We start from the raw sequence: 72089 nt of genomic DNA, 5'->3' as shown, positions 1-72089 counted from the left end.
GTAAAGGTAGTTGGTCAATTCCTTACTAAGGATGCTAAGATGTGGTGGAGATGGAAGTTGGATTAGATTTCCCATAGTGATGTTGATGACATCTCTACTTGGGATGATATGAAGAAATATTTGTAGACTAACTTTAGTCTACAAGATGAGACTTGTGATGCAAGGACAAAGATTAAGTATATTAAGAAAACAAAGAGTTTACAGACATATCAACGGGACTTTTTGAGTACGATTTTAGAATTACCTAATATGGCAGAGAAAGACAAGGTTTTCAACTTCATTATAGGATTGAGACTTTGGGCATGCAATGAGGTGAAGAGGCAAAAGATCAAAAGTCTAGAAGAGGAATTTGTTGCGGTTGATAGGTTGATAGAACATTATGATGAAGGGACTGAAGAGAAGAAAAAGAAGTTCGATAAACCAAAGGAGGAGCATTCGAGGTCAAGTGGCAAGCCAAAAACAAAGCAGCCTATGAAATGTTGGTTGTGCGAAGAGGAACACACGGTGAAGAATTATCCCTCTAGACCGACGGTGGCAGCAACAGCACAAACCGATGCGAAGAAGAAAAAGGAGGAACCAACGATTGAGATGATGCATATTTTGGGAGTTGCAACATCGACGGAGGTTGTCCCAAGGCACGTTCCTGAGAAGAACAAATTGGAGTATGTTAATATGAAGGTTGGGAAATTCACTTTACTCATTATTGTGGATAGTGGTGCGACTCATAACTTCATTAGAGAGGAAGCTACGAGGAAAGTTGGGTTGAAGTTCTCACCAACCCAAGCTCATCTTAAAGTAGTGAACTCTCCACTAGATAAAGTCATTGACATTGCAGAGGATGTGGATGTGAACATTTGTGAGTGGTCTGGGAAGATCGACTTCATGATTGTGTCGATGGATGACTATGAAGCAGTATTGGTATGGAATTTTTGAAGCAATATGAGGTTATGGTGGTGCCACATATGAAGAAGTTGTACATTTACGATGGATGGGAAGATGAACCTTGGGGGTACCTACCGTGGAAGGTATGTCAGCTGGGTGTAAATTGACAACGATGAATGTGGAGGACATCAAGTAGGATGAAGAACTTTATGAGAGGTTTTCCACTATAGATACAAAACTTATGGAGCAGACACAGGTTATTAGAGCATTGTCTCATAGTATCCTGGATTTGATAAGCATGCTAGAGGCAATGGAAGGAAACAAAGATGTTGGACCAAAGACTTAGGAGGAGAGCAGGGAAGAATACATGCAAAGGCTAGAGGAGGAAGATCTAGATAGATGGATTGAGTTTTTAGAGAAGGAGGATGGAGATCCATCGACTTTCCCATCCCCTCCCTCTTTCTAGATTGGCATGGGGATGAGGCTCATTGTCTTCTGCTCATGGCACTGAGTCCTCTCTATGACTTTATGAGCAAGCACTTGGGGCGAGATGGACATGATTAACAATAGGATGTGAAGATAGTCATAATGATGTGAAGAGCATGCGTTCTTGTGGAGGTGATGTTACAGTTGGATTAGCCAACCAACTAATCACCATCACAAGGGGATCCAACACCTGATTTTCTTACAAAGTTTGATGAGATTTGAGCATGGAGCACATCACGGGTGGAGATATTTGAGTGACCAAATGTATGGATATGTCTTAGCGATGGAGGTTGCTGAGATGGTGTTGTCGAGGATGACAACATTTTCATAGTGGCGGAAGATTTCAGGGCGCCGAGTTGGCGAGTGCTTAAGAGAGTCGAAAAACTGACGATCACAGTTAAAGATGTACAAGGTGCGCCCAAGATGTGCGATAGGTGCCCGTGTTCGGTTAAAGGCGACTAAGAGGTGGATGTTCGGTTATGTGCGACGACGGGCATGCCGTGTTGGGTAGGTGCCCACCCCTTACGTTGGGCGAGTCGTGTGACAAATGTACGATGGGTGAGCACGCTGGACGACCCGATTAGGGCGTCTGGCGGGCGTGCGCTCGGGCGAGGCAACACGATTGACACGACATGAGTGCACCCACACCAAATGCGGTTGGCCCATGGGCAAGGTGCGTCGAGCGATCGAGTTGGAGAACATATGAAGAACCAACGTGTGGAGCTAAATGAGCGGGTGACACGACTGACCCAAGGGAGCAGCGACACATACAATGAGGCCGACACGATATATCGTGGTTTGATTGACACAATATATTATGGGCAGGCCAATGTGTAGAAGCATGGGCGGGCTGACCTAAAAAGTGACCAAGTCGACCATGGCGGATAAATGAAGGGACACGACTATTGGAAAGTTGGGTCCACGACACATCATATAAATGGAGGCAGCATGGAGCACTTGGGATCATCAAGTCATTCGAAAAGCATAAGATAGAGAGAAAAACAAAAGCGAAAGGGCCGAAGAAGGAGACCGAGCAATAGGTGGATTTACAGGACGCGAGGGCTAGAGTTAGTCATGGCACAATTTGGGGTTTCTGGTTGGGCGGAATGGTGAACTCATTGTTGGGCGGGCCGCACTGCATAACGCAGATCGGGCAGGGCGCTATAGCGGGTAACTAGGCAGAGGTGTCGACAGACTAGCGCATAGTGTTGGCGCGGGTGAATTTCGACCTAAGGCCGCTATGGCAGACCTGTGGGTGGACAATGCCCACGCTTTTGTGCGATAGCGCTCGAATGAACGCCGAGAGGTGACAGCCGGGTCGAACGCTGATTGCGGTGAATGATGGTTCGGGTAAGGCGGTTCCGGTGGATGGTGAAGTTAGAGCATGGGTGGAGCGCTTAAGTGACGAGTGCGTGCAAAGTTGCGACAAGGTCCGAGAGTGTGGGCAAGGGCCGCGAGTTAGTGAACGGGTAGGCATGACGTGCGAACACTTCAGTAGACCGAGTGAGGCGTGCACGAAAAGCACGATTGGGTGATTTTGCAGACACAGTTTATAAAAGGAGTGTGCACACCGAGGCATTACCGACAGCACATGTGTAAATTATTTTTGTGCAATTGAATTACATACATTAATATATTGATATTGGTTAGACTCGATTACATGGGAGTTTCCCCTCCCACATATGGTTATGTCTTGATGTTTTCCACTATGCATACATATTATTTATATGATTAATTGAAGAAGTTTATTTCCACTGCATTGATAATACTTGAAGATAAAATTAGTTTAGTGTTTAGTTAGACGTAGTCTATATACTTGAGTATTGGTGAAAAAAAAAGGTATAAAAGTACCGCACCCACTATACGTGATTGAAAAATTACCACAAGGATAAGATCGTTATACCCACCCTTCTAGGGGAGGCCAAACAAAATTTCTTTGGTTCATATACCACCCCCACCATTCCATGGGGACAAAACAAAATTTCTTAGAAGAATGTTTATTGACAATTAACGTGGGAAATTGCAAATTCCTACGGTTGGAGTTCATTCATATAACTTGTGTCACAATTCCATGTAAGACGGAGGTCAACGTTCCCATTTTGTGATCCACTTGTGCATTTTCCATTCTCGAATGGATGTGCACGCTCGTCACCACGGTATATTAAATTGATCGAAAAGTTGACTTGCAAACCAATAGCCATTGCCTCTCTTCAAAAATTAATAGATGTCAAGCAACTTGTGTGTCGTTTAGTGATTACGCTAGATGCAAGTTTCGTACGATTTTGATTAATCTAGATGCAAATTTCGTACGATCTTGACCAAGTATTCTGCCTTCCATCTACCGTTTCATATGCAATGAAAATATTGACATAGGAGATTTCCGTATTTAGGAAGACGATATTCGAGTTCTATCATTAACGGATTCGTTTTAAAATACTGAAATCTCTGAGAAGTGTGGGAGAAGAATATGGCAGTAGATGGTGGTAGTAATGAGCGTTCTCTGGAGCAAACTCCTACTTGGGCAGTAGTAGTTGTTTGTTCTGCCTTTGTGCTCATCTCCCTAATTATTGAACACGCTATTCATCGTGTTGGAACGGTAAATTTTTTCCACCAAACTCTTCAATTCATTATCCTACCTCGATTTTGGATTTGGTATTCTGGCAGGACTTCAAGTGTTGAATTGAAATTCTGTTCTGCAATAACAAAGTTTTCTGTGACTATAATTTCAGTGGCTACACAGAAGACACAAGAATGCCCTATATGAAGCACTTGAAAAGCTGAAAGCAGGTAGGCTTGTTGTGGGTTATCTGGATATTGAGGGTAGATTGGTCAAGTCTAAGCTTCATGGAATACGTTGGCTTCATAAAATAAGTCTCAGATTAATCTGTATTGATTGTACTGAGGCTATTACAATGTGGAATTTAATGTAAACAAAAAGATGTAGCAAGTTTACCTTTTACCATTTTCCCAATTTGTTCATGAGATTTCATCTCGGCACATTGGCTGACATTATGCATCTGAAATTTACATTTTTGTACGACAGAGCTGATGCTTATGGGCGTCATCTCGCTTCTACTGACAGCTGGACAGAGTTCCATTTCTAAGATTTGTGTACCAGAAGAAATAGCCTATACGATGCTTCCCTGTGAGAAGAATGTCTCGGGTACTAGTGATAGCGATAATTGTTCCAAACAGGTAAACACTGCAATTAGGGATCGTGTTGTCCATTTGATATGAATTCCAGATATTTATGTTACATTGATAATTTTTCCTTGCCCTCTTGATTCAAGGGTAAGTATCCTCTGGTCTCCCTAACCGGTATGACCCAGCTCCACATCTTCATCTTTACATTGGCGGTTCTCCATGTGTTATTTAGTATCCTAACAATCGCCCTAGCAAGAGCAAAAGTAAGTGCAACGGGAGATATAATGATTTTCTCCATTGTGATTCAGTTTGAATTATGGCTTGGGTATCTTCATGTACTCGAATCATGTTTTGCTGAAACATTCAAGTCGTTCTCGTCCCCAGATGAGGCGTTGGAAAGCATGGGAGAGGGAGATAGAAACATTGGATTATCAGTTTTCACATGGTAAGTTGTTTCCAATCTTCCATATTAGCTGGGTTTCCCTATCAGTATGTGATGTTGAAAAGTGATTACTCAAACTGGGTTGAGTAATTTACAAATCTTAACGGGGATAATGATTTAGAGTTGAATAATTGGGGATTGGGAAACATTTTGAACAGTGTTAAGAAAATTGTTTCTAATTGCAACCAGCTACCCGTTCGCTTTTTGGTGCAAGCAGATCCTGCAAGGTTCAGATTTGCCCATGAAACTCCATTTGTAAGACGTCATATGAATTTCTGGAGCAGAACACCAATTCTTAAATGGATGGTAAGCGATTCAATAGATGACCAGATCATACAGGAATATAACTTAGTTTCCCTTTTGGATGCAATCTGATGGATATTTATTTCCGATGTAGTATTTGACTTTTCTTAGATTTGCAGATTTGCTTCTTTAGACAATTCTTTCGGTCAATTAGGAAAGTTGATTACCAGACCTTGCGCCACGGCTTCATTATTGTATGTCTGGAGAACTTCAAATTATCTTTTTGTAACTCATCTTGGTTATGTGAGCACCAATTTCATTCGTGTGATTAAGGGTTGCAAATTTTCTTTGTTGGAACTGTACACAGGCTCATTTATCAGACAAGGACAAATTTGACTTTCATAAATATATCAAGAGGTCAATGGCTGATGACTTCAAGACGGTTATTGGAATCAGGTTGGTCTGCAGAAAATCTCTGGTCTTCCCCACGATAATGTGGTTTTTTCTCTCTTGTTTTTCGTTCCCTACAAAACATGGCTTTTTTACCTAATACACTTAGTTTATTGCATTATCTGCAGCGCTCCTATGTGGGTTTTTGTTATGATCTTTTTGCTTATCAATGTACATAGTAAGTCTTCACAACTTGATCTCTTCCAAAAGTTTGATTTTGTTCCTGCCCCTAACGTTTCTGGTTTGATGGAATGTGTTATGTGTGAGCAGAGTGGCATGCATACTTATGGCTCTCTTTTGTTCCCTTGATTGTAAGTGTGTGAAAATCTTAAACTAATCTGAACTATCTTGGAAAGTTGTCTGGTTGACTTCTTGAAATTTACAGCGTTTACATGCTTCATTCTGCAGATAGTTTTGATCGTTGGAATGAAGCTGCAACTTATTATATCAGATATGGCTTCAGAAATTGAAGGAAGTCAAGTTGTAGTCAAAGGAACTCCAATAGTGCAACCAACGAATAAGTTATTTTGGTTCGATCGCCCTCAACTTGTCCTTTCCTTGATCCATTTCACTTTGTTTCAGGTATCAAGCGGTTTTGCATTGTTAAATTGTATTTCTCGAATCTGGTAGAATGAGCATTCATTATATTAACGATGGCTTGATGGTTATTGCAGAACGCTTTTCAGCTTGCTTTCTTATTGTGGATATGGGTAAGCATTATGCTAGCAAATAATAAAATTAGTGTGTAGAATCATTAGGTTTACAATGGTATCAATCAGCACACTTTATGCTTGCAGTGGCAGTTTGGCTTTGGATCTTGTTTCCACGAGAGGTTTTATGGCATCATAATCAGAATCGTCATTGGGTAAGTCGGTAGACTATTACTTAAGAGCACATGATCCAATCCTGTTTTCATGTTTATCCCTTTCATGTTGTTGATTTGGCATAGTGCTATGACTATTACGTAAGGACAATATTGATGTCAGTCATATTTTGAATTGAGCAATGATTACGTGGGTTAGTTGTGTTTTATGTTCAGGGTTATTGTGCAGTTGATATGTAGTTATATCACCCTGCCACTTTATGCACTTGTGACACAGGCAAGTTTTTCCATCCTAAATTTAAAATAAAGTCAAATTTAGATGTTTCAGAATACAAATTAAACCTGAAACATGCTCAAAGCTATACAAAATGGCGGTAGATATAACTCAAATATATTCTACTGCCGTAATACTTTCTTTCAATTTCCAAAAAATATATCAAAGTAATCCATATCGCTTTTTATGCTAAACAGTACTTATTTGTTTGGATTATTCAGTAAGATTTTGCAATAGGCAACAATTATGATCACTCTGTTGTCACCCTAGCTTCTTTGGGGAGACAATAGATACCTTGAAACGTGGTTACTCTTGGTATAATTTTTCTACTTTATATACACCGAAATTTATATTAAGCTCTTGCTTAGTTTTTTTGGTGAAATTAATGATACTATTATTAAACCGAAAGTACAGAAAATTGTTCTGTCAAAACTGATTGGATGTACTATGCAGATGGGGTCTCATATGAAGAAGGCCAAATCTCAACAACAGATAGTGAATGCCTTGAAGAGATGGCAACAGAAAGCCAAGAAAAACAAGAAAATACGGAGAAATTCATATTCTGGATTTCAAAGGGGGTCAACAACGGCAAGCCATGGATCTTCTCCATTGTATTTGCTTCAAAGAGATGATAATGCTGAAGACATTGAAACTCCGGAAATCTCAGCAGGATGTTACTACTCAAAATATGAAGCATCACATGTAGAAATGGATGCCCTGGATAATTTACAATCTACAAAAAAAAATCCCATTTCAAATCCTGTAGCAACATCAAATCTGGAAATTGTTGCATGTTCTCAATAACCTGGGTAGCGCAGCGAAACTGTTTTGATCACTGACACGCCCGGAACAAAGTAACTACAAAAAAAAATCCCCACATCAAAAAGTTGCTGACGCAAGTAGTAGAAAATTTTCATTTCTCAGATTTTAAATGTTTGTTCCACCATCTGTGATTTACGGGTGGCTAGGGTGAACTATAGAGATTGGTCCTCGAAGGCATGTAAACTGTTCTATTTCTTACTCCTAGAGAAGAAACTGTCTTAATAATGGATCAAACAATTTGTTTGTCAAAGCAAGTTACTTTGACTGCAGGAGTATGTAAATTAGCAATTATGTGCATGTCAAAATACTTTCAATTGAAATTATTAGAAAAATTCAACACACTTTTGATAGAGTTATAAGAATGAGTTGTTAAAAGAGATTAGAACGCCAACACATAAATTTTAAAAAGGTTGAGTTGCAGTAATACTTGGCTAAAAATATAACCCTAGTCGTAAAACAAGAATGACATAGAAGGTTTTGTTAAGAAGATAAATAAGCAATTGTTTTAAAGGGTCGATAAGAATATTTTAATGTTCTTGATTATGTTTAGTTAAAATTCAGTGAAATATGAAATAGTGTGAAGCTATAATTGTGATGGAATTGTCTGTGTTCTGTGCAATGCAATGATGCAGTTTTATATGTTCTGTGCAATGCAATGATGCACACTAAAGAGTTTTATATGTTTTGTGCAATGCAATGATGCACATTAAAGAGTTTTATATATTATAACTTGATTGCAAGATGTAAAAGGAACTTAAATAAGATTTTGATTTTTATAGTCTATAACACTAATTTCAACCAATTAAGTGTTGTAACAATCTTTTATATGGAAAAGATAACCTAAGCTATTTTCAAGTGCACTTAGTTTGGAGACAAACACAAAACCATTTTACATCACGTCAAAATGCATGGTTGTTTTTGTCATTGAAACCATTCTCTCATGGTTTTTCTACGTGCCTCCTTATCATAGACATGTTGAAAATGTGAGTTGAATGTCTTGATCCTAGATAGAAATCGCAAGGGCTCGTCAAACATAAATGTAACATGGTTGTTGCATCACTTAACATTTGATATTTTTATGTGCAATAAATGCTTCTAGAAGGTGCTCGTCCATGTTTTTAAATGTGTTGGGTCAATGAAGCTCATTTTGTTAATAAAAATGTGCTAGATATGCTTTAGGTCTTCTTGCTGCCTAGAAAGTGATTAAAATGTGTTGGGGCAATGAAGCTCATTTTGTTAATAAAAATGTGCTAGATATGCTTTAGGTCTTCTTGCTGTCTAGAAAGTGATTTTGGTTGTCTAATTATTATTTTTCAATTTTTGAACCAGCATCATACAATCAACATCTTGCAACATCTAGAAGAGGCGTCGATTGCAAATAGGGATGGATGTAGAAGCTATGCATGTACGAATTTTGATGTTGGAAATAATTTGTTGTTATCTAGTGAGATATGCTAATAAACTTTTATATTGATATTCAAAGAGAATAAGGAGTGATTATTAATTGTGATGGGTAGAATAAGGAGTGATTATTAATTGTGATGGGTAGTTTTTGCAACATGATGCATGTTTCTTGGACTCTTATGTCACAATGTACAAGTTTTTCTACAAAGAATTTTCAAATTATAATAATGGAAGGATTGAGTGAAAGAGGAGAGGAAACTTTTACGAAGCATATGTTTGAAGCTTTCAAACTTTATTTTTTTTGCTTTGGATGCATACGTGGAAATCTAGTTTTGAACAACATGGAAGGAGAGGATTGGTTGGCAGTGAACAGTGTCACGTCAAATTGAAAAGATAAAAGGGTTGTCACTATTTATCAGGGTGTCATTCCAATCAAAAGTATAGACTTTATTGCTACACTTATTAATAATTATTATAAATACTTATAATATTTAAAGAGTAAATTAATGTTATTTATATTTCCTTTAAAAGTAAAGAAGCTTCCCTTGAAACAACTAAATCATAAAGGATGAGAGAAAGCAAACAACTATATCATGAAGGATGAGAGAAAGCAATACAAACCATAAACATAATATGAGAGCAACTGATTAACTAAGATAAGAAATACTTATAATATTTAAAGAGTAAATTAATGTTATTTATATTTCCTTTAAAAGTAAAGAAGCTTCCCTTGAAACAACTAAATCATAAAGAATGAGAGAAAGCAAACAACTATATCATGAAGGATGAGAGAAAGCAATACAAACCATAAACATAATATGAGAGCAACTGATTAACTAAGATAAGAACTAAATTAAAAGTTGTTATCCTCCACCCCTACATATGTATAAATTAAAGTTAAGTTTGTAATGTATTTAAGAAAATGGTAAAGTACCAAGTGATTATGAATTAAATAGTGAAATTTATACCCTAATTTAAGGACGACTTTGTTACATTAATCAAAGAAGTGGGTAGTTGATAGTCCAACTGCGGTTCTAGTCTTATTAATTACGTATTTATATTTGTACTTCTAAATGAATGTGATTATATGTAGTTTCAATTGGAACAAGGGTAACGTTTTGGTAATTTTAGTAAAATAGGTATTCTTATTCAAAGAGTTTAAGTGGGATATGATTGAATGGAATGATGTTTGTGATTTATGTGTAATGTTAATTTTTAATAAGCTAAAGTCATAAAAAAATTTATATGTTTTTACTATTAAATTGATCAAAATATACACATCACATTTTATAAAAAAAATGGATATTATTACATTAGGTTAACAAGTTATTTAGATAACTTTAAAACAAGTAGGAGAACTTGAAAAACAAGTACATGATTTAATTTAACAATGTTGATAACCAACTACCCAACATAGCACATGTATAATTAAGTATAACTTAAGCATTAATATGAATTATCACATTGAATGATTAGGTATCTTAGGAATAATGCATATTGGTCAAGCGTAGTGTTGAAATGAGTAAAAAGACCAAATATTTTATTAACTTTTTCTTAAACTAATTTGGCCTTATTTAGCTATATTGTGTTTCTTTGATGATGGAAAAAGGGAAACATAGAGAGGCCAAATCTATTACCTCATATGCACATAATGGCTTTACACCATTGAGGCTTGAAATTGGATTGTGTTAGAACAAACATCACATTGAGAGGGGTAAACTAGTGTTGTGGTAATTTTATCATTTGGACACATTTTATCAATAAGTGCTTATATAACAATGTACTATAATTATTTGCAACATAAATAAATATATCAACAGGCATAGACTTGTTGGAGGCACTCACCTCCAAGATATTAAAACAACTACTTGTGGTAGGATACAACCTAATTGAGGCACCAACCTCGAAAATGTGCAAGTAGATACTCACTATCGGCTACAACTTGATTGAGACACCAACATTAAAGATATGCAAGCTTCAACTTGTTGTAGGCTCCAATCTGATTGAGGCACCAACCATAGCAAATTTTAGGGGTGAAATTTTGCCCATGGGAAAAATTAAGAGGTTTTTTTTTTTTTGGTTGGGTGAGTATTTTGTAAAGAGAGGTTTGACTATGGATCACCCAATATTTATTTAAATAAAATTAGTTTTAAAACCAATAGCCCATGGAAATTTGATAGGGGAGTTGAAAATTTTAATTTGCCTTGTAAAATTCGAAGCATACACCCCCATTCGCCTTATTTTTTTGGTAATGATAAATATCATGATATATTTCGCCCTAATTTCATGAGAATATAGATTATTTAGAGTTATTTCACATTATGGAAATCATTTTCATAATGTATTCTTTTTTCTCATGCCTAAGATTTATTTAAATGTAGTTATTTATGGTAAAATTTAGTTAAGACTTCACCATAATTTTACGAGAATATAAATTATTTAAAGTTAATTCACATTATATATTTAAATGTAGTTATTTATGGTAAAATTTAGCTAATATTTTATGAGGATATATATTATTTAGAGTTATTTCCCATTATAGAATTCAATTTCACTCTATTCTATTTTTTCATGGCCTAGATTTGTTTAAATGTAGTTATTTATGGTAAAATTTAGCTAAAATTTCACCCTAATTTTATAAGAATATAAATTATTTAGAGTTATTTTACATTATAGAATTTATTTTCAGTCTATTCTAATTTTTCATGCCCCAAATTTGTTTAAAAGTAATTTTTTATGGTAAAATTTAACCCATTTCATGGAATATAAGTTTTATAGGAGAGAAGTTTCATCCCTATTTTAAGGACCATGAAAAATAAGGTTGAGCCAAAAAATATATCATTTTTGCAATTATTTGTGAGTTATTAAACATCTAGTGAATGCATGACTAATTTGGTAAGCACCCACATCCATGTTGTTGTTCAAATAAAGGATGAATATGATTATTAAATTTTTATGTTATAATTTTTTTTATTTTGAGCTACATTGTTATGATTTTTTCTTATTCTAAACTCTATTTAAATAGTAGGCACTTCTTCTTCTTCTTCTTCTTTTGTCAAGAAGAGGATTGAGTTGAGTTTTGAGTTTTTCCCAATCTTTTGAGCTCTATATTGGTGAATGATTCATCTATTTTGACTAGTAACAATATATCAATACATGTGCTGACATAGATCAAGCCATATATTTTATATCTCTCTCTCCTTGGATACCAACCTAGGATGATCATGTGCTCTATTTTCTTTTTCCTATGAATTGTAGTTTAGGCATACCTTTTTGGTAGTTGTCACATTGACACATGCAATATTTTAAAATGGTTATGCGCTCATACATAATGTATAGTTTGATTTTGAACGATATATTTAATTTTAAAATTCAATTTTTGTTTATAATATTTATTAATAGATATTTTTCATATAGATTTATATTTTTAATATATAAAAAATATATCACATTTAATTTTAAAGCACTAAATATCAAGTTGTAGGAAAACAATTATTTATTCTTAAGAGTGTATGTTTCTTCTTCGAGCTAAGCCAAGCCAAACAGAGTGTCCTTGTGTTTATGAGAAATCTCAAAAAGTAAACATCATCATATCTATTATCTAAAGTATTATGAGCGTAAAATAAGAAAATAATATAACAGTAAATAATTTTTAACAAAATTGTGAAAATGATAAAAAGGTAAAGCTAAACAATTCCTAAACAACATTTAAAATTAAAAATCATTGATAACAACAACCCTTAGAAATGAAAAAACCACATAGATAATGTTCCAAATGACTCTCTCAATGCAGGGAGTTGTGAGAGCTCCATTGTATAATTAATCTTTCATACTATCAAATTTTATCTCATTCAGATTCACCATGGCCTCCTGCAATATGATATCTATAATGACATCCATTAACTATTAGTTATATAGCTAAAATACATTTTCCTTTATAATGTAAATATTATATTTATGTATACACAATTATATTTTTATTTAACTCCACCAAGAAAGTATTAGGTGTGCAAAAGTATTGGGCGTGCGTAACTGGTAAATAATTCAACATTTTCTGTGTCATTAGATTTGTGCACTAGATAACAAATCTTTATTTCAATACAAAAACTCTGAGCAACACTAAAATAACAAAAGATAATTTCTTATAAGGTAAACTAAAAATAGTGTTTTAAATTATACTATTTTCCATGTGTAATGTGTTTTGTTGGTATGTGCCATTAATATTGTATGTGTGGATATTTTCCTTTCTATCTAGATAGTAAGACAAACCACACTTTATGATCAATTTTCTCACCATGTGGAATAACTAGAGTAACCATCACATGCCATGAATTTTACTTATGCAACACCATATGTTCTTTTTTACCATTTGGTACAACAACTCTCTTAGGGAAGATGAAATTAATTTGTCATATGTTTTTTTTTTTACTGTCTCCTACAACAACTCTCTCAAGGACGATGAAATTAATTATGAAATTAATTTTCCATATGTTCTTTTTTTGCACTCTGGTACAATAACTCTCTCAAGGAAGACAAAATTAATTTTTTGTTTCTTTCTTTCTGTGATATGGTTTATTTTCTTTCTTTATTTCAATAAACCAAGTAAATTACAATCTAATACGATTTAAATTACAAATTTTGAAACATTTAAAGTTCTCTATTTTACAACCCTAAACATAAATTTCTTTTAATGATCACATTTTTAAATAAAATTAAATTTATTAATATAAATATAAAATTTATTAATATAAATATTATATGTATATCAAGTCAAATTTAAACAAAGATTAATTAAATTATGTAAAAAATAAATTAGATACATTAAAATAAATTAAATCAATCAATTTTTATTTATTTATTTATTAATAAAATAGTTTTTATATGTTAAAATGATATTTAAGCTCATATGGTTAGTTGGTCAATTCCCATTGCTAAAGCACCTCTCAATTCTCTTCGATGCCCTTGGGGTTAGGCTCTGCTAATAAGCCAACGAGAAGTGATCCCCTTCGGGTGGATCTGCCCTCACTTATCCCCTTCAGGTGGATTTTCTCATATATTTCTTTGAAAAAAATGTTAAAATTATATTTACATCAAAAACAAATAATGAAGTTACTAATGCTACCATATTTAATATTATACAAGGCTAGTGTACATTTGAGTCCCTATACTATATGAAATTTATGTCTAATTTACTAATATAATTGATATTAAGGAGTTTCCAGTTGTAAAGGTTATGTGATTTTAATATAATCCAACAATGAATAATATAATTGATATAGAATATTATGTATAATTTAATTGATATAGAACATCATCACTAAAAGTAAAATCCCTTGTTGGGGACCCATATTTAAGAGGGAATAGTATAAAACTTACCTCCAATATTTGAATCTTCCCATGATCAATCTTCTTGAACACGTATTTGAGTTATCACATGACATCTCTAAGATATATTTGACCTATATGGGGATATTTTTCACCAATGATATGGTTTACATGATAAGAATGGGTCTTGGGGAATGTACTATATTGAGGGGAGGAGAAAAGAGGGACTTATGCCCTAAATAAAGCTTATAGAGTTCGAGGAACATAAAGCAATCCACAAACAACCACATAGATACTCTTTATGGGATATTCAGATTTCAACTTAGATATGGGAGACATGGCATGTTATTCTACATAAAGAACCAAAAAAAATGTTGGCATGTATGGTTTTCTCATAATAGTGTGTGCACATTCTAAGAATGTGAATGCTTCAGTAGAATTTGTGCACATTTTTTTAATGCATGTATCTGTAGAATTATTTATAGAATAATATGGCTTTAGGGTAATGTAGAATTATATTAATTGACCAATTTAAATCGACATACTTTGAATTCAAATTGATAAAAACATTGTCTCTATGAATCTAGTGCAATAATCAACCATCGTATGTAATAACACTACAAAAACCCCATAGCAAATAGTGTGTCATCTCTCTAAGAAGTGAGGAAAAATTCCTATTAACCCTTAAAACCCTTTTATATCAGTTTCAAACTCTCTAATTTCTTGTCCCTCCTTTCAGGGGGAGAATAAAACTATTATATGTTATAAACTTATACCCGATACTGTATAAAACTATTATAATTTTAGCATTATAAATGGATTCATAGACCCCTTTAAAGGGGTTGTTGAATCCATCTACTTAAATATTAACATTGTAGACGGATTTAGAGACCCCCTTAAAGGGGTCTCTAAATTTTAATGTTGTATGTAGATTCGAAGACCCCTTTGTCCCTTTAAAGAGGTCTCTAAATCCATCTGTAGTGTTAAAATTTAGTGAAATGTAACACTTATGTATCAAAATTTCATTTTTTCATTTCCGGAGTGACACAATTAAAATTGACTAAGATAAATGACTAATTCATATAGTTGTTGTACTTGTTAGTTGGTCATATTTTTATTCTTGGACTATAGTAGTCATCTATGTTAATCATTTTTAATATTTTCACTGGTTATCTAGTCAAATATTTTACTCCTAGACTAAATAAGTCATTTAAGTTTGTCACTTTTAGTTTGGTCACTTATTATATAATCGTATATTTTATCCCTAAACTAAATTAGTCATTTAAGTTAGTCATACATTTGGGTCACTTAAAATTGCTCTAATTTAGTAGTAATTCACTTGAAATAATTGTGGTGACTAACGTTTTTAGTCGTGTAGTCACTAATCTGTCATTTTGTATTAGGGCTTCCACCATAGTGGACTAGTTTTTTTCTTAACGTTCTTCTAATGTTGGAATGATGTGGGGAATATTTTGATCCACGTCATTAATGGTGGAAGCTTCATGTACATTCTGAAGGTTTTGCATAGATCTTGGATTGTAGGGGAAATTTTGTAAGAGATGAGGTTATCTACAACCCCAACACTTTAGTGGCTCCCTATCTTTACCATTAGGTCCTTTACTGGGCTCTACTTGCTTTGATTCAACTTGAGACCGTGTTTGCAATTTTTGGGACTGTCCATTATTTCTGTTAAAATTTTGGCCTTGTCCTCCCTTACCATTTTTCTTTGCTTACCCATTCTTTGTTCCCTTATTATTTTGTAAGGTGTGTTCTTTTTTCTTGTTAGCCCAAGACTTTGAATTGTCATTCTTTTGTTTTTCTTGTTGGTAGAAAATCCTAACCTTATGGATTACCTCATCCATAGTTTTTGGATTGTTGTATTCTATTTTCTCTTTAAAAGATAATGGAAGACAACTTATGAAACACTGAACATTGGCCTTCTCTTCTTTAATGTAAGGTACATACTACAACAAATGAGTGAATTTGGTTATTAATTCATCCATGGTCATTTGACCCAATTTCAGATCATGGAATTCTTTGGCTCAATTGTCAAAATAGTGCTATGTTAAATATTTTTCTTTAAATAGTTGTTGAAATGATTCCCAACCAACCCCTTTCCCTTCCAGATCATGAACTGTCTGGACTTCTTCCCACCATAATTATGATTAGGGAAAATTTTAAGAACCACCCTAAATTTAAATGTATAATAAATGGGCTAATCCCCGTGATACATAGGAAAAATGGGAGGCGATTTTATCAATAATATAATATGTATATATAATTTTTTTGGCGAATCTTTCACCAGATTATATTATCTTGTACAGTGATGGAGAATCTTTCACTGAATTATAAAATCTTGTAAGATCTTGGCAAATCTTTTACTGAATAATAAAACATTGTGAAGTCTTGGCGAATGTTTTGTTAAAGTATGAAACCATATATGATAATAAGAAAACATATTCATTAAACTGTAATATACTAACATACATGTTTGGAAAAAGGAAACATAATTTTCTCTTCCTACAAACAATGTTCCAAGTTTCAACGGCCATGTTTGTCAAGGTTCTTACAATACACTCTTTCATATCCTTCTATTAGTTTTGATAATATTCCACAACAAAGTTCTTGTAGGTGTTGATATTGACAACGAGTTCTGTCAAGGTAGGAGAGATTAATCTTTTCTCTACAACTTTTGTCAGGCTACCACTTTTTTCAAGTTATCAAATTTCTTTCTTATTCCATAGACTCCAACTGCAAGATAAAAAAAAAAACACATCAAGTTTGTTTACCCCAACACGCCAACAAGTAGCAAGCCCCAACTATATTATATAAGAAAGTATTAGGTATCCCAAAGGCTTGAAGGGGATCTAATTGAAAGAAGTGACCATTGTGAGAATCCTTCCAAACAATATATGAATATATAAATGTAGATTTATTATTATTTTAATTGGAAATCTTCAATTAAATAATAAAAATTAATTACGTCTCTCCCAATCTAAATTGCTTATTAGCATAACTCACTACCCTCATAAGTCTCGCATTTTTTAACAGCGTTGTAACATGTAGATTAATTTCCTTTTTGGTGAACAATCTCCACCTTTTAGGAAAATATGGTGCAGTGGCTCCAACCCCTACAGATCATTAGGACAAACTAAGAATAACAGAAGATGAAAGGTTGTACAAACCAACTTATTTTTCAAACAACTAATCCAACATCAGTACCTAAACTTTTTCATGAAGATATCATATTGAGAATGTTTGAAAAATGGTGAGAAATCTTCTGCAAGGGTGATGCGCAAAAAGTGATAAGGTTTCATTGTTTTGAATTTTTTTGTTAAATCAGAAAAAGTTAAAAACCAATATTAATGGAGATATTGGTATTTTTTACTAAATTTTGTGAAGTGACTAAATGTAGCTTTAACCATTCACCTTAAAATGTTTTTACAATATACTTTCCTAAGTCTATTTAATATCTTCATTTTCATAAGAACCAACCTATATCCATCTTAACTCCACATCTACCACTCGTAAGGGGGTGAAATCTATTTATCCCTCTGAGCACTTGGTAGACCTAGAATTAACATGGATCTAAGATGATAGAATTTCCCCTTTAAATAATCTATGCTCACATGAATACCACATGGTATTACCATGGGTCAATACCATGGGTTATCATAAACCTCGAGCTTAAAAATTACTATTAGTAATTTATAAAAATTAATAAAATTAATAATTGATTTTTATTTTAACCAAGTTAAAATGTTTAACATACATTAAATTACAACATCCATTTTTACTCTTGATCCAGCAAGCCCCGAGAGGGATCAAATATTTTTTCACTCTATGCTAGTTTGCATATCAAGATATTTGATCCCTCTCGGGGCTTAGTAGATCCAGAGTAAAGATCGATCTATGCTTATTTAATTCCCCCATTTAAATAGGCTACAATCCACATGAATACCATGGGTCAATACCATGTGCCATTTTTATTTTTATTGATACTAATATTAGGGTTAGTAATGGTTTTTGTATGGTATTAATAATAATCTAGCCCATGGTATTTGGTCCATAGTATTTTGCCCATAGGTTTCACCTAAATATAATGCATTTTTGAGTGTTCGTAAATATAAGGTGACTTATGGAGTAAATAAAAAAAAAATAAATGTTTTATTTGTTTACCATACCTCTCATTTATTTATATTTTTATTAATTTACCATACCTATTTTTATTAATTTACCATACCTCTTTTACAAATATGGTATTTGGCCCATAGGATTCACTTAAATAAAACCTCTTTTTTGAGCCTTCACAAATAGAAAGAGGGTTATGGACTAAATATAAAAAGAGGTTTTATTTATTTACCATACGTCTAGTTTATTTATATTTATATTTATTTACCATACCTTTTGAGTAAGTATAAAAAGAGGTTTTATTTATTTACCATACCTCCACTTTATTTTTATTTTTATTTGTTTACACCCTTGTATGTATATAAGGTGACTTATGGAGTATATATATATATTTATTTATTTATTTAAAAAAAATATTTATTTATATTTTTATTAATTTACCATACCTCTTTTATAAATATGGTATTTGGCCCATAGGATTCACTTAAATAAAACCTATTCTTGAAAATTAGGGCGAATGAAAGGTTGTAACTCCTAATTTCAAGGGCTAAATTTACCTTTTTTACCCTCTCCCTTAAAATAAGGTGGGCTATTTGAGGCGATTTGTAAAAATGTACTATGATACAAAATATTCACCCACTAAAAATTTAAAACCCCTTAATTTCGCATAAGGGCGAAAATTTGCCCCTAAAATTTTCCATGATTATGATTTCCCTTGCAACTCGTAGGTGGGCAACTTAGCTTTTAGGTTTGGTGTATAGTCAAAAACTTGGAAATAATAAGTAATATTAACAACCTCCATTATGTCACTTCTTCTGAATCCCCATGATAAGTTGGGGGCCTAATTTTCTTAAATTCTCCATGCAATTCTACCTTCAGTTTATACTTAGATTTATTCCCAACTTTTGATGAACTTTGTTCTCCCTCTTCAGACAGTCTTCTTCTGCTACCCACTTATTTTTCCATGTTTTTTCTTCGAGCGGTATCTTCTCTATTTCCTCCTTCCCCCGCCCCTCTATTTTGTTGGAATTGAGCCGATTTGATAGATTTATTATCACCTATTATTGTTCTACATTAGCCTTCTGTAATATTTCTTGATCTGTTTGAAGATCAACTATTTCATTATGTAGTTCCCTCATCATATTTATCAATTACCTGGTGTGAATTTGGTCATGCTACCCCAGATGCACATATATTTCATCTTCTCTAACAGGATTTCCTTTTGGAAAATTTTCCATAACATATTCGTCTACCTTCAACAAAAGGTAAATTTTGTAACTTTCTCTCCTTCTTTATGTAACATAGAAATTATCTATTAGTCACAGTCAAAATCGTGGTTTGCCAAGGTCTCCAATTTTCAAAACCTTGCTCTAATACCACTTTTCATGTCTCCCAAAAATAACTACAGTAATTTTTTTTTTATATACTTGAAGTCAAGTTCAAGTATATGCATCAAACTATTACTCCAAAGCCAAACTATCAAGCACAAGCGCTAAGCCACATGGGAGGTGTAATAACAAATTACGTAATTATTACATAAGATGGAGAATGTACACATAATATCAATCTTTCTCTATGTTCATTTGTAACTATTTTTTTTTGTAAGGGTTATAATTCAGGCATCCTTCAAACGGTTGTGTTTGCGTTCTTGTAATAGAACTAGTACTTGTAAACCACATCTACCTTTTTGGATTTTGGTTTTGTCTATAACTAATAATATTCCTAAACTTAAAGTCTCACAAAACTCTATTTTGCTTTGTCTATGTTATTAACTAAAGTATGTATAAGAAATTTAGTTTACACCTTTATGTATTGAATAAGCTCTTGGTCCTTATAAGTTTGAACCCTTGAAGCTCTGACTATGTTATCATTCTATGTTCCTTTCTCAAGGGGTAATGTTTGTAATGGGTACGATTTTATCCTTTTTTAAATGTTGCAAACATCATGCTAGCGATTACATGTGGGACTTGTTTCTATTTTCCTTATGTTTACCCTGACGCTCATTGACTTGGTTTAAATATATTGCAACCATGGTAATGTCTGTATCACTACAAGGTTATGCAACTTGGGTTAAGGTTTGATATGCCACCTTCAATCAAATTCTCTAGAAAACTTCAGCGCACACTCATTTGGATTCTCGAGATGCCATTTAACATTATTCTATTTTGGTTTGATTGTGGCCATATATTTGTTGTTCCTTGGAAATATACGGTTGGATTCCACCAACTCGCTATTAGGGTAACCACCTCAGGGATTTCTGGTGAGATTATCTCATTGTGAATCATTTGCTCAAAGAAAGGAGCTTTGCCCTTGACTCCCGCTAGGGTTTCCCCTCCTCAACATTTCTAGGGTAAGGTTAATAGTTACACCACAACAATCTTGTTGAAGAATATGGTTTGCATCTGCCACTGGATATGGCAAGGTAAGCCTCTGTCATTATTTAACATTTCCCCTTATTCAAATTTATTTTTACCCTTAACTCTCTTAACAAATTTTTGGTTGTTTTGCAGGGCTTTACCATTGGTGCATCCAATAAGAAAGGTATTTCCCTCTACAGTGTAAAATGTAGCGCTTCCATGGCGAGGGCATATTTGATCAACAAGGTTATAAGTATCGCTAACATCTCTCCTACTGTACATTATTATTATGTTGGTAAAGGAGTTTTATTTTATACAAAGAATTAACTATTGTTTTAACTTTTCTACGAGTGTGAATGTGTGATCCTACAATAGAAGTGATTTCCTCATGTCACTCATAGGTACATTTATAAATTCGTTTTTTTATGGTCAATTTTTCAAAAGACCTATAAAAAAATTATAAATCCCTTTGCCAGCAATATCATTTCTTAGGGTTTCATTTTCTTCCTATTGATTGACCATCACAGAGTTATTCTATTACTTTCATAGCCCACAAGATTGCAGGAGCGTTTTCACCCATAAGACCAGGCTTCAGTTCCCTTAGCTTATCGATGGATCCATCTAGGTTCTTGGGTTATATTTTAACATATGCATTATTTTCTTTGTTCAGGTTCAAATGGATATTTAAGCGAAGATAGCTTTGTTTTTTTTTTTTTGTGTAAGTGAGAAGATTATATTATATAACAAGTATAATACAAAAAGCTGCCGAAGCAGTGCGAGCAGGGATGTACAATATTCCTGGGCGAATCGCCTGCTCAGAGGAAGTGATACATATGGACCAAAAGAAAGCCCACCACGCAGGGTGGCGAGGAGCAGAGCAAAACATTACTATAACACTGGTACTACCGAAACTAGACAAGAGAAGTAACAACAAGCCAACAGACAAACACTAAGGCCGAGATAGCATAGTGAGAAAAGCAGGGATAGCAAAAACCGAGACAGTAAGAGAGCCACCAGCATGTCCTTAGATGTATTTTCCCATCAGGCCGATGGTATCCAATCCTATGTCCTGGACGTGGCGATCAACCTTCGCCTGCATTTCTTCCAGGGAAGCAGGCTGGTTCGCAGCAGAAGTGGCTGGCTGAGCAGTAGGAGCTGTGTTGATGACGTCTTTTAGTAGCCGGATGAGCAGCATTAGCATTCGGTTGAGGGTTTTGACAGCCTCATTCACAGAAGTAATCTTGCTGTCCAGGGCACTGTTGTAGTCTATAATCTTAGCCATTTGTTCTTCAGTGAGATTTACCTCTGTAACGATATGTTGCCTTTCCTTGTCAATGGAGTCCAGAGCCTTTGCAATCAGGGTTTCAGTGCGCCAGCTCTCTGCCTGGGTTCTCACGAATTGAGTAGCCCTCTTCGAGGGTGTGCCGGGGTCAGTCAACCAGTCGACCTCTGCAGCAATCTCCATATCCGTTCTGCCGCCCTCCTCATGCTTAGCCTGAGCTTCTAATTCTGCCATCTTGCGTTTTAATTTGGTAGCAGTCCTAGTCTCGTAACCACCTCTGGCTTCCTGAAGGTCACGGTTTGCTGCCTCGCAGCGACTGCCTCCCGCTTCCATAGCCAACCTCTCGTAACTTGCCCGAATTAAGCCAAACTTGTAAACAGAACCACTCTCAACACACACTCGAAGATCAATGAGGGGAACAGGGCAGTAGCCCAAGCCTTTATAATGAAAACCTTGATGCTTCCTCATGGGAATGGAGTAAGTGCCTTTGAAGGTGGATGTACTTTGCTGTTGAGTGTGCTGGAGAATCGCACAAGCGAGGCTGTCGCTGGTCGAATCGGAGCACATGATGTTACTTCCAGGCTGATGAGCCAGGCGCCAGGTGTGTGGTGAATTTCTTCTGATGGGGTGGTGGTGCGTGAAGATTGATAAGCCCCGTATGCTGGCATGCTCGGTTCTGTTCCTTCGAGCCTTGTTCCACCTCCTTCCATTCAGAATTGCCATTAATGGCAATGAAATCTTGCTATACGGACCCTCACCATACGTACTGATAGGATGGTATCTGATGTAATGGATCCCGTCTCTTGATTCGTGATGATCGCCATCTTCGAGAGTAGCTGCCGCCAGGAGCTCCACCTTTTCATATGTCCAATCAACCTATAGAGAGACTTGGGCTGATAATCCCTGCCGATTTCCTTGCGATTCCGAGACCGGGGCCAAGTGCCTTCCCCGATTAAGGTTGGGTAGCCTGGATTAAATCCTTCGCTGCCAGCTGTTCGCATGCTTCCTTTATGATTGGGTCGTCAATCTCCCGCCAGCACCTGTCCATGGCAATGTTTGGGTTGTCTGCTCCATAGTTTGCCAAATGGTCAGCTAGACCATTCGCCTTTCTCCTGATTGTCTGGAAGGTTAAACCTTTCATCTCCGTAATGAGCTCTGCTATGTTTTCCGTAGCTTTGGCGAGCCTCCAATGCTTGGTGGCTTTGCTGATGGGCGTTCCTGTCTGTAGGCGTTTAGCCGCCATGATAGCCAGAAGAGAATCCCCTTCGACTATTAAATTTCCCCTCCTGAGACTCCTTAGGATTTTTAAGCCCTGCTCAAGCGCAGCGAACTCAGCCTCATTATTAGTGGTTTCACCTAAAGCTCTGCTGAAGATATGAATGATTTCCCCTGCTTGATTGCGGATAGCTCCCCCAATGCCTGCTATACCTGGGTTTCCCCGAGAGGCTCCATCAAAGTTCATTTTCAGGCTGCCCTCAGGAGGGCGTTGCCAGTTTGAAATAAGTGATGAAGGTTGGGGAGAATTTCCCCCTGTTGATTGATTGCTAGCTGCTTCCAATTGAAACGCCTTTAAGATTCGTATATCCTGATTAGTTGGTTTTTCATCGGCTTCTACCTTACATTTAGCCTGTATGAGCTGTTTAATATTTGTTGAAATAGACTCCTTTGCTGATTCTAGGCTTCTAGTTTCTTCTTTGAAAATTCTACGGTTTCGTTCTTTCCAGATGGTCCAAACAATAAAGCCGGGGGCAGATTTCCAAATGCCTTCCACTCTGTTCACTCTTGAAAACTTGTTCCTCCAGTTGGAGATGGTTTCCTGAATTGAATCCCTGTTCCGGTCCGAAGCTCCAAGAATGTTTTCCAACCAGTTCCAGAGCTGGGAGGCCCAATCGCATGAGTTAAGAAGGTGGTTCATGGTTTCCTCCTCCTTAGTGCACATAGGGCATCTAGAGGGTCCCCTGAAACCTTTTTTCATAAGGTTTTCCCAGGTGAGAGTTCTCTTCTGCATCAGTAACCATAGAAAAGTTCTGATCTTCGGCCATAGCAGACTATCCCAAACCTTAGTAGCCCATGGTAGAATGTTCGGTTGTTCTTCCTCATCTATGATACTCCGAGCCTCTTTCAGAGAGAAGTTCCCGTTTCCTTTCGGACCCCATCTGAGCTTGTCATTCTCGGCTGCAACTCGAATTTTCCTTTTTGAAATTCGTTGATTCAAGTCTTGAATTGTTCCCTGAGTGAGTTCATTATTGTTTAGATTGAAAGCTGTCCACTGTCTCCAATCCTGGTTGTCATTGTTGGTAGACCAGTACTGACTTACTGTGAATTTGCCTGCATTTTGCTGACTTTGTTTCAGGGGAAGGAGATGAGGGGAATCCAATTTGGGAAGCTGCTGCCAGGCGTCTTCCCAGAAGAGAGCGTTATTGCCATTTCTTATCTCCCAGAAGCTGTGGTCCTGGACCATGCTTCTATTGGCCTGAGCGTGGTTCCAAATTGGTGAGCCGTTGCGGGTGATCTGCATCCTGATTATGTCTAGATTGTTGCTGTTTGGCATGTACTTCTCTTTCCAGTGAGTAGCCCAGGGAAGACTCGTTTCTGAGATCCATTTCCACCAAATTTTAGCTCCGCAGATGTTATTGACTGTAGAGGGATCAACTAAATTCAGACCCCCCTTGTTCTTTGGTCTGCATAGCTTCTCCCACGCAACAAGAGACCATTTTTTCTTCTCGCTGCTTCCACTCCACAGAAAGGAGCGCTGAATGGCTCGAATTTGGTTTACAACCCCTTTCGGTGCTGGAAGAATAGAGAGCATATAATGGGGAATAGCCTGCAAAACCACCTTTGTTAGAATAAGTCTTCCTGCAAAGTTCAAAGCTCGGTGAGTCCAGTGTTTACTTCTCCTTTCCATGCTGGCTAGAATCTTCTCCCAGTGTCCTTTCTGCCAAGGTTTCAAAGTTAGGGGGGCACCAAGGTATCTGGAGGGAAGAGATCCAATTTTAAACCCCAGGAGACGGGAAAGATGAGACTGGATGGAAGGGTGCGTGTTGAAGAAGAATAGAGTAGATTTGGAGAAGTTGATCTCCATACCTGAAGCATGGCTGAACAGATTGAGGATATTTCTGTAGGCTAAGGCTTCTTTGACAGTGGGGGCACCGTGTAGCATGGTGTCGTCCACGAACTGTTGATGGGTTGTGGCTTGACATGCTCTGATGGGTTGTAGACCTTTGATGTTGCCTTCTTCTTTATTCCTTGCTATTAGTCTGCCTAGTCCTTCCATGAGAATGACAAACAAAAAGGGTGAGAGGGGATCTCCTTGCCGTATGCCTCTGGTGGGTTGGAAGGGCGCTGAGGGAACCCCATTCACGAGGATGGAGTATCTAGGTGATTTGATGAGGGCTAGAATCCACTTAATCCACTGATTGCTGAATCCAAAAGCTACAAGCACAGCTTCCAAATAAGACCAGCTTACCTTGTCATAAGCTTTGGAGAGATCTAACTGCATGAGCATGCCTGCTTCTTTTTGAGAATGGAGAGAGTGAATCATCTCTTGCGCGAGCAGGATGTTATCCATGATTTGCCTGCCCTCCACATAGCCAGACTGTTCTGGTGATATGATGCCAGGTAGGATAGCTTTCAGTCTGTTTGCAATGACCTTTGAAATTATTTTATAGATAACATTACAAAGAGCAATAGGCCGGAATTTGTCCGGAGTGTTGGCTGCCTCCACTTTAGGAACAAGAGTGATGAAGGTGGAGTTTAAGGATTTAAGAATGGTTTTGGACCGTCTGGAATCTTCCACTATCTCCCATATATCTTGCTTGACGATGTTCCAGCATGCTTTGTAGAAATTGATGGTGAAACCGTCTGGACCCGGAGCTTTATCATTGGGCATGCTTCTAACAGCCTCCTCAACTTCTTCCATCGTGATTTTTCTTCTGAGGGACCAGTTCTGTTCTTCAGTGATCATTTTGGGTATTACTTCAGTGATCTTTGTGATGGCTTCCTCCCTGTTAATATCTGGCTCCTGCGCTATGAGGCTAAAGTGATTTGTGAGGGAGGCCGAGATTTCATTGTGATTTCTGATAATGTTCCCCTCATCGTCTTTTAACTCCAGTATTTTGTTGGCGCTTCTATAGTCCATTGCTGATCTGTGGAAGAACTTTGTGTTTTGCTCTCCTTCTTTCAGCCAAAGGATTCTAGATTTCTGTTTCCATAGTGTTTCTTCCTGCTTGCACCTGTTGTGCCATTGCTGTGTGAGCTCCTCTTCTAGTTTGCTTGTTTCCTCCTCTCTGCGTCCTTCCATACCTTCCTTTTGGATCTGTTCCAGTTTATCTTCGATGATTGCTTTCTCCTGGAAGATATTTCCGAAGACTTTTTTGTTCCACTCTTTCAGTTTTAGTTTGATGTTTTTTAGTTTCTGTTGCAGAATGAACATTTTGGAGCCTTCCTCCCCTATGGGCTCTGACCACCATTTCTCTACCATTTCTAGGAAGGTGGGGTGTTCTATCCAGAACTTTTCAAACCTGAAGGGTTTATTTTTGGGAGAATCCTGAATCTCAACTGCTAGAGAAACCGGCCAGTGGTCTGATCCTCCACTGGGGAGGATGTTTGATTCGACGGCTGTTCCTTCTAAGAGCAGACTTTCTGAAATTAAAAAGCGATCCAATCTGGAAGCTATGAGCCTATCTCCCCCCCGTCTATTGTTCCAGGTATACTTGCCACTTTTGGGAAATACATCCACCAGTTTAGCATTCTCTATGAAGCTTATAAAGGCCTCTCCATCCCTGTGTAGTCTTCTGAGGCCTCCTTTTTTCTCCAGGAGGGAGGTTATCATGTTGAAGTCTCCTCCCAAAATGAATTTTGCATTCTGATGTCTCTCTATGAGTTTGGTGAGCGAATCTAGAAAACAAAATTTATCCTCTATCTTTTGGGGACCATAGACGTTAATGCAAATAAAAGAGGATGAGTTACCTGTTGGCTGCATCTCCAATGCCAGGTAGTTCTTGCTGGCTTCAGCTGTTATGAGATGATACCTTCGTGTGTCCCAGAAGGTTGCTAAACCTCCCTCGCGCCCTTTACTTTCAATCTCCAAAACTTCGAAATTCCTGCTTAACTTCCCTCGTAGCTTGCCTATGAGTTCACTGTTACATTTGGTTTCTTGGAGAAACAACATATCCGGGTTATACTTTCCCATTTTCCGTTTTAGAACCCTCTGTTTGGCCTGACTGCTTATACCTCTAGCGTTCCAAGAGATGATCTTCATAGTTAACTATTTTGTTGGAAGGACGGGTACTCATTTAGCTGCCTTATCAGGCCAGCATTAATTAACATTTCGCCAAGTTCCTGTAGCTGTTCTATGCTTGTCTTTCGGCCTCGTCGGCGTTTGTGTCTTGAGCCTGATGTTCTTCCAAGCTGCGTTTGGTAATGGGGTGATCCTCCCTTGATTATTCCTAGTCTGCTCTTCTGTTTCTCCATGATAGCCTTCTGCCGCGCTATGAATAGGTCATTGACCTTCCTTATTTCTTCCTCTGGAACTGCTTCTATTCCTTTGGCTTTCCAGCTTTCCACAAGCGCGTTTAGGTCCATCCCATCCGTTGCGAGGGTGTCTTCCAACTCCAAGTCCTCGCTGCCTGCTTCACTAGTTAGCATATCTGTCTCCTCCTCCGTTTCGACTACTCTGTCTTGCATGAGGATCTCTCCTACTATTGTTGCATCTGTCCTTTCTTCTCCTGTGGGTTTTTCCGGGTTCTCTTGCCTCTCCTCCCTGTGGGGGGTGTTCTGCTTTTCCTCCGAGTCCGTCTCTGGATCTAGGATCTCAAAGGGATTGCTGAAATAGTTTCTATCTGTTTTCCCTTTTACATTCCTCCTTCTGTTGGCTCTCTGCCTGTTCTTGGGTTTGGTGAAGTTGTTCTTGTCTTTGGTAGTCTGTGTTTTCTCCTCTTCTGCCTCCTTTCTGTTCAAAGGGCAGTCCCTTACCAGATGTCCATGCTCGTGGCATTTCCTACATCTAAAGGGTATTTGCTCATAATCTAGCGCCTGAAAGTATTCTTCGTCCCTGTATTCAAGCCAAACTCCCTCGTGTAGCGCTCCTGATACATCCAGTTCAACACATATTCTCGCGTAGGTTGTGTATCTTTTCTGCATGGTTGCTTCTGATGCTTTGACAAAGGTCCCGAGCTTGTCCCCAATTTGTTTCAGGGCATTAAGACCCCAATAATCTATGGGGAGGGAGAAGAGTCTGATCCAGACAGGCACCTGGGTGAAAGTTTCCTTCTCCGGGACGAAGTTTGGCTTCCAATGTCTCATGTAGAGCCCTGCTGCTGCCAAAAAGTAAGGGCCACCCTCAAACACTCTGTCCTTATCTTCTAGACTGGTAAAAACTACTGTGAAAAAACCTTTAGCTCCTAAATGGAGCTGCACGTCCCCTTTTGGTTTCCACTGCTGTCTTATCCATTGGCAGAGGGTTCTCTCGGACGGCCAAATGCCCATAAATTTGCAGATGATGGCATGCTCAGCCATGTGATCCCTATATTCTTGGATTTCAGGGTCGTTGATGGTGATCCGCAGACTGTCTTCTTTTTTTGGCTTGCAAGCGTTGTTGGTCATATGGGTTCTTTTGGGGTCTGCGCTTGTTTCCCCCTCCTTCTCCGGATGGACTATTCCCTTTCCTTTCCCTTCTTTGTCTTTTGTGGGCTTCTCCTTTTCATTTTCTGATGGCTGCGATTTGTCATCATTTTTGTCCTGTCTGTCCACAGTGTTCCCCTTCACGATATTCCTAGCACTTGTAGCTTTGTCTGTCTTGTTAGACTGAATCGGCCTTTTTTCTCTGTCGTTCCTGCCGCTGAGCAGCTTGCTGTTCAGACCCGCGATTCTCACTCCCGCTTTTACCTGCTGCGGTTGTGTTTGCGTTACCACTTGCTTAAACGAAGGGGTCCCACTGGACCCCTCAGCACCCATCCTACCCGACCGCAATGCTCCCTGCGGGACAGAGCCTCCAGAGAAGATCTGTGGGTAACCAGCGCTGCAGCTGCTAAAGAGTGTCCAAACCCTAGCTAGGTCAAACCGCCATTAACGAACCAGTTTTTCGCCTCACCTCTAGGGATACAACCGCATCGAAAAAGATCCGCGAAGATAGCTTTGTTACCAAGCAATATGTTTTTCATTTTTTTTTTTTAATTTGAATATTTTGGTAGCAAACTTTCCTCTAGGGTTTTTTACCAGTCCTGTTATAAATTTCCTTAAATAAATTTATAGCCTCCCTGGCCACGATTTCTGTTGTTAGTTGTTTTATTGGAACCATGAAAAACCCTCTAGGGTTTCCTCTTTATTTTTGTTTCAATTCCATTTTCATTTAGAAAAGACACTGTGGGCCTTTCGGTCAGGACTTGTAATTGGTAATTCTTGTGAAAACAACAAAAATGTTTGATTGTTATATTAAATATTGACTATGAGTTCTTTCTTGTTATCTTTTAGAGTATGGGACTATTCTATGGACTGTAACTTGAGTTGGTTCTGCAATATTATAAGTTGGTTTATATTTTCTCTTACAAGGAAAAAATATTTTGTACAATCTTTCCTTCTCCTATAGTAAGAAGTGTTATATTTTATTCTGTCTTGCTATGCTAATAATATCGAGAAGGAATTTTTCTACTTGCATGCAATTTCTATCCAAAAAAACATTTTGCTAGTTACACATTCTCTTTTGGTTATTTGTAGTTATAAAATGATAAATTATTTCCTTTTAGTCAGTAGCTAGAGATTTTCTTTTCTTTGTACCCTTATACCAGGGACTATGCCAAGCATTTGGACCTGTGGTCTGATAGCGAGGTGCAAACCCTTTCCTTTCTAACCAATTATGTATTGCGCAGATAATTTTCACTGAGCATTTTTTTTAAAAGAAGAAAAGCTAAAGAAGATAGGGTAACAAGTCACCCATGAGCATTTACAATTATACAAGGTCTGTAACAGCAACCTTTATTTTAACCACAATTTCCTTTTAAAACGTCTTATAAATTATCTATTACAACTTCTCTGGGCATTTTTCATTTGTGCCCTTGTTTCAATCTTTTACCTTTTTTTTCTGGTACTTGTCTAGTATCTGCAATTTCCTACACCAAATAGAATACAAGACATACAATGCATATATCTTCACAATTCATCAATCGATAATCATACACAGTAACTACAATATCTAGATAAAACATACAAAACAACTCATACTTCGCTTCCTTTCAGTTATAAGGTTTATAGACTTATCTTAAAGTTTCTGTTAAATTTCAAAGACCTTCTCGGGCCTCCCGACCTTATGTTAGATGCTTATCTAACTACCCCCGAGCAGGTATTCCTTTTCAATCAAATAACAGCACTTCCATAGATGAAGGAAGTTTATATTTCCACCCCCGAGCAATACTTTGCTCAACCAAGGATTTTCATCAATCCCTATCTCCAACTGGTGTATTGGTGATCACTGTATTCTCTCCCACGATAACCCGAGTCAAGAGTCAAAATAATGACATTTATCTCCATCCAATTTAATCTTCTAGACTTTTTGAGCTAATTCTTACTTAACCAGTCAATGGAATTTCTCTCCAGCCATCTCTTTTGTGCCCTCCTTTCTCCCTTTCTTCTTTATTTTTTCCAAATTCCCCAAAAAACCCTCGGGAAAATGAGGAACTACCCCTTTTCTCTTCTTTGGGACATAACTAACTCTTTGTAACTTTTTCTTGACTAAAAAGGGAATTCTTAACTCTGTGAGTGGCCTTTTTCACATTTTCCAAAATAAATTATTTTATCTTTGTTGACATAAAATATTTATACAAATTTTACTTGTATAATAATTTTTGTATACAGTAAATAAACATATTCATTCAAATATTCTAAATTAGTCAATCAAAATATGTATGTATCTCCTACCAGTTAATTTTTCTAGGTCTATTTAAAATTCCAGTCTTAAATCATAAATTTTCTTGAGTCTTTCCCCAAATACATTACATTTGTCCTCGTTAGCCCAAGTTTCCCCCTTATGCGACCTTTTGTGGCTTTTGGGATGAAACCCTATGGGCTTACTCCATCTTGGACCTCTTGTGAGTCGTCGATTTCCCCACTCAACCTTGGGCATAAACCACAACTATGCACTTGGTCACAGGGAATGGAGGAAGGGATCACTAACGACAAGGAGCTAGATCTTCACAGTGATGCGATGATCTTAGCCATGAATAGGATAAGGGAAACCATCCCATGCGCGCAAGTGAATATGCTTGGTCAAATCCATGGTGGTTTTACCTAAATATTGGGTCATACAAGCCTCTTAAGGCCCTTTGCGTAGGGTTAAACCATGGCTCGATCATGGCAGTTCTATGGGATCTTGGCCTGCACTAGAGTGTGACTCCTACCCTTAGGGTTTTATGGAGCATGCACAGGTGTTATCCCTCGAGGCCATACAATTTTCCATGTAGACTTGCAGAGGTATATAGCCTCCCAAATGATCAAATCAACATACCAAAACCTTTGCATGTGATTAGAATCATATAAAGGTATACAAACCCATGAGGAACAAATATCAATAATGCCCGTGGCTTGAAGGTAGTTTCATGCCCATCCAAGAAGTATAAAACCAAATCCTCTAACTCTTAAGGTAATAGTATCGTCAACAAGGAGAACAAGGCTCTTTCAACCCTATGCTTGGAAAGAGTGAATACCATAACCCAAAATTGAAGGTCTGCATTAGGAGAATATCTAGAGAAACATATATATAAAACGAACAGCTTAACAGGTGAGTGAGGAGAGAGGGATCTCCAATACGCTACCCCAAACTGTATGTCGCGAAGAGCAACCTTATTATCAAAACATGTTCATGTTTTACCACTCAGGAAGGAGCTTATATATAAAACGAACAGGTTAACAGGTGAGAGAGGAGAGAGGGATCTCCAATACACTACCCCAAATTGTATGTCGCGAAGAGTGACCTTATTATCAAAACATGTTCATGTTATACCACTCAGGAAGGAGCTTATATATATATATATATATATATATATATATATATATATATATATATATATATATATATATATATATATATATATTCTTGCACGCTATTCCACTGCCTTCAAACATTAACACATCACATCAATCACTCTTATAAATAATAATAATGTAGACATGCCTCCCGTAGTGATATCACCATCTCAACAAGGAATGTAAACTTATTTTATTTTGAATAAAGAACTTAAGAAGGCTTATTATTATTGAACAACAAAGGGAAACCCTAAACAACCAAAACCCTAACCCTAGGAGATGGAACACCAAGAGTTTGTAAGCCCCGTTGGGGTTAGTTGGGCAGTCAACTACCCAGGGTCATAACTTGGTCATATGATCTTCATTTGGCGCATACGATTCCTTGTTAGAAAGGTCACAAGGACTTGCGTATAACCATGGTCCTAATGTGGACCTAAAAAAACACCGTTTAGGGGGTCAAAATAGCTCCAGAAGTTCAGGACTTTGAAAGTTACTAAAAATAATAAATTGTGCTATAATCAAGGAAACTAATGAAACTGACTGGAAGTCTAGGTGGAATAGGTGAGTGGCCACCAATATCCACCTAGATAAATTAACACGAAAGTCACAAGGCTTGCAAAGACATTGGGGAATTATGATAATTCTTCTTTAGAGAATGATAGTGAATAGCAACAACCTGTCCAAGTAGATTATTCTCCTAAAGTATGATCAAAGGATCCAATTATGTGATAAGAGATAGAACGCAGAGAGTTGTTATGCTTATGGTTATTAGTTTATGTTTTTTTGTCAGCGTTAAATTTTAATTTCAATTTTATTTTAAAAGAACAATATGATTATCCATAATTTTTTGAACATAATTTTTTTAATTTAGGTTATTAGTCTAGTTTTTCAAATAAAAAACCAATAACTCAGTCATAATATAAAAAACCTAATTCTCAAATTCTGTAAATGACACTAGCAAAACTCATAATTCTGAATACAAAACCAAAACATTAGGGGATTTTTGAGGTCTAAAATGGGCCTGCTAAGGAAATTATAAAATAATAGTGGAAATAATAAAATAAGATTAGATGACATCATCAAAATTTAGAGGGAAAAAAAGAAAAAAAAAACTATTTTTTCAATTCGTATTTTCAACTTATCTCCCTATGGGTTTACTCAAATTTCGAGCAAAAACATTCATTGGATGCATAATTTGATTCTTCATCCAAGGAGTACCCATGTTGTTATTTTCGATGGACCCTGCTACATGAAAACTCCAAAATACATGAAAATCGTGATTGCAATCACGTTTTTTCATGTATTTCTCATTTTTCGTGTAGCAGGTTCCATCAAAAGTATGCTACATGGGTACCCTTTGGATGAGGAATTAAATTTTGCATCCAACGAGTACTCCGGCTCAAAATTTGTGTAAAACCTCAGGGAGATAAGTAGAAAATACAAGTTGAAAAAATAGTTTTATTATTTTATTATTTTTTAATCTTTTTACTTTTTAACTCCAAAAATAGTGAATCATCCCCCATGGTTGAAATCATCATCTTGAATCCTATTGGTTGTTATAAAGTTTATTTTGGTTGTACATTTTTCTTAGGAGGCCCATTTTAGACCTCAAAAGTCCCCTAATGAGAAGAAAGAACAAAAAAATAATAAATCAAATTAAACGAGATTTTTCTCATTCAAAAGAAAAAACTACATCCCAAACTAGTCAATAATCACATCATAACAAATGTACAGGCGTTTACAAGAGAATGGTTCAAGCTAAAAGATTGCATATTTTAAATATTCCATGTGGCAAGATCAAAGTTAACGAAAGATCATAAATTGATTGATCTAAGGTGTGAGAAAGGTTACGACCTTGAGGGACAGTACAAGGCTTTATGAGATGAGCACTAAGAAAATTACTGATATGTGCTTACAAACCTCCGCTACAAGGCCTGCAACTCTAAGATATTAAACACCTAGGCTCAATGTTGATTGTCATTGGTTGCTGTAAAATATGGGTCACCATGGAACTCTTCAATCCTAGGCTCCAGGATTGAAGGACGCAACATGTCATACTCACAAAACAATAGAGCTATATCCTGAGTAAGTAATGGGAAATGGACTAAAAATAACCCAATGTTCTTCCAATGAATAAGTAAGGGGAAATCGACTAAAAAATAACCCAATGTTCTTCCAATGAATAAGTAAGGGGAAATCGACTCAAAAATAATCCAATGTTCTTCCATTACGACCACGAAATATGGTTGCACACAGATCAACAATGTATTCCAAGTTTGTCATGGTTTTTAACAGGCGTTGTTTACATCACAATTTCACTGGGATTGCAAATTTGTGGCTGGCATTTGGTTATAAAAATTTAAAAAAAAATTGATCACTAGAGTGTTTGAATTGTTTTTTATGGTGGAAATGGATTCAAGCACTATCAAGAATCTTTTGAGTGCCTAAAATCCTAGAGCTTGAAAACTATAACCTAGATTTAAAAAAAAATCAACTAAATTTGATCAAAATCTTAAAGAAATTTCCATTATTTTGGAGGAAAAATTGTGGCCTCCTTACAGTAATCTTCTTTTTTAACAGAGCTACCATTGAAAAATTAAATCCATCACTAAAAAAAGCAGATCTAGCTCGATGGCCAAAGAGCTACAACCTAACCTCAATTTTCTAAGAAACTGCCAATAAGTTTGGGTTACCAGTGGAGAATGAGTCTAAGGGCTGCCAAAAAAGAGAGCCTTGTGGTACTACTATCTGAGAATGAGGGCCCCAAGCTGGGGGTAAATGAAATTTGTAATCGAAATTGGCCATTAGAGCCTAGTGATCAAGTTTAAGGAGTGGAGAAAACGAAGCTGAATAAACTAACTCGGGAAAAAAAAAAAAAAACAAAGAGGGCCACCATTTTTTATCCTTTGCAGAGATCCAGAATTTAAAAAGCAAAGAGGGCCACCATTTATGATCCTTTGTAGAGATCGCAAAGAGGGCCACCATTTATGATCCTTTGTAGAGATCCAGGTTAAAATCTGAGCACAAATGAGCCTAGATTTTATGACCAAATAATATGACATGAAGAAGTATTGAAGCTATATATTTTTATTTTGTTATTAATATAATATTAAGAATTTGCAGTTTGTTATATTGTAATGAATGTGTTTTTGAATGCATAAATGGATTTAGTTTTTTGAAAAATAATTGAGGAATTAAGATTCTGTAGAGTTCATAATTAAACTTGTAATTCCAACAAATCTCTCCTTAATTGTGTAACTAGCATTTGCACCAGAAAATGCAAAGGGCACGCCGATAATGATTAGGTTTTTTTTTACCTCTCCAAGCAAAATCTTTACCAGTTGGCTCTGCTAACAGATATGAAATTGAAAATTCAGTGATGAAAATAAGATTTATATTTACTAACTTCAAATCCATCAAAATACTAACTTGGATTGTTAACTTCAAATCCATCAAAATATTAACTTGGATTGTTAAACTCTGGAAAATTCATTGTCAAATACAAAAGAAGCTAAATCAAAAGTTATGGAATAGAATTGTCTGTCTCTCTTTTTCATAAATAAATTCTAAATATTTCATGTGCTTTAGGTTTGGTGAATTTTTTGCCCCGTTTTTATCAAGTTTTTCCAAGTGATAGGTTGACTCTTACTCTTTGGCTTCTTACACCATTGTCAAGTCCAATTTGAAGAATTTGGTGCATATATTTTTCAGCCATAGAAAATGAGCCAAAAGATGAAATGAAATTCCAACTAATAACAATAATGCACAACAACCATCTTTGTGGCCTTAATAGTTAAAAAATATATGTAAGTACTTCAGCTATTAACAATGTGACATTAAAAATAACAGATAAATTAACTACCCAACCCATTGGAGGAAAGAATTTGCATTTAGACCTGCATCACATTTGATATATTAACCACGTTCAATTGGTACATTTAAAATGGTAATCCATGGTGTTCAATTGAACTTTATGAGAGGGGCGAAGTTGTAGACGTGACAAAGAAGACTTGAAGTATGCAAGAGGCGCAGGGTTATAAATGAGATGGCCCAAAGCTAAACTTTGTGAGAATGGGGAGGTTGCAAGTGGAATGGACAAGAGCCTTTCTAAACCATTAAGCGACTGATGAGTGGGCAATTTACTGATGAGTTATTGGCACCAACGAACATGTGATGTACCCAGGTTTAAAAAACAATTAAAATTAATGATTATTGAGCATCCAATAAATTTTCAACTGCAATTTGACAAATCGAAGGTTTCAAAGAAACTATATGGTATGTTGTTCCATCCCATCTTACACAGCCAAGGCACATTTTTTACAAACTATTTCAATGGCGGTATCCCATAGATGGGCAGAGACATGCATGTAAACTTAACATTCATGAATGAAAGAAGAGAAGAAACAGGATCCATCGATTACTCATTGGACCGCTAACTACTCATTTCAATCTACGGATTTAATGAAATTAGAAGCGTATTCCATTACTTTTATTGAGCTCTATTCCTGATCTTGAGGACAACGAAACTATTGTCTTCCTCTTCAAACACCGCAACTTCAATGATTTGCTCACCATATGATAATTTGAGAATCTTGCAGTACTCCAATTGTTTGTCCCTTAGAATGTCACGTCCTCCAATCACCATCACAGTCCGAGGGAGGGATCTTGCAAGGTACCAAGCCTCCTCCTATTCGGAGATGGGGGCGAGTGGATTGCAGAAATAATGGTCTTTGTTGCTTCCCACAGGTAGTGCCAGCCTCGACTGCTTATCTGAGGCTTTCGATGTAAACGTAGAGGCTTTCAATGTAAACGTAGGGTTATCTATCCTGTCTCACTCTCAGACGCAGTCTGCGCTTCCCCTCCAAAAGAGAGATACAACAAAATCAATCTTCTGACCCTCATTTCTCATCCCTAATCTTGCCTGCTAGTCCACATTCCGTGGTGATGTGCGATGTCCCCTCCTGCGCTGTCACCCATGAGGAACACCCTGGAGTAGTCGGCAATCGAACCAGGGATCACCTCCTCCTCCTCTGCTGATAGCCATTGTAGTGCAGAGATCGAATCATGGTAAGCCGCAGGCACGCGATGCTTGGGAGCCAGTGTATAGTCGACAGAGATGATGAGGGTGCCTACATACGGCGCCCACTTGAGACAGAAGCCGTGGAAAATGGGGTTCCGTGTTATATACCCACAAAAGCCACTGCCATGAAAGTAGAGGATTACCGGTAGGCATGTGGTGATGGCAGAGACGTGACGAGGGAGATAGAGGCGCACCCACAGGCCGAGTGTATTGTCAAACACGATGTCTTTGTATAAAATTTCGATCACTCGGTGGAAGAGAGTCGAGAGATGGTTCGGCAGCGCGCACCACGGATCCTTCGTTGTAGAGCTTAAGGACGTCCTCCAACTCTTCAACCACAGAACTGAAGACCCACCATCCGTCATGATTATCTAAGCTTATCGAGGCCATAGACAACACGTGTTCAAGATTCTGTCAAAGACAACGAATCTGCATAATATCACCACAAGAAACCTCACTCAAAAAATGACGACGGCAATGGCTAACGAGCCCGCCATAGGGCATTAAATGACCGTTTAGCTGCATACTCTTTAACCCGATAACATACCGTCATTATTTTTTATTTCTCTAGTCACCCCGCGCGTCATTATTTTTTATTTCTCTAGTCACCGCGCGCGTGTTATAGGCTTAAGGAGTATGCAGCTAAGCAGGCATTTAATGCCCTATGGCAAGCTCATTAGCCATTGCCAAAAATGACTATAGGCATAAATATAATTATACATTAATTGAACAATTACTTTTTAGCCCGTATATGGACTTAAAAATTGTAATTTTAAATATAAAAGGATTAGTGAAAAAAACATAATTTCCATAGATAAATGAGATTACAAAACTGTTATTAATAAACATATTCATTAGTAGGAAAGTGAGATTTTAACTCAATGATCATTATACATAACGATAAAATTTATATGTAAAAACAACGATCCACTTAAAAGGCAAATAAATTCTCCAATTAGTAGTAAAGTGAGATTTTAACTCAATGATCATTATACATAACAATAAAATCCACGTAAAAGGCAAATAAATTCTCCATTTTAACATGCAACTTTGGCAAAAATAGAAGGTTGATGCAAAGAGCAAGAAAGTTCGTGATTAGTTACGAGTTGTAACTAGCTTTCCAACTTTCTGCTTCAAGAATCCTCTGCCCATGTTTTGAAGGTTACAACTTCGATTTCTTCTCTGTAATTTGCGCTTTTTTGTTTACACATGTAACAATGCTACACTTGTAGGCTTTTGCACCTCCACCTGTAATTGGAGGTATATCCCACCTGACAACCGTTAATTTTATGCAGTTGCAAGGGTTCAAGTTCGTTCCAGGTTTTACTAGTTACACCTTCCTTGTAATCTTTTGCACCTTGTAGATTTTTGCCTATCCACATATACTGCTAAATGTGGCCCCTAACAACCAATACTAATTCTATGCCATTGCAAGGCTTCAAGTTCTCTACCCACTTTCCTAGAGAGTACGCGTCCCGCATCATATTTCATTGATCCCTTGTGTCCGCATGAAAATCAAATCCCATATAAAAAGATGGGATCCTCTAAGATCTTTCATCTGATTTCCAAGTTACAAGGCAACACACTCTCTTGATCATCCGGCCCCGGAAATGACGCAGTCGGTGGTAAGCAGCTACCACTCATTGGGCACTGTATAAGTCCCCCAACCGGTGTGATCAGCTATCAAATGCAGAACAACGCGTAGCAATAGATTTCTCTCTTTTCTTACCATTTTGGTAAGTGATATTCTTCCCCACTCCTCTCATTCCAAGGCCAAGCCATCTTGCGATGTCCATGAAAATACAGTAATGACATGAATGGCATTTGTATCTACACAATCTGAACATAAGGAGATGGAAATGAAAATACAGTAATGACATCTTGTATCCACACAATATGAACAAAAGGAGATGGAAATCATTGCATTGAACATCGAAGAGACAGGGGATAAAATACAAGAAAATCGATATTTTGTTTCACCAGGTGAAATCATGCTTAGAGAAACTCTGGAAAGGTCTGCCCAAGATTGAACTACAAGACTGCACAAAATTGTACTATAAGATCGATGGAAACCAAATTTCTCCACCTAAGCATTAGACCAGATCCACCAAACTAAAATTGATACTTGCAATTAGCCTTGATCCTTTAACCCTTCGTCTCGTCTGGATTTGAGAGAGGGCGCGGAAGGCAATTGATACTTAACAAAGCTTCTACCATGTTTCATTTTCTTTCTGCTCACGCTCGCCTCTAAGTCCCCGGACCTCTCTGTTTCTACTGCTATTCACTATAATGTAATGACCGCACACGGAAGTTTAGCCCTTGTTATGTTTAATGAACACGAATAACTTTATCTTCAATGGAATAGCTTTACCTTTAGCTTTGACAGGTCGTTAGACTTAACTTTCACGAGCTTTGATTCTCTCGAAAAGTAAGTGGGCTATGAAACTTCTCGTCTGAGGTTGTGGGTTCTATAATTTTAGCTTTAGCTTTGACAGGGTTGTTAGACTTAACTTTCAGGAGCTTTATTCTCTCGAAAACTGGGTGGGGTTTGAAACTTCCTGTCCGAGTTACTGTAGAGTGTAAATTCAGTATAGATTTGGTTTATTGGCGAAGGCGGTCAAATTAGGGTTGACTAGATTTTAATTTTGATTTTCGTATAAACCCAAATTTATAATTAAATAAAGTTATGTATAATTAATTTAAAATAAATCAGCACTTAATTATATTTTAAAATTATATATAATTTAAATTTATTATCTGGATGCAAAGAGGAGGCGATGCGATGGTTCTGGCTGGGCTTCTCTTTTTCTGTTTCTTCTTTAATATTCACTCCGTCTCAATTTTTGGGGACTCGAAATTAATGGTTGATTTTGTCCTGGGAAAGATCCATATTAGCAATCCTCAACTGGCAGGGTGGATGAACGGGATTGTGTTTCTTTGGGACAGGATGATAGGATGTTGCATTCAGCACATTTACAGGTTACAGAGCAAGTAGACTGACAGTTTATCAAAGGATGGTCTGCTTTCAGCTCCAGGTATTTGGCACATGAAGGTAATTTCAGACAAGCAAGTGATCCCTATCACAGAATTCTCTTTTCCTCAAGCTTAATTCATCTTGCTGGTGTCAGCTATGTTTTTGTCTATTTTGACCTTGCTGTTCCCATTTCTATTTAGATCAATCGCCTTCTTGGTTTTTTGTTGTATCCCCCAAGGAGGATCTCAGTTCTCAACTGTATTGCAAAATTTCGTTTATGAGGCCCCTTCTACAGAGATTGTCTGTCTTTATGAACGATCATCAGTGTTATGTTTTTCGGGGATCTCTTTCCTCTTTATCAGGATTTTTTGTCCATTATCCAGCTCTTTTGCAGCTTCCTACCTGCCAATGTATTCCGATACTCCTTATATAATATATTACACTTTTTCTTTCCTAGAAAAAAATTTATTATCCAATTAAATTAACAATAATCACTAGTTGAGTTAAACATTAGTATAGATATATTTAAATATGAATTTAGTATAGATTTATTTAAATATAAATCTAATATGAATCGAGAAAGATTTAATTTTTTCGAGTATAAATTTTTTTTTGAACATATTATTTAAATATTTTATGTAGTTATTTTTTTTTAGATTTTTAAAATTTTATTATTATTATTATTTTAACTTCCATTAAGAAAAACTTTGATGACAGAAAAACAATTTCACACATCAAATTGGAATGTAAAATAAAACTCTTAATCTCAATAAACCACAAAATGACTAGACTTGTGTCCTCTCCATTTGAGATCAAGTCTCATGAAATCAACTCCGTACCTTGGACGATTTTTGTGGCAGTAGAGCAACTTAAACCAGGTTTCCTCAAACAAAACAGAATTAAAAAGGATCGCTAATAGTTTCGGTACGCAAGTACGTGTATGTTAATTCAGCATTTAATTATAGACAGCACATCATAAAAGTACAATATATAGTTATCGCGATTGTAAAAAAAAAAAGGGCAGATATAGATTTTAAAAGTTAAATATATAATTGTAGCAATATGAAATTTGAATTTGACGGAGTTGGAAGAGCGTTCGCTGTTATGTTGTTGGAGGGTGAGGAAATTATATTTTATTTAATTTTGTTGGGCCAAAATAGAAAACGTAAGTTTTAAAGCGTTAGCTTATATAGTTGTATACAAAATGAGTGTGTTAATTGATATTCTTTTACGATTTTTAAATTATTTCATTTTTTTGGAGATAGTTTATCTTACAAAACATAATAAAAATATATACAAAATATTTTACTAATTTGCACTATGTTGAGTATTTTATTCTTCACAATGAGAATGGTTCCCCTCCTTAATCTCCATTTACTCTTTGGTTTGTTATAGAATTTCTTTTTTAATTTTTTTGTTTGTTATAGAATTTCTTCTTTACCATATTTTGCATGTTAAAAATATTTTGAGGTAAAAGACAAAGTATCTATTTGTCAGACCAAAAACATAGTATAAAGATGATTTTATTTGGTTTTTTTTTTGGTTGATTTTGTGAGTGCAAGAGGCATATTACATTTACATTGTGATATGCATTGCCTTGCTGCATTTTTATTATTTTAGGAGTCAAGGCTATGTTGTTTGATTGGTTTGTCTTTTACTTTCTAACAAGACCTAACATAACTTATTGACATTTGCTTCATCCATACCTAGCTTGTGTGATGAACATGACTGAAGATAAAAGAAAACTATGGGAGTGATTACATGCAAACTAAAACCAAATAGTACTCAAATTGAAACTAGAGTGTCTTTTACCAAAGACCAAAATAATTTCATTAAAAGGGTTAAATATATGTAATGTAATAAAATCATTCAATCCACTTAAAGCAATGAAAGGGAGTTGAATGTACAAAGGGAACTTAAATAGATGATTTGTTGGAATCATCCATATGGGTATTACTTTAACTAGGAATCATAAACTTGGTTGGAGGAGAGATGACCCATGAACCAAGAAATAATCACTTCTTGTATCCCCTATAATCATACACCACCATGCTCAGACCTCCACTAATTCTAGACAAATGCATATGTACCAAAAAACATTCACAATCCCAAATAAATTGTGTCTAGTGCCTTAAATAACCATGTGTAGAGCCACTTTGAGTAAGTGAGGAGAATGAATGACCCACAACCTTTCCTTATTCATGTAATGTGGCTAGCCATTGTTTAGAGTGATTTTTCGTTGATGTTTGTTACCATGGTTAAGGAATTAAAACTACAACACTACTTTTGATCATGGTTAAGGAATTTGAAATGAGCATACAACCCCACTTTTGATCAAGTGATAACCTTAAGCCAATACTTGGACTAATGAGAACCTTAAGCCAATAAGCCTGAAGCCAATAATTGGACTAATGAGCTAGCTACAACCTTAACCCAATAATTGGACGAATAGATACAACATCCAGTCAACCAGAAAGCATTTGAATGGGAACTCATCATATAGGAGAGGCTAGCCAATAAACCTTAAGCCAATAATTGGACTGATGAGCTAGCTACAACCTTAACCTAATAATTTGATTAATAGACACAACACCTAGTCAACGGGAAAACATTTGAATGTGAACTCATTATTTGGGAGAGGGAGAAGCATTTGAATGAGAACTCATCCTATGGGCGAGGGAGTATGAACCGTGGAAGACTAGATAAATTTGTGGGGCTCATGGCTAAGGATGTTTGATGATGACCTAGGCTAAAGGTCACAAGCCTTGATAGGAATCCTGGAAGACTGAAGGGATGCCCAAATAACATAATTTTTAATAAGAATGAGTGGAGACATAATAATTCACAATTGGTGGTGTTAGAATGTCACTAACTAGGCATCATTTCAAAACTCCTCCATACAAGACATCCATGAATTCAAATAATCATTTTATGCAACTTAGCTAGAGCATGTATCTATTCGATGGATTCTTTGAATCAAGGAGAGAAGATGGTTATCAATTGTGATAGAAATTCCATTTAATGCTTTGACTAGCAACAAAATGTCTCCTAGAACAAGAATGGATTGGATATTTTCACTCTTGGCTAAAAAAAAATCCTAGCCAAAGCAAGTAAGCCTCAACAAGGTTATTAGATGCCTTACCTAGTCCCCAAGAAAATCAGGCCACTATGTCTTCTCTAGGATCACTGACAAGAATATTGATTAGTGACATCTACCATATAATTTTTTAACATTAGTCAAAACATAATAATAAAGGTTACCATGTGCAACATAAGCCATGAACAAAAGGACATAACACTTCCCATTGGATATGAAATCATAAGTATTGAAAGGAAATCATTAACTAATCTTTGGATATGCCAATCAATGTTTTTATATGTGATTAAAAGTTAACAGTGTGTATTAGGTGATTTTTTATTATACCCATGTTTATAAACATGGTTAATTAGTTAATAATAGCATGCACCAAGCCTAGAATCCATGGAGAAATATTAACTTCACACCAATTTGTTGGTAGCACTATATATTATAAATAAGCTTAAACATTACAAGCACATAATACAATATTTTATAGATTGCAAATGCCAGCCCCACAAGCTCTAAGAAGATTGTGAATGGTGAGAATAATTTGCCACTAGACACAAACATGCATCATCTATGATTAACATATGAAGTTAGCATAGGATACAAAAAAGAGAACCCTAACATCATCTCTTATTAACATATGAAGTTAGATTACGATTCACAATGCTTCTATTTAGCAATTTTGCTAATGACTCTTAGTCATAAAGTTTCCTAACTCTTGACCTTTTAGCTTCTAAACTCCTCATTTTCTAGTTTCTATCCCATCCAACTTTCTAGTCTTAGATAATTTTTTCCATATCCTCCAACAAATGATGAGTATAGATGTCAATTGAATTTTCAATATTAGTCATCTTCTTCTCTTTTTTAGATGGCAACTCCAACTAAATTATTTTTATTCTTGTGGCAACAAGACAAGAATTTTTTTTTATGAATTTAGATTGAAATCCAATTCATTTGCACTCTAGTTCAAGCTTGTGAATCAAGGCCTTTCTTACTTGGATTTAGCTAGCTGTTAGATTCTAAGTTATTTTCCTTCATCTAAATTGTTCAACATAGATTTTTTGGTTTCACTTATGTTACTCGTAAAGAAAAATATTTTTATAGTGTTCTTTTACATGCTCACCTTTATTCTTAACTTGTTTGGAAAGAACATGCTCACCCTTATTCTTAACTTGTTTGGAATACACACCGTGCTTTGGTGTAATTCCTACATAAAAAGGCCTTTCTTAAATCCAAGATTAGTTAGTTAACACAAATATATAACAATAAAAAACTTTCTTACATATATAAATGAAGCATAAACTAACCTCTTCGTTGAGAAAAGCATTTGATTTACTTACAAAGATTTGCAAAACAAATGGTAATCAACAAACAACACTCATGATATCTAGATGCTTGAACATTAATTTCAAAATTTAAATGCTTCCCTACTTTGATATTTTACACAATACAATTGGAATAACCAATTTTATAACCATGTAGATCTTAAGTGATTCACCTTTAATTTCTTTGGTACCACAACACAACGACGAAGGATATCACTCTTGTCATTTTATGAATTGCATGGTTGCAAAGAGAGTCAATACATTCACTCATTCATTTGGCAATGATTATATTTGGGTTCTATCTAAAGTTCTTAGGATCATTGTCACTAGTAGTGGGTTTAATAATCAAGAAAAACATTTAGCCATGGCTTAGGGGTACTCATTTTGTGGTCCCTAACTTGAATGGTGAAGAGGTTGAGATTTAACATCATTATATATCTTAAAAGTTGTTAAAATTAAAAGAATCATATTTTAATTTAAAAAACTATTCTTAATTATGGAGATTCTTAATATGTAAATGGAATTTGTTAGCATACTATGGGTCAATACCACATAGCCAAAAAAAACCATAACCCATTTCATATAAAACTTGTTCATGTGACATTTTTTTAATTATTAAATTTCATTAAAAAAACAAAAAAGACATAACTACTTTGCAAATAAATCTACATCTTTGATTTGTATAAATCCATACCATCCACCTAATAATCATTGATAATTAACTAAATATTATGGAATCCCTATTCCAAAATAGACATGACTATTTGCATAAATATGATACATAACCATTCGTTTGAATGAGTGAAATACTAATATTACAATACCTTTAAAAAATAGGTTAAAAATAAGGGTTCCAATAGAGAGTCATGACAAATGAACTATTTGTAAATGCAATACCTCGAAAGAATTTAAATTTATTCATATAAAATTTTGATAGGATTGTGAATTTTAATTGTTTAAAATGTGTTTTTAAATGTATAAAAGATTTAACTCCATGAAAATACAACTCAACAATTACAAAAAAAAACTTTTATCAAACTTCTAACAAAATTAACCCAAAAAAAATCCAATTAAACAAAAATATCCCTATCCCAGAGAAAAAAAAACGACCACATCCCTAACTCTTCATGGACCAGTATCAAATGATAACAAATGTACAATGATTCAAGTGAAAAAGACTCATTTTAAAATATTGCGAATAATAAAAGTAAAATTAACCATTTGTATCCATTTGATATCTAGAATATTTTGCAATCTACCATTGACATATACTCAAGTAAGCAACACTAACATACGATTGCCCAAAGGATTCATGTAATCATAGGATGCTTTAATCATCCCAAATGAAAGTGCCAACCATGTACTGTAAGGATTTTTCATTCTACATCGAAGCTTAAAACAAATAGGGACTGTGAGGTTTTGATCTAAAAAAACAGAGGACGCGGTTACCGCTGAGCTATGGGCCTTTTCTTTCCAAGAATCTCATTGGTTATGAAAAATAAACACCTGCGGTACATATTTGATGCAGTTCTCATGGCTATCCAGAGGACGAGGAGCTATGCCTTGAATAATCACAAAACAACATATCTATTGGGTAACCAAGAAAGGCTCACCAATCAGAAACATCTGGACAACAAGGAAAAAACAGACTACTTTCTTGGCAACATCTAAAATTCAAAAAGAAGGAAACATCAAAAAACTAGTAAAGATGGAAACATCTCTATAGTTGTTTTATCTAATAATGTAATTGATTTTTATCTCATATATTTTGTAATTAGAAATGCATAAGGAGAATGTTTGCATTGTTTATAAAATGTTCATCTCTCCCTCATAATAAGATGATGGTATTGTTTTCCAAAACATTTGTGTTATTCTCTCCTTTTCCTAATCTTTTTAGATATGCATGTAGATCAATTGGTATCAGAACATAAGATCTTGGAATCCATCCACTTGTTTAAAGAATTTTTTGGTTTTGTGGCTTAACAATTCAACACCCTTCTTAGAGCACCCTCCTTTCTTTAGATTCCCATCACAATTTGTCGCTTTAGATCATACCTTTCAATTCCTTTAGTGGATGAAAATCATGTTGCCCTGTTGAGATCCCTCAACCAAGGACTCACCAGCCCATGACTTAACCATGGCTATTCAAGAGTTAATTACGTTCCAACAACAAAGACACCCTCCTAGACAAATTCAGTTGGATACACGCCTTCAATTGCCCAATTTTTCAAGCCAAATGAATAGTGAAGTCATCGATTCTTGTCTCCATAGTCTCTCTACCTATTTAAAAACATGTACCACGATGGAATAGGACATGAAGCTTAAAATCACCAGTATACATTTGGAAGGCCTAGCGAAAACCTAGTGGGATACTCAACTCGAGAATATATCCTTGGTTGTTGAGCTCGGAGACCAAGCTGAGACCAGATCCACACATATCACATCTTGGGATGACTTCTGCCAAGCCTTAAGAGCACATTTTTACCCCCCGGGATATCTCTAGAATCTCCTTTCCAAATGGTTGCAACTCTGACAACTACCGAATCAATCAGTGCAAGCATACATTGATGTCTTCTGCAAATTGCGCATTCAACTCCATATCTCTGATCCAGAAGAGGTATTAATTATTAAATTTAATTATGGTCTACTAATATTTTTTCGTTAAGAAGTTGAGTTGTTTGATAGTACTTCCTTGGACAAGGCATTTATTCGGGCCTTGGCTGTAGAACATAAAGTGGCTCCTCAAACCCAATCTCCTCAAACCAAAAATGGTCCATCTCCTACTAGTCCATCTAATGTGGCCCTTGACTCATCCCGTTGGTGTACATTTCATAAGACCAACTCACATGCTTCAGCAGACTATCGTGTACTTCAAAATATGCACCCCAACAAGACTCTTTTTACAGAGGTAGAGCAACCAAATTCCTCTACCTCACTTGCAGTTGTTTCTCTTAACAATCCTACCGAAGTAGACCCCTCTCTCATCCTCATGACTGCTAATGAAGCTGGAACCTCTGTTGCACCTCTATTTACCCATAATTGTCAAATCAAACATGAGTTGGTGACTCTTATCCTCGACAATGGGAGTCAAAAGAATCTTGTGGCATAAGACTTGGTTCACCGCCTTAGCCTTCCCACCACTCCACACCCCAACCCATATCAGCTAGGTTGGGTCCAAAAGGAAGGCCCTCGTCTTACTATCTCCCAACGTTGTGTTGTCACCTTTTCTATTGGTCCTTTTCAAGATACTGTGCTATATGATGTTTCTCCTCTTGATTGTGTCGTTTTGTTACTAGGCATTCCATCCCAACAAGCCCAAGATGCTTTTTTATCATGCTAAAGATCACAAATACCACTTGCAACATGAGGGCCACACCTATGTGCTTGCATCCTTGGCCCTCACATCAATCCATCCTCTTACTGGCAAAGTTGCCATTAAGAAAGTCAATAAAAACCAATACATTCCTTTGTGTTTGGTTCGCTTTGTCAAGCCAAAAAACAACACCAACCCAATACCCCCTGCCATGGCTCCACTACAACCAGAATTTGCAAATATCTTCACCAAACCCACGGTGTTGCATCCCCAATGCTCTATTGAATACCCAATCAATCTTATTCAAAGTGCTTCCTTATCCACCACCCCATCCTTTTGCCTTGCTGGAAAACCATCTCTTGGACATGATTCATCAAAGAAACATGTTGTTGTCAAAGGTCAGACTAGACACAAAAATATGCAGGTTGTAAAGAGATATGCAACATAAAATGGTGGTAATAACGGGGTTCAAAGAAAGCCATCAATGGTAGCAATGGATGAAAGCTCAAGTTCAAATTCTAGTCGAAAGAGTGCCACACAAGTTGGGGCAAATTCATTGTCAACAACTTTTGGGTAGAGTGTGGATACTGTATTCAACAGCAGGAAAACAACTGAAGAATGGAAGTAAATGAAGGGCCCTATTCTCAAAAATTTGAAGGGCCCTGTTGTGGAAGATTTCGTGTTAGACATACAACCTTTTTCTTGTTCTCAAATTCATGCTACTTTCTATGCAGGAATAATCTCAATATGTCACCACTCACTGGTTCTGATGGGAAAGCATGCAATAAGTTCTGTTGTTTCATAGGGGCAACTCTCATTGAGCAAAATGGCACCGATTAGGGGCGCCAATGTGGCTCCTGACTTATCATATCTTGTTGGTTGGAAGGGACACACACCAGTGCATACCCAATGACTGACAATAGAACCATTGAAGCACAATTTCCCTCCTTTAGTGGAGGAAGTTGGGATGCTTCCCACTCTAAATAGGGAGGAATTGGGCAACCAAGAAAGGCTCACCAATCAGAAACATCTGGACAAAAAGGAAAAAGCACACTACTTTCTCAGCAACATCTAAAACTCAAAATAAGGAAACATAAAAAAAACTAGTAAAGATGGAAACATCTCTATAGTTCTTTTATCTAATAATATAATTGATTTTTATCTCATATATTTTTTAATTAAAAATGTATAAGGAGAATGTTTACATTGTTTATAAAATGCTCATCTCTCCCTCATAATAAGATGATGGTATTGTTTTCCAAAACATCGGTGTTATTCTTTCTTTTTCTAAATCTTTTTAGATCTACATGTAAATGAGCTATGCCCTGAATAAGGAAGAGGAAATTGACTCAAAAATAACCCAATGTTCTTCCAATACGGGTGTGAAATATGGTTGCACACAAATCCGCAAAATATTGTAAATTTTGTAGGCACCAAACAATAAGTTCAGGTTACCAGTGGAGAACGAGTCTACGGGTTGTCAAAATAGAGGGCCACAGATCTCTACATCAAGGAAACAATGTTGCTATTTGAGAATGAACGCTGGAGGTAAATGAAATCTGAAATCCAAACCGGCCATTAGAGTCGAGTAAAAGTTTAGGAAGCAGAGAAAACGAAGCTAAATAACTAACTCAAAAAAAAAGAGGGACAACATTTCTGATCCTCTGCAGAGATCCAGGTTAAAATCTGAATCACAAGTGAGCTTAAATATTTTGACCAAATAATATAACAGGAAAAATTATTGAACCTATAGCTTAAATTTGATTACCAAATAATATAACAGAAAGAAGTATTGAACATATATTTTGTTATTGATATAACGTTAAGAATTTTAGTGAATGATTTAGTTTTATGAAAAATATTTGAGGCAATACAATTGTGCCGATTTCATAGTTCAAATTTGTGACTCTGTGTTTTTATAATTAAGATAGATTTGAGTATAGATTTAGATTATAATAACAAACGCTAAAGAGTTGATTTTATTTAAATTTTCATATAAACTCAAATTATAATTAAATAAAAAAATTAATTTAAAATAAATGTAACATATAATTATATTTTAAATTTTATGTAATTTAAATCTAAAATCAGAATAAATTAAAATGACCCATTAGTTGAGTTAAAAGGTAACCAGGGCAAAGTGAGTGGAATTTTTTCTCTCCATGTGAGATGGAGTGTCATGAGATCAACTCCTCATCTTGGACGGTTGCACGATTTATGTGGCAGTAGAGTAACTTAACACATTTTCCCCAAACAAAACGGAATTATAAAAGAGAGAGCTAATAGTTTTGGTACGCAATGACGTGTATAAGATATAGCTTTTAACAAAAAAATATATCATTGCCGAGCATTCCATACGAAATAAGATAGGTTCAACAAATTACATACGAGTATTCGCTTTTAGAATTTGAAATTAAAATCGGTTTGGTTTTTTGAAATTTATTCCATTTCTCATCCCAATTGTTATCCTAAGCGAGATTATATATTTCTTTTCTCAAAAAATAATCGCCTTGTCCAAAAAGTAGGCAACACATTATAAAAGTAAAATAGATAGTATGGCGCTGGTGGAAAAAAGAAGGAAACAAATTATAAATTTAAAATATATAAGGGTAGTAATATAAAATTTGAATTTGGTTCTTTGGTTTTTCAGTTGCTATTAGTGTTTGGTCTATTGGTGGATGAAAAACAAACTTACCTAGAAGCCATTTGAATCATATATATATATATATATATTTATCTATCTGACGGAGTTGGAAGATTCTTAGTTGTTATGTTGTAATACGGTGATAAAATTTAATTTAATTTAGGTTAACCAAAATAGAAAATGTAAGATATTAAAGTGTTTCCTTAAATCGTTGAGGTGAGAGGTGAGTTTATGTAGTTGTATTAAATAGATTGCTTTATTAGAAAAATAAAATTCTTTACTTGATATTCCTTCATATTTTTTTATTATTCTAATTTCTTTTCGTAGATAATTTGTTATAGAAAAATAATCAAAATACATAAAATATTTTAGTGATTAGCCTTTTTTTTAGTATCTTAGTTTTCATAGTGAGAATGGTTCCCTTCTTTAATCTTCATCAGTTCCTTGTTTTTGCATGCTAAAAATGCCTTAAAGCTAAAGATAGAGTATCCATTTGCTAAATTAAAAACATAGTAGAAAGATGGTTTCAATTCACTTCTTGGTTGATTTTGGGAATGTAAGAAGCCCATTACATTTACATTGTGACCTACATTGCCTTGCCCCATTTTTATTATTTTAAGAGTCAAGGCTACATTGTTTGATTGGTTTGTCTCTTCCTTTCTACGCAAGACCTAACAAATCTCATTGGCATCCAATTTATCCATCTCTACTCTATGTGATGAATATGACTCAAGATAGAAAAAACTAGGGGAGTGACTAGATGCAAACTAAAACCAAGTAGTACTCAAATTGAAACTAGAGTGCCTTTCACCTGAGACCAAAATAATTTCATTAACAGGGTTGCATATATGTGATGTAACAAAATCATTCAACCCACTTAAAGAAATGAAAGGGAGTTGAATGTACAAAGCGAACTTAAATAGATGATTTACTCGAACCCTCCATATGGGTATTACTTTAACTAGGAACCACAAACTTGGTTCAAGGAAAGATGACCCATGAACTAACAAATGATCACTTCTTATATTCCCTACAATAATACACCACCATGCCTAAACACCCACCAATTCTAGACAAATCCATATGTAGCAAAAAACATTCGTAATCCCAAATAGATTTTGTGAGTTGCCTTCATTGCCTTTAAAAACCATGTGTAGAGCCACTCGGAGTAAGCAAGGAGAATGGATGACCCATACCCCTCCCTTATTCACATAATGTGGCTAGCTATTATTTAGAGTGATGTGCTTATTAGGGCTTAGGTTTGAGTTGATGTTTTTCACCATGGTTAATGAATTTGAGATGACCACACAACCCCACTTTTGATCAAGTGCATAGGCAAAGGGCTAGCTACAACCTTAACCCAATAATTGGACTAATATATACAACACCAAGTTGAGGGGAAAGAATTTGAACATGAAACTCATCATATGGGTGAGAGATAGGCCAAGTGCTTAGGCAAAGGGCTAGATACAACTTAACCCAATTATTGGACTAAGATATACAACACCTAGTTGAGGGGAAAGCATTTGAACTCAAAACTCATCATATGGGTGAGGGAGAGATAAAGTGCCTAGCCAAAGGGCTAGCTACAACCTTAACCCAATAATTGGACTAATATATACAAGACTCAATTGAGGGGAAAGAATTTGAACATGTAACTCATCATATTGGTGAGGGAGAGGTGAAGTGCCTAGGAAAAGGGCTAGCTACAACCCTAACCGAATAATTGGACTAATATATACAACACCCAATTTAGGGGAAACCATTTAAACATGAAACTCATCATATGGGTGAGGGAGAGGTGCCATTTGGCTTACCATAACTTTGGGGAGAGGATGCACAAGCAAGCTCAACCAACTATTTATGTTATTGAGAAAGTGTGAACTATGGAAGACTGGCAAGAGTTGTGGGGCTCCTGGCTAGAGATGCTTGATGATGACCTAGCATAAAGGTTATGAACCTTAATAGGCATCTTAGAAGACTGAAGGTATGCCCAACTAAGAGAATTTTTAATATGAATGAATGGAGACATAACCATTCATAGTTGGTGATGTTAGAATGTTACTAATTAATCATCCTTTCATAAATCCTCCCCACCAAACATCCCTAAATTCAAAGGATCCTTTTATGTAGCTTATCTAGAGTTGACACGTGTTCATTTTTTTCTTTGAATCAAGGAGATAATATGTTTATCAATTGTGATGGAAATTTCATGTATTCTTTGATTAGCAACAACATGTCTCCTAGAACAAGAATGGATTGGATCTTTTCTCTCTTGACTAAAAAAAATCCTAACTAAAGTGAGTACGTAGGCCTCAACAAGGTTATCATATGCTCTACCTAGTCCCCGAACAAATTTAGCCACTTTGTCTTTTGTAGGATCATGGATGAGAATATTGATTAGTGATATATACTCTATAATTGTACAACATTAGTCAAAACATAATAATAAAGAACACCATGTGCAATGCAGTATGTGAACAATAGGATAAAACACTTCCCATTGGATATAAAATCATAATTATTGAAAGGAAATTGTTAATAAAACTTTCAATATTCCAATCAATGTTTTTATATGTGATTAAAAGTTAACAATGTACATCAAGTGATTGTTTACTCTAGCAATGTTTATAAATATGGTTAATTCGTTAATAATAGCATGCACTAAGCCTATAATTCAGAGAGAAATATTAGTTGCACACCAATTTGTTGGCAATACTACATAAGATGAATGAGGTTAGACATTACAAGCACATAAAATAACATTTTATATATTGCAACAACTAGCCCCACTAGCTCCAAGAAGATTGTGAATGGTGAAAATAATTTTTCACTAGTTACAAACATGCAAGAAAGACTATAAAGAACAAGCTAATATCATCTCTTATTAACATATAAAATTATCATAGGATGAAAAAAGAGAACCCTAACATCATCTCTTATTAACATGTGAATTTAGTGTATGATGCTAAAAGGAGAGCCCTCTACCTCACTGCAATGCTTCTATTTAGCAATTTTGCAAATGACTCTTAGCCATAAAGTTTCTTAACTCTTGGCCTTTTAGCTCTAAACTTCTCATCTTGTAGTTTCTATCCCATCGAGCTTTATAGCCTTACAAAAAAAATTTATTATCCTCCAACAAATGATGAGTATAGATGTAAATTGAATTTTCAATATTACTCATATTCTTCTCTGATTTTTAAATGACAACTCCAACTAAATTATTTTTATGCTTGTGGCAACAAGACAATAAATAATTTATGAATTTAGCTAGAAGTCAAACTCACTTGCATTCTAGTTCAATCTTGTGGATCAAGGCATTTCTTCTTCATCAAATTTGTTACTTGCATTATAGCTAGTTGTAAGATTATAAGCTATTTTCCTTTATTTAATTTGTGCAACATAACTTTTTTGGTTTCCACTCTTATTACTTCTAAAGAAAAACATTTGTATAGCCTTCCTTTGCATGCCCTTCCTTATTCTTAACTTGTTTGGAATAGACACCATGCTTTGATGTAATTCCTACATAGAAAGGCCTTCCTTAAACCTAGGATCAACATGTTAACGCAAATATATAACAATGAAAACCATTGTTACATGTATAATGAAGCATAATCTAACCTTTGTGTTGATTTACTTACAAAGATTTGCAAAAAAAATGGTAATCATCAACCAATACTCATGATATCTAGATGCATGAACATTAATTTCAAAATTTAAATACTTCCATTTATTGATCTTTTTTCACGCCACAATTGGTATAACCAATTTCATAACCATGTAGAAAATAATTGATTCACCTTTAATTCCTTTGTCACCACAACACTACGACCACAAATATCACTCTTGTTACTTTATGTTTTGTATGGTTGCAATGAGAATTAATACATTCACTCATTTGGCAATGATTACATTTGTGTTCTAGATAAGGTCTTTAAGATCATTGTCACTATTAGTGTGCTCAACAACCAAAAACATTCGGACCTTCATGGGTTCACAAGTGATGGCTTAGGGTTACTAATGTTGTGGTCCCTAACTTAGATGGTGAAGATGTCAATATCATCATGAGTTGAGAGGTGATTAATAACTTATATTATATGCAAGCTTTAACCTTGGTTATAGTGGTGAGCTAAAGTTTCAATTTACCAACTAACCACAAGTACAAAGATCATGATGTGTATAACTATAGCTATTCCTTTGCAAATCAGTAGAAAAACAACTCTTCCTCCTTGCTCACAATCATAATCTTAAAGGAAAATACATTTTCCATTCATGGATGTGAGAGAAGAATTATTCACAATGCTCCCATCATGGACTTCTTAAACTTGAAGGCGAATGAGCTTTTCCCTTCATTAATATGAGTATTATGGCATTAAAATTGTTAGCGCAAAAATATCAACAAGGTTGAGAGCTTGCATTCGGGCACAGGTGCCAACAAAGCTCTGTTGTAGTCTAGCACAATGCCGACAATTTCACCTTACCCAAAATGGGTAAGGAGTCTTACCCGAAGCGTGCCATGACCTTAGTTAGATGGGGATCAAAATCTAGTATTGGGAGGAATCATATCATAGAACCAAGAGTCAAATAACATTGAATCATTCCACACAGAAGTCTAATCGCAACAAGTCATACATGCTTATAAGGGAGAGGCTACTTAAATACATGCATACATAAAAAAATAAATTAAAGAACCATATTAACATTCAACTAATACACAATTGTTCCAATATAATTCCTCATCATTAGTCTTTGTAGAAATATCATTACATCAGGCTCAGGGGCCTCTTTTCCAACATACAGAAAATCAAGATAGATCAATACAAAATCATATGAAATAACAGTTATAGAGCGACTCTTCTAGCTCTGCAACAACCCTCCAATGTTCTCTCTTCTCTGCCTTTTCACTCATCCTTCCTTATCTCTACACGCCAACCTGGACTACCACTTTTTTCTTGGGCTCTCCACCTTCTTCCTTTGCTCGATTGTTTCTATTCCTCAGTTGTCCTTGTTATTTTCCCACTCAGTTGTGGCTGCTCCTTCCCGTCATTCCTCCACAACTGCTAGTCTTCCATGAGTTCCTTCCTTTTTCCTAACTATTACTCCCACAACTTTCCAACGACCATCTTTGCCACTTGTCATCATCCTTTTGGATCATCACCAAAACTTCTTAATTCCTCAAAAACGAAGTCCCCAACAGGCCTTGGCCACAGTCCATTGACTCATCCCCGAGTCAATCTTCCCCTGAGGTCATTGGTGCTGCTAACACTTCTGCTAGTGCTTTGACTGGTGCTTCCTGCATTGCTTCCCTCTAGTTGATTTCTTCAAATGAAGGCCCAAACTAAGGGACAAAGGCGATGGTCAACTATTGGAATTGGGTGTACTCATTAAGTGCTTCCTGCCATACACTTGTGACTGTAGTTGCTTGGACGAGGAACTCAATTGTAGTATCGCACATCGGATAGGTTAGTCGTGCCATCAACAAAGAATTCCACTATGCATCGATGTCATCATTGAATTGTTGCAGTGTCTCTAAATGTGTTTGCACTGGCAGCCAGAGTTCCTGAAGTATTTTCTCTGTTTTCGCCAACTCGTCTTCAATTTGTTGAATTTAAGCCTCCAGAGTGTTACCTCTTCCCAGATCTTCTTCTGCTAGTTCTTGTCTTTGGTGTTCCTAACCTCATTGAATAGTTGGTTGATCTGCCTATAGAGGGGGTATACTAGTTGGTTCTTCTTCGCAAGGCATCTCGACCAGTCATGAACCTATTCCAAGAGAGTGTGGCCATCTTCCATAGCTTTGACAATGGATTCTTTTATGGCGGCTGCATTGGCTATTTTCTGTTCTATTTCAGTTGCATATGTCATGGCAGGGTCTGGAAATGCACTTCTTGTGGAAGTGAGGGTCTGCTTGAGCTCGTGGTTGGCCGAAATTAAATCGTGACATGGTGTCTAGATGTGGTCGCAACATTCAATCAGTTTGAAAGCTAAGAATTCCTATGGGGCATTGTGCCCAACTTTAGAGACTGAAGGCCACAATACCTCAAATTTTCGGTGATCTTCTCTAGCTACCCTTGAAGATGTTGCTTTTCTTGGCGCAACTGATCACGTTCTGTTGTTAGTGCGATAATCTATTATTGTTTTTGTTCACGCTCGACAGTTAAATCATTGTGGAATGCCTCTACTCGGCGTGCGGCTAGTTGAATAAATTAAATAATTGGGTTGAGGACCAACCTTGGAGTGTTGAAAATGAAACAAGAAAATCCTAATTTAATTTTGTCCCTTAATTAAATTGGGAATGAAATTGTAATTCCACATCTCATGACAACTTGTAATATTTATCTAAGTTAATTTGACTTAATTGGCTTAGTTAATTAGAGTTGAGGGTCTAACTAGAGTCATGTAGAGTGTCTCCTACAATTAGGTGCACTAGTTGAGTTTATTTTGAGTTGTAATTAAGTAATTCAGTCTAACTAAGTTAAAGTTAGTTAAACTAGTTCCAAATGATGGAGGAATTAGTGGGTGGTCTGGTAGTGTGGTGTTTCTTGCATTCCAGTGGGGTGTTTCCTGTAGTCAAGTGTGGTGTTGCCCGATGTACAATGGGGTGATGCCTGAAGTGCAGTGTGGTGTTGCCTGAAGTACAGTGGGGTGTTGCATGAAGTGTAGTGTGGTGCTACCTGTTATCTCAAAATCAGATCCTGATAGGCTGCTGGTCAGGTTGACTCTAAGTAACTATTTCAGACCTACTTTAGGCTGAGGCTTAGCCTCCTCAACCTGAGAGGGCTCTCTCTTAAAGGATTAATGATTTTGATTAAAGATAAGATGGCTAACTCTTATAGAACAACTGTGAAAAATATGAATGCTGGAAATACATTAAACAACTATCCATTGGGCTTATGGGGTCAACAACACCTCAATATAACAGTGAACTCAACCTTACATAGAAGTCAGGGCACTCAGCATTTAGACATTCAGAACATAACTCATATAGGACCACAGTTTATAAATGCATACAGGAAATCAGAGCACATTCAGTGAATTCTGAGTGATTATACATCTATACCACTGTAAAAATTATGGAAAGGACAAGATCACATATTCTGAACATAAGAAATCCTTCATGAATACTGAGAAGTAAAGTCAAAATTATATTACTGAAAATGAGTCTTTACATAAGCCAAATACAAGCTGTATCATAAAATTTTCCAACCCTGATTACATTGTTGTTTCAACTATATATAGATTTCTTATTCTAACTGATCGAGATTCCTCCTCCAGCATGAGGGGAATTCGAAAACTACTTCTAATGACACCTATTAACCCTTTAACTAACTAATAAATACAACAAGGTGTTGACTGGAGTTTTTTTTTTAGAGATCTAAATCAACTATGACTCTAACTCCATATTACATGCATGATGGCTTCTCCTCATTCTTTGACATCTGGTTTTCTTTCAGTTTGGCTGAGATGGGTGTTTAATGCTCCATGTTGACCTTGGATGCTGAATCTTCTTAACTGCCCAGAAATATTAGGAGACTATCCTTGCTTCTCGGCTTCAGTTTTCCCCAAAATATTCGAATGCAAAGAAGCATGTCCTTTATCTTTTAATCACCCAAAATGTAGAAGTCTGCCACGTCCTTGATGCGTTGTAAGCTTTTTCCCATGTACATGTGTGCAGGCAAAAGTTTCTTGTAAACTGTTTAACATATCCTGAACTGTGGTAAATTGCTCACTTTACGACAAAAATTTAAAGTTGGATTTTGAATATATCTTTTCTCCACCTGTCTTGACCTGGTTGACTGTTGATAGCTTCAGATGATGCCTTGTATGCCTTTTAGACGTTTCCCTTTCAAAATTCCCGCTTATAATTCAAAATTGCTTGATTTGCGTTAAAATCATCACCTTCAGCAGTTTCGTAGCGCGCTACGAAACTGCTGAGTTATTTAAAACAGCTTGCTTTTAACCCGAGACCTTTATTAGCCGAGTAATTGATTGCCAAAAACTCCTTTAGACTTTCCACATGTCGAATAGGGATTTATATTTCCTCAGAAAGATGAAATCAAGCAAATTTGTCAAAATTTTAAAACAAAATCTTACTTGAAATGAAAACTCATTTAGCAGGTAGCCGACTTAGCTGTGCCTTCAGATCTTCAATTTGTTTCTTCATAGCCTTATTCCCAGCTCTCAGTTGCATATTGATCCTTCTGATGTACTTGGCTTCTTTGATTGCTGGTACTGTCCATGTGTGAAATTGTGAATGGCCATCAACCACTAAATTTAGTTGAGCTTCTACAGCAGCATTCCCTTCCCATAGAGTTTTATAATACTTTGCATGTATGGCTGCATGTTTTCTAGCGGCTTTCCTCAATTTGGCAATCTCATATTTAGCTGATTCCAATTGGCTCTTCAGGGCTGCTATATTATTTTCTTTAGCTGCAATGATTGTTTTGCCTGTGTCTTTTTGTGTCTCTTCCCCCGTTTCCTCTGTTCTTGGCAGTGCTTCCTGTACTTGCTGGAATCTCCTTGTCATAGGTCTTCTAGGTTTAAAAACGAACTCTTCAGCTGGCTCATCAAATTTAAGCCTTTTTGAGGCCTTAGCTTTCTTGGTGCTTTCTTGTTCTGACTGTATCAATTCGATTTGAACTGGTAGAGACTGCTCGAATTCAATAGCCTGTAATAAATCATTTAAACTTGCCTTGGACACTGGACTTTCTTCAACTGCTATAGCTTTACCTTTTTCTTTATTTATCTGACTTCTTGTTCTTACCCTTGAGACTACTTCAGATGTGCTTGTTTTAGGTATAGTCTTTTTACCATGAGCTTTTTCCTTAGTTGATTGCTGAGGTTGATCTTGGATGATAAGTGGCTTCACTTGTTTTCTTATTTGTGACTTTGGAACTCTTTTAGCTCTTGCTTCTGTTTGGAGCTCAGCTATTGTAAAATCTCTAGCAGGTTGAGGAGTGAGGCCAGTCTGGCTTTTGAAGCCAGCCATAAAAATAAATGAATTCCAATCTCTGTTTACCTTTTGGAGCCCATCTAAAACCAGTAGTTTAATCAAACCATGATGAAACAAAGAGGTTTCACAATCCTCTTTCCTCAGCTGTACCTTATCACACATCTTACTCAAACTACGGAACAGATAAAAAGGTAAGTCTATGGAGACCTTCCCGGTGAAATGCAAAAGGAGTTTAAAATGGTAAGAATAAACCTTGTTATACCTTCCTTCACAAGTAAGATATTTCTGTATGCAGGTGAGTAAGTGAGCATAATATTCTTTGACATAATTCCTGGGCACTGCCTTACTTAAATCTTCATTTACATAATCATCCTTCAAAAACTCCTTGCAAGGATTCATGTCAAATTTGAAATTTTTAAACCATTCCTCTTTTCCTCGTGGGATCTCTGTTACAGTAGATATCACTTCTGGCGAAACCTGCAATTCTAACATGGCTACCTTTGAATTCAAGCCTGTGAAGTTAAGTGCAAATTCCTTAGTTACCTGTGCGTGTCCTCCTTGTAACTTTTTGCAAAACTTCCAGCAGTCGGCCTTTTTAAATGCTTTCTTCACCTCTTCATTTCTTAGCGTTATATCCAGGCCTTCAGGTTCAGTCCTTAGACATTTACCGGATCTGTGCTCTTTTTTCTCCATTGATTCTTCCAGATCTTCACAAACAATGACTACCAGCTCCGGTTGGAATTGTGATTCGGCTTCTATTTGAATTCAGCCTCGCTTGATTATCAGCCTCGCTTGAATTTTGAATTTTTCCGTTTAAAACCTTTCAAGATGTAATCTTGCAGATTTCTCACTCATGCAAGACTTACGGCCATCATTAAGGTTTATGCACGGTTGTCTTTCTTGGGAATGATAATTCGTGCGTATCAACAGATCTAGTGGTGGTGATAGTGGCAATGAGAGGTAAAATGTGATAAGAGGGCTACATGAGCTGACATGAGAAGACATGGCCTATGACTCACCTAACAGACTTGACATTTCGGGAAAGATTCGCTGCGGAATGTACGAATCCATGATTTCGCAGCGCTGTCAATTTAAAATTTTAATGATGCGCTGCGAAACTGCCTAATTGGCATTGCGCTGCGAAATTACAAAAAGACACGGTGACTGACATAAAATGACCGGTGGCTATAGAACAATGGTAGATGGAGGGGAACCAATGGGAGCTGAGAATAACTTGACTCAAAAACTCATCAAAACTCCAGATTCTAAGGGAAAAAATTAAAACCAAATTAAACTAACACTGACCTTTGTCATCGGGCTAGGATAAAAAGTTACATGTATCAATTTTAGTTCTAAGTGATAACACTACCTGCAGTGATCAACCAGTAAACTGAAGATTCACTCATAATTAACTCATGCATGTTAGATCAAAGAAAGACCCAGTTGATATTGGAGTTCAAGGAGAGTGTACAATTAGCTGTAAAATCATCTAAATTAAACCAATGATACATGCAATCAGAGGAAGGCCTACGAGGATTATACAATTAAAAAATTGAGGAATTTTCCCAATTAAATAGGGGATAATTCCTTGAGGAACAACGCAAGGAAATAGGGATTTGGGCAAGAAATAATTTGGCTAAGTATTGGCTTAGGAAGGAGTGAGATAGATAGAGATAGTGAAATGGTTTCTCGGGCTTGAGCAAATCATTGTAATATTCTCATCTTTTCTGATCAATGCAATATACAGATAATAGGGATTTTTAGCTATGGCTTTTCCCAGGAAATCATTGTGTTATGTGTGATTGAATTATTTCTCTTTTATGCTTCATGATTTCAGCAATTAATTATTGTTTCCATTGATGAGTAGAGTAGATTCAAGTCTATTGTTTTATCATATTACAATTAGCAATTTGAATCTACAAGGAATTTCTACATGATATCAGAGTTGAAATCGCTATAGAAGAGGACAATATTAATTTGTCTTTTGCAAGATAAATTTAATTTTCAGTTTCATACTCCAGAGCCAACAAGATGTCGTTCTATAGATTGAGACTCGAATATGCCCTTGAGGGTAGTTCAAACTATATTGCTTGGAAGGATAGGATGGAGGCAGTGTTGGAAGACAATGGGCTTAAGGAATTCGTAGAAAAAGATATTCCTAAGCCTCCAGAAATTGATGCTCAAGATCTGGAAGAGTGGAGAAAATGTGTGGCAAAGGTGAGAGGGATTATCCTAGAATAAGTTCGAGATCATATTGTCTCGAACCTCCATGGTAAGGAGACTCCATATGTGATGTGGAAGGCCTTGAAAGACCCGTTTCAAAATAGAATTGACCACATGAAGCTAGCACAATACCAAAGTACTTGACCAAGTTCACCCAATGTCGGGATGAGCTTGGGAGTGATGGTGTTATAGTTGTTGAAGACGATATGGTAAGCCTAACACTTCTAGGCCTTCCCAAGAGCTGGCATAGATACAAGAACATAGTTAATGGGAGGGAGAAGCTACCAGAGTGGGAGCATTTGTGGTTTGACTTGGTGCAAGAAGAGATTTGACAGAACACCAAAGATGGATCTTCATCCAAGCATGATGATGAGGAGAATTGTGCATTAGCTGAAAAGGCGAAGAAAGGGAAGGGAAAGTCATTTGATTCCAAATCAGATTGCAGTCAGGGTGGTAAGAAGAAGGAAATGTTGAAGATTAAATGTTTTCACTATCAAGAGCTGGGACATTATGCCACGCAGTTTCCACACAAGAAGGTCAGAAATAATCCCTAAGAGGCGCTGCAGGTTAAGAATTTACTTCACAATTCGAGCTAGATTTCACCCTCATCGCTTGCATGGTGACATTGGTGATGGGTGGTGTGTGGTACCTGGATAATGGAGCTTCATTCCATATGACTGAAAATAAGGAGTTATTTAGTGACTTAGAGGAGAAGGACCTCTAGATGCACATTGAGATGGGAGATTATGGGAGGTATAGTGCGATTGACATCGGTGTTGTTACATTTCATAGGGAGTCTAGTTCTCCTCTCACATTAAAATATGTCATGTATTTTACGGGTTTAAAGAAGAATTTGGTTTAAGTTTCCATGTTGGAGGACCATGGCTATGATGTGATATTTAGCAAGGGAAAGGCTTTCCTTTGTCACATAGCCTCATGACAGTGAAGCAGATCAAGGTTTGGGTGAAGAACATATACAAATTGGATATAGAATACTATGTTGCTTTGAGAAAAAAAGCAGAGAAGGTGCAAAGCCAAGACATCGGTGAATTTTTCCATAGAAAATTGGGGTCACTTGCACCACGGAGCTTTGAAGATCATCCAACAAATTTCTACAGGACTTCCCAAGGGTACACTAGAGCAGAGAGACACATGCAAAGGGCGTACATTGGGGAAGTAAATCAAATCTTCCTTTCATGATAAAGACAGTTGAGCACAAGCGATCCTTGATAGAGTTCACTCATATGTGTGTGGACCATTCTCGACAGCCTCAATGCCCAAGCATAGGAATTATGTAATATTTGTAGATGATTTTTTTCATAAGTGCTGGATTTTATTCATGTAGAAGAAAGATTAGATGTTCGCTAAATTTTGTGAATTTAAAGAACTTATCAAGAAAGATACTGGCAAGAAAGTTAAAGCTCTCAGAAGCAATAACGGTGGGAAATATGTGTTGAATGAATTCAAGAACTTATGTGCATCAGAAGGGATTCAACAAGAGTTAATAACACCTTATAACCCACGACAGAATGGGGTGGCTGAAAGGAAGAAAAAAGGTATTGTGGGAGTTGCATGGGTGATGTTACATGATCAGGGCCTACGGTTGCACTTGTGGGCTGAAGCATGCAACACAACTATTTATTTGCAGAACAGAAGTCCTCGTCATATTCTCGGGATGAGTACACCAGAAGAAGAATTTTCAGATAAGAAACCAAACATGGCATACTTTAGGATCTTCTTTTTCATCAATCTACTGTCATGTTACCAAGGATGCATGGAAAAAGATAGAGCCAACAACTGAGTTGGGAATATTTGTGGGGTACATTGATACACCTCACAACTATCAGGTGTACCTTCCATCTCATAGGATGACAGTGGTTCATAGAGATGTGAAGTTTGATGAAGAAAAGTCCATGAGATGTTCCCTTGAGAGGGAGCTTCAGTTACAAATAGATGAGGGGATTTTAGCTCCAAAGGAGGAACCTTGGGATGATGTGGAGTAACCACATGCACAGGAGCAGAGATTGGAAGCCCCCACTCATGCAGAGACTTCCATAGATGGAAGGAAGTGCACCAGAGAGGCTGACAAATTGATGCATGATGCTAGAGAGAATGTGGGAGCACCCACATCAGAGACCGGGCGAAGGAGGTCACCAGATTGGTACACCAACTACATGGCTCTGATGAGTGATATTTTAGAGGTTGAGCCATCTTCATTTGGAGAAGCAGTGAAACAACCAGTATGGGTTGATGCCATGGTTGAGGAGTATGACTCCATTATCGGAAACAATGTTTGGGAAGTGGTCCCAAGACTAGAAGACAAGTCAATGGTGAGTTTCAGATGGCTTTACAAATTAAAGCAAGAAACATATGGGAGTGTGGAGAAACATAAGGCCATATTTGTGGCCAAGAGAGTTCTCTCAGGTGGACAAAATTGATTACGATGAGACCTTTGCTCCAGTAACAAGGTAAACTTCAATCAGATCTATTCTAGCACTTTTAGCGCAAATGGGATGGAAGATACATCAAATGGATGTGAAGACAACATTCCTCAACAGTATGATTGAGGAAGAGGTGTATATTGAGAAGCTAGAAGGATTTTAGACCTTCAATAGACAGTCACATGTGTGCAGACTCAAGCTAGCATTGTATGGACTAAAACAAGCGGCTTGTGCTTGGTACACTAGGATTGACAGTTATTTCACTAGTTTGGCCTTCACCAAAAGTGAAGAAAATGCAAACCTTTACCATATTGTGGATGAAGGTAAATTATTGATTATAGTATTATATGTCGATGATTTGATTCTAATAGGTGATGAGACGCTGATAAAATCTTACAAAGAGGATATTGCAAGAGAATTCGAGATGAAGGACCTCGGGCTCGTGCATTATTTCCTTAGTATTGAAGTATGGCAAGGAGATGGGGAACTGTTTGTCTCTTAGGGAAAGTATTCCAACGAGATACTGAAGAATTTCGACATGGAGAGCAACAAACCCATGGAGACTCCTTTAGCATACAATTGGAGGAAGGAAGATGCTACTTCAGGTGAAGTAGTGGAGGCTACTATTTATAGATAGCTTGTGGGTTCACTTATGTATTTGGTGAACACACGAATGAACATATGTTTTGCAGTTAACCAGTTTAGCCAAGAAGTGGTTAAACCAACCAAACTCTATTGGAAGGAAGCTAAACATGTGTTGAGATACCTCAAAGGCACCACTCAGTTTGGTCTTTAGTACAAACGGACAAAGGGAGTGAAGCTTCAAGGCTTCATAGATGCAGATCGGTAAGGAATTCCATCCGACAGAAAGAGAACATCAGGGGGAATCTTTAGTATTGGGTCAAAAACAGTTTCTTGTTACAACAAGAAGTAGAGATCAGTCTCACTCAGTTCAGTAGAAGCAGAGTACATTGCTGCTAGTCAAGCAACTTGTGAGGTTATCTCGATGAGGAAGATACTTGTTGGGTTATTTGGTCAATAGATGGATCCTACAGTGATTTACTATGATAATCAAAGGTGTATTAAACTCTCTGAGTATCGAGTTTTTCATGATCAGTCAAAGCATATCAACATCCGATATCACCATCTACGAGATTGTGTGCAGAGGAGAATCATGTTGTTGGAGTACATTCATACAGAGGAACAAGATGCATATATTTTGACAAAGGCATTGTCAAGACACAAATTAGAGTTTCATAGAGGCAAGATTGGGGTAGCAGATAATCCCTTTCTTGTTGAGAGGGTGTTTTGAAAATGCAACAAGAAAATCATAATTTAATTTTTTCCTTGAATTAAATTGGGAATAAAATTGTAATTCCACATCACATGACAACTTGTAATAGTTAACTAAGTTAATTTGACTTAGTTGTCTAAGTTAAATCGAGTTGAGGGTCTGACTAGAGTCATGTAGAGTCTCTCCTACAATTAGGTGCACTAGTTGAGTTTATTTTGAGTTGTAATTAATTAATTCAGTCTAACTGATTTAAAGTTAGTTAAACTAGTTCCAAATGATGGAGGAATTAGTGGGAGGCATAGTATTGTGGTGTTGCCTGCAATCTAGTGGGGTGTTTCCTGCATTCAAATGTGGTTATGCCTGAAGTAAAGTGGGGTGTTGCCTGAAGTGTAGTGTGGTGTTGCCTGCAGTACAATTTGGTGCTACCCGAATTGCAGTGTGGTGATGCCTGCAATGATCAACAGGTAAACTGAATATTCACTCATAATTAACTCATGCATGTCATATTAGAGAAAGAACCAGATGAGATTGGATTTCAGGAACAATGTACTATCTATTATAAAATAATCTGAATTAAACCGATGATGCATGCAAATAAAGGAAGGAATTTGAGGATTGTGCAATTCATAATTGAGGATATTTCCCAATTAAATAGGGGATAATTCCTTGAGGAACAATGTAAGGAAATAGATACTTGGGCAAGCAAGAATTTGGCTATGTATTGGATTGAGCTTGTCTAGGAAGAAGTGAGATAGATAGAGATAGTGCAGAGTTTTCTCAGTTTTGAGAAAAGCATTGTAATCTTCTCATATTTTCTTATTAATGAAATATACATATAACAAGCGGTTTTAGCTATGGCTTTCCCTAGGAAATCATTGTGCTATGTGTGATTGAATTCTTTCTCTTATATGCTTTGTAATTTCATCGATCAATTATTGTTTCCACTGATGAGTAGAGTAGATTCAAGTCTATTGTTTTAGCATATTACAATTAGGAGTTTGAATCTACAAGGAATTTCTAAATAGAGATCATCTTGGTTCATGGTGGAGGGTTCCAGAAACTAAATTTGTAGGGGCTACCCATTGACGACAGACTTCTCTGAATGTTCGTGGGTGATGTAGCCCTGCTGTGAAGGTTCGACTGATGGTGGAGTGGTGTGGATGGAAACGGGGAGGGGTGGAATTGAAGGAAAAGTATGAAGGGGTAATGATACTAGATGGATGGTGATGGTGAGTGGCTGGGTAATTATTGGTCCAATGGACATTAGTGGACTCGAATCCAATAATAAAGACAACATGGATGTGGGGGCGACTTCTGCACGGGTAACTGTCGTTATGGACTGGATAAAAGTCAACCTCCATATCCATTTATGTTCCTAGCAGTGTTCTAGAGGGTATGGTGTCTGAAATGGTGGCAGATGTGTAAGTTGTGTGTGACGATGAGTTGTGCAAACTAGGTGACGCAGCTGAGGTGGAGGGTGGAATTTGTTTAACAATGGGTGATATAGTATGTGATTGGGGTTCTTACAGAGTAAGATCTGGAATTTGGCTAGCGGAGGTCATTTTCTCCTTTTTGGAGCCAACAAGAGGTTTTGCAGCTTTTGGACCATGGGGCTTCGGGATTGTTAGTTTAGATTGGGAATGGGGCCTTACAACTAGAAGTGCAGAAACTAGAGGAGTAGTAACCATTGGATCCTTCTTTCTTAAACCTTGAAATTCAACAAAGGTAGGAAACGAACCTGCAGAGACTCTGATGTTGGCGATGGTTTCCTTCAGAGAGCTCATTTTTTCTCGAGCTTCTTGATGATAGGTTGTAGCTCCTCTTCAGCCAACTGATTCCTTGAGTCCGCAAACATTTCTTTGGGTAGTGGCTGGGGCACCATCCCTTCAAAGAAATAGATGCGCTTTCCTTCTCGAACCTCCCTTGTAATGCCTAGCCATGAGATGAACTCTCTATGGAATGTTTTGGCAATCATCATAAACTTTCGAGGTCTCATATGGAATGTGTAGGGGTGGACACAGTGTGGCCTTATCCATGTGTTGTTGTGACTAGTACCAAACCATATTTGTGACGAGTAATCATCAAGCAACAACTATGGCATCTTTTCCGTAATAATCAAGCATATTATTGTACCATCTGATGAAGGAAGCCTCATTAATTTCCTTTCTGCTTGGGTCCCTCGAGGTTCGCTAGGGCGTGTACTTGAGGGCAAGAGGTTGGTCTTCTGTGATAGGAGCCAATTTCCAACCCTTTGGTGGGAACCATTTCCACATAGCTAGAGAAATGACAATGTATCCGTAAATTAAATGAGTCACCTTCTTGTAGATGTCCTCATAGGCTTCAAAAAATTCTTGGACAAGGAAGTTGCACCAATTCAACAATGTGCCCTCTACATAGTGCTCCGCAACAGAAATCATATCGAGCATGCACTCATTCCTGGAAAAATGTCACATAAGCTTCCCTGCAATGATGTAGCATGCGAACTTGATATTAGGGGTGTTGATTGGCTCTGAGAGGGCTCCCTTGCCTCCTCTATGGGTGTCATATATGTTGTAGTAATGATCATTTCCAGTCTTCTTCACTCTCTTGGAGGTTGTCTGAAATGCAGTTGATACAACATTTCCAATCGTTGATGATTCGAATTTATGTAGGAACACAACAAAATACAGATATACACATAAACATAGAGATGCAGCTGAAATAAAACTTCATTTCATTAATATCAAAGAACTGAAATATGCTTACATAGAGAAATGGAAATAAACTAGCTCGGGTGATGGTAGCTTATCTTTGAGAAGAGATGTAGCGGCCACATGGCTCAAAACTATGTTACAATGAGGCTCGAAGGCCTATTTATTATTTAGAAACAATGGAAAACCATAAACATCCAAAAACCTAACCCTAGGATGTGAAGCGCCAAAACTGTCGACCTCATTTGGGTAAATTGGTACATCAACTTCCCGGGGTCATAACTTTGGCATATGATCTCTATTTGGCTATCATAATACATCGTTTCAAAAATTTCCAAGAGGAGGCTAAAGAAAAACAAGTTAATTAGTTAGATACTTTATTCGTCTCTAAATTTTCCCTCAAAACGGCTTCGGAAGTTTAGGACCGAAAAAACTACCAAAAATATTAAGTTGTGCTACAATTAAGGAAACTGAAAAGAAACAACAGTGGGGGTCCAAGTGGAATAGGCAGTGGCCACCAATATCCACCTGACTCAGTCATCCCCCTTAGGAAGCAATGGTCCCCATTGCATTGAGTTCCTCCATGAGATGGGGAAACTTCTGCTGAACTTGGTCCCTGGTGAGCCACTTTGCTTGGTGAAGGAGTTGGCTAGGTTTGACAAGCCGATACAGTTGGATTTTCTGCTGGCTAGTTTTCTTCATATGCATGTCCATGATCTGATCAGTTGTGGTCAGTTCCATGTAGATTGGGTTTAACTCTGTTTGTGTGAGTTGTTCTGCAATGTCTAATGTGTCCAATAATGGTGGAAATTATGGTCGAAGGCAGCCCAAATTGAACACTGGGTGCAGCCCAAGGAATGGTGGAATGTTGAGCTCAAAAGTATTATCCCCGACATCCTTAGTGATGGTGTAAGGGCCATATCATAGTGGGAAAATCTTGTGGTTGGGCCCAATGAGGTGCTCATTCTGCAAATTTAACCAAACTTTGTTGCCCACCTGGAACTTGTGTGGCAACTGATGCTGATCATGACGCTACTTGTACTTAGCATTGGATCTATCCAATCTGTCATGGAATGGCTGGCGAATGTGATGAATGTTCTCAATGAAGTTGTGAGCTCTGTTAGCTTCGGACTAGACATGAGTCGAATCTGCCTGAGTAGTTGCAAATGGTATGGCCACATCAACGGGACAATGTGGTTGGAATCCCAACCTCACCTGAAAGGGGCTGTGGCCATTTGAGCTACGGAGAGCTATGTTATAGCTATGTTGGACATAGGGGAGGCTATCATCCCATGTGTGTGGATGCTTTTAGTTGTACATACGTAGAATGTGTATGATCATCCTGTTGATGATCTCTGTTTTGCCATCAGTTTGGTGGTGGAAAGTCGTGGACTTAGTGAGCATGGTCTCCAGCATCAACTAGAGACTTGACCAAAATGTACTTAGGAACCTGTTATCTTGATCTAAGATAATGGACTGTGGGATCCAAAAGTGTACCCACACTCGTTCAAAAAAGGGATTAGCAGTGACTTTTGTTATGATACTCTTCTTACATGCTTCCACAATGGCCATCTTAGAGAATCTGTCGATGACCACAAAAACCGAGTCATTTTCATGCTTAGTAGAAGGAAGGCTCGACATGTAATCCATGGAGATGGATTCCTAAGGTCAACTAGGAGTAGGCAGAGGAGTGTATAGGCCTTTCTTCTTGATGGTTGGTTTGGCAATGGCACAGGGAGTGTAGGATTTGATGTACTTCCCAACATCTTGTCGAAGGTTCAGCCAATAAAAATACTTCTACAACATTGCCACTATTTTCTCTACCATGAAATGTCCAGCAACCCGACTATAGTCTGTCTCCCAAATCATCTTGGCACGCTTGATTGAAGGAACAAAAAGGTGTCCCAGGTGGCATAATAGTGTATCTTGGAGGTGAAAAATTGGAACTTCTTGCCTTCCAGGAGCGTATGGTATGTGTTTCCGAATTCTAGATTGCTCTTGTAAAGATGCGACCACCCCACAGTCTCGTGCCACAAGAGTCGAGCACAGTGGTCAGCGCCATGGCCAATGGTTGGTTGAGGTAGTCAACAACATTGTTGGTGCTGCTCTTCTTGTACTTATTGTTCAAATGGAACTATTGCAGGTATGTGGACCATTTCTGAGGGTGATGATTCCACAACTTCTCTGGTGTCTATATGAACTGCAAGGGTCAATGGTTTGTGTGGATGACCATTTCCTTTTTGAGAATATAATTCTTTCATTGTCGACAGGCATGCATAATGGAATACATCTCTTTGTCATAGGTGGGATAGTTTCGGACTATGTCCGAAAGTGTCTCATTGTGATATGCCACGGGATTCCCCTGCTGAGTAAGAACTGCACCAATAGCATAAGGGAGGCATTTGTCTCAATCTCAAATGGTTGTTGCAGGTCTGGTAATGTGAGCACTGGTACAGAGCAAAGGCAATGCTTCAACTTGACAAACACCTTCTGTTGGGATTCAGGCCAAAAGAACTTTGCTTTCGCTCCTCCCTTGGTGAATTGACTCAAAGGCCAAGTGATATGAGATAACCCCAACATGAACTTGTGGTAGAAGTTGGAAAGACCCAAAAAGCTGTGAAGCTCTATTAGAGTGGTTGGGTCAGGCCAATCCGAATGACTTATATCTTGGCTGGGTCCACATGCACACCCCACTCATCAATGATGTACCCCAGATATTGAACCTGGGTCATACCAAAAGTGAATTTTTCCAAATTGGCACATAACTTATGTTGCTGCAAGGTTTGGAGGACCTGTCAAATATGGTGGAGGTGTTGTTCCCAAGTTTGGATGAAGATCAAAATGTCATCCAAATACACCACCACGAATGAGTTAGTCAAGGGTGGCAAGATTTTATCCATCGGCCTCATGAAGGTTGTGGGGGATTTCGTTAACCCGAAAAGCATGGCCAACCATTTGAAAAGGCCCTCCTTGGATTTGAAGGCAGTGTTCCACACATCAGAGGGTTTGATCGGTAGCTGGTGATAACCAGACTTCAAGTCAATCTTGTTGAAATATTTGGGCCCCTTGAGCTGGTCCATAAGGTCATCAATCCATGGGATTGGATACCTATTCTAGAAAGTGATCTTGTTCAGTGCCTGATTGTCAAATACAAAGTCTCCAGGTGTCATCCTTCTTCCGTACCAACACGATTAGGCTCCCACAAAGCGATGAACTTAACCTGATGTGCCCTTTCTACAACAACTCCTAAATCTTCTTCTTGATTTCATTGTTCTTTAGAAAATAGTGTCGATAGATCGGTCCATTGGGTAGCGGCGCACTTGGGCTCATATCGATGGGGTGCTTCACCTGACAGTGTAGAGGTACCCCTGTGGGTGAGGTGAAGATGTCCCCGTACTCCTCCAAAACCTTGTCCATCTTCTGCTATCGTGTGGAGGAGCCCTGTCTGGATGTCGTGGCCACAATCTTCTTCTTTCTCCGAGGGTGAATTATAAGGAAAACAAATTTCTCGGTCTGGAAAATGATCTTACTGCATTTCTTCATTGTGATCAAAGAAATGGTAGTAGGAAGTGCTACCTCCGGTATCCTATACAACTTATTTCCTAAAGTAATAATAACAGTGTGAGACCTAGACTCATACACAACATGCCTCTTCCACAAGTACGGTTGGCCTAATAATACATAACAAACTTCAAGAGGAGAAAAATCACACAGTACCTCATATGTGAAGGGCTTGATGATGTACAGAAGGTGAAACTATTGGTTGACACAAGGATCTCTCCCTTGGTGAAGCCACTCGATGGTGTATGATTGCAGGTGTGGTGTGGTAAGAAGGCCCAACCGCTTATGCTTCATGACCTCTACTGAAATGAGGTTCTTTTGTCTCCCACTGTCAACAATGAACTATAGCAGAGAACCCTTCACCCACATCTGTGAGTGGAAGAGTCACTCCCCCTCCTCTATATCTTTGGGCTCATCCTCTGGATCTTGG

The 72089-nt window shown here is 36.9% G+C and overlaps 1 protein-coding gene and 1 pseudogene across 1 annotated transcript; one reads left to right on the top strand and one right to left on the bottom strand.

Annotated features, from left to right (window-relative positions):
• The first annotated feature begins 3767 nt into the window (after positions 1-3767).
• LOC149237392 (MLO-like protein 6) lies at positions 3768-7859 on the top strand. Its single transcript, XM_089366812.1, has 15 exons — positions 3768-3964; positions 4098-4155; positions 4412-4563; positions 4659-4775; positions 4897-4957; positions 5172-5260; positions 5377-5451; positions 5565-5653; positions 5776-5825; positions 5918-5958; positions 6056-6229; positions 6322-6357; positions 6445-6512; positions 6687-7059; positions 7198-7859. The coding sequence occupies exons 1-14, from the start codon at positions 3836-3838 to the stop codon at positions 6775-6777; spliced, it is 1230 nt and encodes a 409-aa protein (XP_089222938.1). The 5' UTR covers positions 3768-3835; the 3' UTR covers positions 6778-7059; positions 7198-7859.
• Positions 7860-36524: 28665 nt separating this feature from the next.
• On the bottom strand, positions 36525-37712 carry LOC149237391 (carboxylesterase 1-like; annotated as a pseudogene).
• Positions 37713-72089: the final 34377 nt, after the last annotated feature.

This window comes from Pinus tabuliformis, chromosome 8 (genome assembly GCF_031772625.1).
Source record: "Pinus tabuliformis cultivar Carrire ecotype Pingquan chromosome 8, CPIR1, whole genome shotgun sequence".
Lineage (NCBI taxonomy): Eukaryota > Viridiplantae > Streptophyta > Pinopsida > Pinales > Pinaceae > Pinus > Pinus tabuliformis.
The sequence above is the reverse complement of the archived record's forward strand: the minus strand, read 5'-3'. Positions and strand labels throughout refer to the sequence as shown.

Coding starts and splice junctions, on each gene's coding strand:
- LOC149237392 (XM_089366812.1), top strand. CDS start 3,836: ATGGCAGTAGATGGTGGTAGTAATGAGCGTTCTCTGGAGCAAACTCCT. Junction 5,826..5,917: donor TTTGCTTATCAATGTACATA/GTAAGTCTTCAC, acceptor ATGTGTGAGCAG/AGTGGCATGCATACTTATGG. Junction 6,230..6,321: donor TCCATTTCACTTTGTTTCAG/GTATCAAGCGGT, acceptor TGGTTATTGCAG/AACGCTTTTCAGCTTGCTTT.